The 60,948-nt window shown below is 43.5% G+C and overlaps 1 protein-coding gene across 2 annotated transcripts; it reads right to left on the reverse strand.

The window, feature by feature from the left end:
- Positions 1-23,766: 23,766 nt before the first annotated feature.
- RPS6KA6 (ribosomal protein S6 kinase A6) lies at positions 23,767-60,584 on the reverse strand. Of its 2 annotated transcripts, none has more exons than XM_036402024.2 (22): positions 60,468-60,584; positions 52,107-52,166; positions 48,422-48,538; positions 45,537-45,618; positions 44,676-44,756; positions 43,710-43,789; positions 40,735-40,841; positions 40,434-40,471; positions 39,250-39,392; positions 38,413-38,483; positions 37,053-37,141; positions 36,574-36,638; positions 35,733-35,835; positions 34,571-34,695; positions 34,131-34,253; positions 33,596-33,685; positions 32,818-32,976; positions 32,028-32,189; positions 31,550-31,626; positions 30,723-30,840; positions 29,544-29,684; positions 23,767-28,660 (listed from the first exon to the last, which is right to left on the reverse strand). In XM_036402024.2, the coding sequence occupies exons 1-22, from the start codon at positions 60,540-60,542 to the stop codon at positions 28,535-28,537; spliced, it is 2,232 nt and encodes a 743-aa protein (XP_036257917.1). In that variant the 5' UTR covers positions 60,543-60,584; the 3' UTR covers positions 23,767-28,534. The 2 variants fall into 2 exon arrangements, with proteins under 2 accessions (XP_036257917.1, XP_036257915.1); XM_036402022.2 differs by having other exon boundaries at positions 34,131-34,256.
- Between the last annotated feature and the right edge of the window lie 364 nt (positions 60,585-60,948).

Below are 60,948 nucleotides of genomic sequence, written 5' to 3' on the forward strand. Positions count from 1 at the left end.
TCAAAGCCCTGGAATGGCCAAGCCACAACCACGGCAGGGCCAGGCTGTGCTGGAGGCTCCTCCACAGCCAGTGCATCCCACAGCAGTGCATAAAGAGGGAACAGGAACAGGAAAGGCTTTTTTACAGAGAATTAAAACCAAAAGGTAGTTTTTCTGCACCACGGCAGGGCTGGATGCTGCTTCACATCCCCTGCACTCACTGCTGATCCATCCTGTCCCTGGGTTATGGGAAACTGCAGAGGCTGTTCCCAGCAAACTGCCTGAGCTGGGGTGCAGGAATTGAGAGCAGGAAATATAGAGGGTATTGAGTGATCACATCTACAATGGAACCTGGGATAACAACCACTCCTGCCTTCCTCTCAGGCTGATAGGATTTGGTTTTATTCCCAGTAACACAATATTTTGTCCTTACATGACCCTCCCCGGTGTCCCTTCCTCCCTCTTTGGAAAGGAATAAATAATTATCCTTATTTTCTGCCAGGAAGCACAGATAGTGAGCAGGGTGAGATGGACAGCAGCCAGGGCAGAGCCAGGGGCCCAGGCCCCATTAACATTAATGCTTAATTAGTGTTTACATCTTCCAAGCAAAATGTAAACATGTATCTGCACCAGCCAGTGCCAGCTGTGATGGAGGCAGTGATGTTATCCAACAGCAATTTCCTCTCCTTTCAAAGGGGTATCTCCAGTAGGTAGGACCACAAAGCAGCATCTGAGTGGTGTCACCTCGCATTGTGCCCTACAAAGGACACAGCAGGGTCACATCACCAGTTCTGAGGTAAGACCAGCAAATATTTGGGCTGATGAGAAAGGGGAAGCAGTAGGAAAACAAAAAAACATTCAAAAAAACCCAGCCCCTCTGAGGATGCTGCAGCAGTGTCATCTATGATTTCAATTATGGAATTACAAACTGCCTTGATAGCCATATGGATATAGGCTTTGAAGCCAGGAATTATTGTTCCCCAAATTAATTGTTCTTTGCAACAGCAGAAAACTCTGAACAGCTGTAAAAAATGTTCACAATGAAATCTGAGCGTAGTGGAGGTTAATCCAGGTTGAAATTTCTTTACAGCTATTAAAATTAAGCTCAGCTGAGCCAGAAGTTTATAAAATCAGCTTCTTTTGCTCCCAAAGATGACAGAGATGCTCTGGCTGTTGGCTCTCCCCCCCTCCAAGGTGATGCCCAGCTTACCCAGACATGGAGCACGTCCCTCTTGCACCTTCCTGAGGCTGCTTCCAAACCTCTCCTTCCTCGTGGTCCAAGGTCTCCCACTCCAGAGATCCCACAGACAAACAGCTGGAGGAGAAGATCACACAGCTGAGGATTTTCTGCTGCAATGACTGAAAAACAAATCCACAAATACTCTCTGGCACTGATATCCCTAAAACCCCTAAAACCAGGGGTGTTGGGACAGCAGATGTTTGTGGTTCCACGGGGGATGGATATGACAGGGACAGGATATTTCATGTCTAGCTGTCATCAAGGGCTTTTTCCAATATTGGAAGTTAGGGCAGTGCAACATCACCTCCCCTACACCCTGAGAGTCACATTTTGTCTCCCTGCTCCTTTGCAGTACTCCTGGAAGGAAGCCTTAGGGCTGGGGAGGGTGAGAAGGTTCTTGGGCAGTGGAGATGAATGAAATGAGATGGTTTTCCTAGAGGGAGGTGCACAGGCACCCATTTCCCTCTCAGTCACTCTCAGCAGCCACTTGCTGTGCTGAAAAATCAAATGTAAATGTTGATTTTGTGCCAAAAACTGAGTCCCTCTGGAAAGGTGAAACTATCAAGGAGAACAACCACAATCAATGCAAAAACCAATATTATTGTAAACTGGGCATAAATTGCCATCAATGTACATCAGGTCTATAAGGATAGGGGGGATATACAGGGTGTTAAGGCAGTTATTTAAAGAAGGAAGACTTTAAAAATGTGTGAAATGATCCCTGTGGTTGAAGACAACTCTCCCACAGTGTTTCCTAAAAGGTGCATAACCTAAAACTGTAAGAACTGCTCTGGTTACCCAGCAATAACAAGAGCTCAGGTGAGCAGCACAGAGCTGGCAGGACATCACAATTTGTTCTAAGAACAGTAAATAACACAGCTTTATAACAGCTTTATTCTCTCTTATTCCATGGCAGAGTTCAAGTTTTGGTGCTGTGACAAGGAAAAGAGCACCTGAACGTGAACAGCATCACCCTGGCTTAGTCACTTTTAGTGACTTTTCTTCAAATGCAGTCACAGATACAATGATGTAGGGGAATTCCTCTTGCCATTATGGACATATTGAAGACCCCATGGCCCCCAGACCAGCCCCTAATCCCTGAGTCAGGACATGAGAGAGGCTGAAGGGGCAGGACTGTCCCTGCAATGAGATCAGCAGCACCAGACTCACCTGCAGGCCGGTGCCGCAGCTCCCAGTGAAGCACAAATCACAGGAATTGCTGTACAAATACACCATCATGATCTTTTAGGATCTACTTGCTTGTTTTTTTTTTTTTTCCAAAGCTTAAGTAGGAATTAAGCTCTGTGATTTCCCTCCATGCAGGGATGACTTTAGCACAGGTGTCATCTGTCCCTGAGGCACCAGAACGACCAGACTGACCTCAAAGTGCGCATGGAAAATTACAAAACACACAAAAAAAAGGAAATTTAACCTGGAAGAACAAAACTATGGGCAAACATTGCTGCCCAAATATAACTCATTTTGCATTCCCTCACAGAAGGTGATCAGTGCATCCCCAAAGGAGGGCTCACCTGGGGAAGTTCAGGTGGCACCCATGGGCGCAGCTCCATGACCTGGGAGCTCCCAGTAATTCCCAGTCCTTGGGAAGGAGCAGCCTGGAGTGACAGCAGGGAGGCACCACAAGGAGCTGCTCTTTGTGTGCCACACCAAGCTCGGCAGGAGCATGTGAGGCACAAAGGGTGGAAGTTATTTCTTATGAAATAAACTTTGCAAAGGCTTAGCAAGACACCTTTGATGTTTCCAAAGAGCCCATCTGAGCTCAGTTTTGGAATAAAGTAGCCAGCTCAATGATATCTTAATTTCTTGAAGACAGTTGTTCAGTCTCTTTTCTATACTGTATGTTCCACATTAAGTCATTATCTATGCTGTTCACTCCATTAATTCTGCTAGTTTTATTAGCAAAGTTCTGCTGCCTGGTCCTGTAGCAGTGACAAGCATTTCTAAAAGCTAATCTGACAGATAATGACTCCATTAAGTGTTGAATACTAATTGGTTTACATCAGGGGCCTGAAATTAATTGATGTAAATAAATTAGCACCTGAGCATGCATCACCCCAGCTTTGGATTTTCCTAAATACCAATGATTTTTAAAGCTTGTATCTTCAGCAAAACGCAGTGGAATATAAACAGACAGGATGAGTAATTAAAATGTGGCAACAAAATAAGACTATCAAGATGAGCTTAACAAAGATTGTTTACCTATTGATGGAAAGGGTAGTGCCTGCCTGTACAGTCTGTTTACACTGCTCTGACTCCTGGAAAAGATACTTTTCTGACAGCTTCCCAAAGATATAATTATCATTTCTATGATAACAGTGACACTGACCCCCACACCATTACTAAGATTTAGTAAAGTTCTGTGATACACAGGGAATGTGTCCTATTAATCACAACAAACACCTGCCCCCCCCCCCCCCTTGAAAGTCAAGGCTTCAATTATTAAATCAAGGAATTAATACAAGTTATTTTGTTTTAAAAGGATAAAACCTCATTATAGTGGTGATTTGTCATTGGAGTGACACAAGTAATGACTGATTCCTAAAGCCTGGGAGAGTGAGAGGGAGCCTGGGCTCCTTGGCCATGTCCAGAGCAATCCATAGGTTAGAAGACACCAGCAAATATGGTTTATTTTTATATACAGATTTACTGTGTTCACTTGCACCTTTATAAGCAAAATAAAATCTAATATAAAGCAATAAAAATCTGAGAAGAATTCACTTGCCTTGGGACAGTGGATGTCATTTGCAGCAGTGAAGGAAGCTCAGCCCAGGACAATACAGAATCACAGAATTGTTTAGGTTGGAAAAGCCCTCTGAGATCATCCAGTCAAGTCATTAATCCAGCACTGCCAGGGCCACCACTGAGCCATGTCCCCAAGTGCCACATCCACAGGGCTTGTGAGTCCCTCAGGGATGGGGACTGAACCCCTGCCCTGGGCAATTCTGCCAGGGCTGGCCAGCACCTCCCATGAGGAATATCTGGGCAATTTGAGGAGCCTGTGGGCACGAGCTCCATCTCCATCAGGGAACTCACCTGGATCTCTGCAGGGCTGCTGGGAAGCTTTGGGGCAACCCCTGAGGTTGCTCAGAACACCCCCATTAACTCCAGTCTGCTTTGGATCAATTCCTCATCAATCCATTGACTCCAGGTCAGAGGCACTGATGATTTCTCATGCACTGAAGAACCCTTGGTTTGACAGAACTGTGAAAACACTGAATGACTTAAAACTATCCTTCAAAGGACAAGACCAAAATTCCTTCCCAAATACCCCACCCATCCCTGCCCTTTGGCAGTGGGAAGCCATTCCTGTGTCCTGTCCCTCCATCCCTTGTCCCAGGTCCCTGCCCAGCTCTCCTGGAGCCGCTTTGGGCACTGGGAGGGCTCTGAGCTCTAATTTCAGGTAGAATTCCATGACTGAACACACAAGGAGCTGTGGCAGTCTGAAGGGAGATGGGATGCTCTGGAGCAGTCTGGGGGAGCCGGGGGGCTCTGGAGCTGTCTGGGGGAGCTGGGATGCTCCATCCTCGGAGGGCCCCGGTGCCGGAGCTGGGTCCATCCCCTGCGGTAGCCGGGGTTGTCATTCCCTCTGTGCTCCAGGATTGTCATTCCCGTTGTGCTCCAGGATTGTCATTCCCGTTGTGCTCCAGGATTGTCATTCCCTCTGTGCTCCAGGATTGTCATTCCTGTTGTGCTCTGGGATTGTCATTCCCTCTGTGCTCCAAGACTGTCATTCCTGTTGTGCTCTGGGATTGTCATTCCCTCTGTGCTCCTTTCAGGATCTGCTTTGATCCAATGCCAAGCACCAGCCCATGGCAAATGGGCAGCCCGGGCTCTGTGACAACAGCTCAAGTGTTCCTCTCCTCTGGCTGCTCCAGGGGCAGGGAGCACCAGGAATGGCTCATCCCACCTTCCAGGGGACAGGGAGCTCCTGGATGAGCCATTTGTCACCACTTTGGCTCTGAGTTCAAGTTTATCAGCTGCCTTTCAATCCCTGAACCGCTGCAGAATTCCCACCTGGACAAAACTGCCCAGCCCTGGGTCCAGGTCCTGTCCCACACCAGAGAACCATTGCTGGCATTTGCATCACGAGCTGGGGGTTTTGGGGGGCTGGCACCCCCCAGAGCACCTGACAGACAAGACATTGCCCCTGAACATTCCTCCCACACCCCCAAAGCTGAGCTGCAGGGGAAGGAGGTCCCCTGGAAAGCAGCTGTGATAAAAGCAGTCATTTCTTGGCTCCAGCACCCCAGAGATTCCTTCCAGAGCTATCAGCCAGCTTTAGTAATAAAGGTAAAAGACAAAAAGTGTTAACAACTGGGAAGAGATGCAGGAATGAACAAACCCTTTGCCACCTATGGAGTAAAATACAGCTCCAAGCAATTAAACATTTTAAAGTTTTAAAACATTGCCTTAAGCTACATAAGAAGTCAGAAGGATTTAGTAATTCCACATTCCCTGACACAGCCTTCCTTTGAAAGCTTTCACCCAAGAGTGTGGAAAACTGTGCAGAGCATCAGCCATGGGAAAACTTCAGCCAAAACTCACCATCATTCAGGTACTGGGCCCAAAACAGCAAACACCACTTAAAATCCCAGGTTGGTTTGGCTGAGAAGGACCTTAAAGCTCATCCAGCTCCACCCCCTGCCATGGCAGGGACACCTCCCACTGTCCCTGGGTGCTCCAAGCCCTGTCCAGCCTGGCCTTGGACACCTCCAGGGATTCAGATGGATAAAAAGCTTCCCCCCCTATAAAAAAGTAGCAGAGCCCCTCAAACCTGAAGCAGCATCCTTGAGTTGGGGAGAATGGGGCCCTGTGTGGGTGTGGAGAGGTTTGGGTGGGGTCCATCCTCTTCTCCATCTTCAAATCACTTTTAGAGCAGCTTCTCTCTGACCTCACCTGTGCCAGGATTTTGATTCAGCCACCACCAGCAGCTCTGGAAAATCATCAGGAGTTAACCAGGGAAAATTAATTACAGGAATAAAACTTCCTCGAGTCTCCTCAACAGTATTTAAGTATAATGACTATTTATTAGTCAGGGTAATGGACAACAGAGCTGAAAGGGTGCAGGTTTCCAGTAGTCACCATGCATATGCTTAATGAGAATTCAAAAGACATAATGAATTAGGATTCCCCTGTTGGGCACTGAGTATTTCTTCATTAAATTCTAATGAACTGGGAAGAGTATCAGGTTTGCTCATGCAGTGTAATTTCCCCCCTTTTTATGGTTATGTTTACATGCATTTAGTTAATCCTCATCATCCTTATGACAAAGAAGTGCTGAAAAAACAAGTTTGTTGGGAATGGAAGGAAGATAAATATGCAGAGGCAGAAGAGTCAGCAGCACAAATTGTGTGAAATAATAGAATTTGTGCTGTACCCCACAGAGCCCATAGCCCCCAACCAGACATTGCTTTTTTTCTTCAGGAATTGCAGGATGAGATGAAATCTCATTTAGTAATAAGATAATGGCAAATGATGATGTGGTTTCATTGATTACCACCTTTAGGAAAAGGAAGGACTCATTCCTAAAAACACACCCAGCACATGAGAGGGGTCAGTGCAGATAAATCCAAATTTCAGATAAATCCAAATTGCTCATCACAGAACTGATGGCAAAAACAGCCCAGGAAAGAAAAAATCCATCTCACTGAATGAGTGCCTCAAAGTGACCATGCTGTCCCCAGCACAGGGCCCTGGACAGGGGGTGGCTGGGCTGTGCACACCTGTACCAGGCAGCCAGAGGAGCACACCCAGGAGCCTGAGGTGCTGTGGATTCTTCTGCAGGGCATCAAGAGGAGCTCCTGTGGCTTTGGGAGCTGATATCTGCACATCCCCAGTTCCTCTGAGTGAGTTCCTACCAGTAATTTCCTATAAGTATGTGGTTGTTACAGAGCAAGAAGCATAAAACCAATAATCTGTGCTGGCATTAAGTCAAAAAATATTTTCAAAAGGGTAAGAGGGTTTGAAAGAGAGGATGAAAGCAGCTGCAGTAATCCCATGGTGTCTTCATGCTCTTCCAGAATCGTGGCAAGCTGGAAATCCATTTGCAAGCCGCTTGTGGTCCCTGTATCCCTGCCGGGGTCGGAGCCACCGCCCCTGCCCTGCTCCTCCTGGTGGCAGCTGCTCAGGTGACAGTGGCACCTGGAGGGGACCGGGCCCGGTGGTGGCACCGCCCCTGCAGAGCCCAGCGTGTCCCCTTCATCAGCACCTCCCACGTGGAAATGCAGGGGATTAGAACTCTTCATCTCTTCCCTGCCTGGTGGCAAGAGTAGCAAAGCAATTAGGCTGCTATGGCAATTTTATGGCGCTTAAAAATTAATTAGCCACTTATTAATTAAAATTTGTCATTAATATTATTATTATTATCTTTTCTTTTAATTCTTTCTCTTCTCGAGCTTAGGTTTTTTTCTGTTTTGTTTTTTTTTTTTTTTCCTCCTCTTCCTTTGTGTTTCTTGTTTTCTTCCCAGGATGGACACGTCCCACCCCAGCTCTCCAGCCACAGGGAGGCCCTGGATGGGGCGCTTGGATATTCAGGATGAACATCCTGGAGTTGACAGAGCCCCACGATGTCCAGAGAGTGGACACAGCCTGGCAGGGCACGTGCAGGACTTACCAGGGAAAGCCTTGGCATAAATCAGTGTTCAGGTCAAAGGACAAATTCTCTTTTTTTCAGAGACCTGGGATGTCTCCATTTGTTTAAGCAGAGGATGCAGATAAAGCCTGGTGATGTGGAATCTTCCCAAAGAGGCAGTTCCTGGAGGATAATGTCATTCAGAGGTTGGAAACCACAGCACTTGTTCTTTGTGGACACCAGCCAGGGAGTTTTTTTGTTGTTGTTGCTTTTTGTTTGCTTGTTTGTTTTTTAACTCCACATTGGGAATAATCTCCGAGAGACAGTTTCATAAAATTTTACATTAATTTAAGACCAAAGTGTATTTTATTTGTACCCTTGCCAGGATTTTGAAGTCTCCCTCCCAGGCTCCTGTCCTCTGTTAAAGCATCTCCAGAGACTCCTTTGATGCTCCTAGCATGAGAGATCCCACCACCCCACAACGCCAGAGATTGTCGGAGTTGGAAACTTTCCCAGAACAAGTTTGTTGGTTAAAGGGCTCTGTTTGTGATGAAATATGGCTCAGTCCACAGGGTCTTACCTTCAGTGCTCTCACACTGTTGTCTCAGACACGTTAAGCAGCATCACACTTGACATGCTCCTCTCTCCTGTAAGAGACACCAAAGAACTTTATTATTGCCCATAAAACCCCTACTGGGGCTCAGCGTGGCTCTGCCTGTTCTGTCCTCAGCTCTCCTGGAGTTTTACAGCCCAAGTTTGAGGCCAGGCAGTGCCCTGGGGATGCGGATGTGACCTGGTGATGCCCCGTGGTAGCACCAGGGTGGCACTGGCAGTGACAATCCTGGGCATGGAGTGCCAGCCATGGCCTGGGCTCATCCCTAGCAGGTCAGGGAGGGGATTCTGCCCTGCTCAGGTGGGATCCTGACCAGGGATCCCAAAGGAGAGAAAAGATGTGGAGCTGCTGGAGTGAGTCCAACAGAGCCCACGGAGCTGCTCCAAGGGTGGAGCCCCTCTGGAGCCAGGCTGGGAGAGCTGGAGAGGAGAAGATCCAGGGTGACCTGAGAGCCCTCCCAGAGCCTAAAGGGGCTCCAGGAGTGCTGGAGAGGGGCTGGGGACAAGGGATGGAGGGACAGGACCCAGGGAATGGCTCCCACTGGGTTAGATTGGATGGGCCACAGCCACTCCTGTGGGCCTGGGGGAGCAGGAGGGGCAGAGCTGTGAGGGGCAGGGGTGAGGGGCTGTTTTGGGGCTGGGTGAGTTGGGGTGCAGAGGGTACAGAGGGGAGAAGCTGTTCAGGACCAGTGCTAAGTGTGGGATCAGAGCTGAGCTGCTCAGCAGTGCTGGGTGCAGGGGCAGTGCTGGGTTCAGGGCAGTTTTGGGGTGCAGGGTCAGAACCGTAGCTGCAGGATGGGTGCTGTGGGTACAGGATTGGTCTTGGGTACAGGGCAGTTTTGGGGCTCACTCTGATGCCGTGTCAGGGCAGTTTTGGGGTGCAGTTTTGGGGTTCAGGGCAGTTTTGGGGCTCAGGGCAGTTTTGGGGTGCATTTTTAGGGCTCCGGGCAGTTTTGGGGTGCAGTTTCGGGGCTCGGGGCCGTTTCGGGCCCACTCCGGTGCCGGGCCCGCAGCGCCGCCCGCTCTCGGTGCAGCAGCGCCATCTGCAGCCGCTCCCGGGCACTGCAGCCGCTCCCGCCCTCCCTCGGCGCCGCCGCCCTGGAATGAAAACAGCAGCGCTCCCTTCCCTGGGCTGCATCCTTCCCTTCCTCGAAATAAAAACAGCAGCGCTCCCTTCCCTGGGCTGCATCCTTCCCTTCCTCGAAATAAAAACAGCAGCGCTCCCTTCCCTGGGCTGCATCCTTCCCTTCCTCGAAATAAAAACAGCAGCGCTCCCTTCCCTGGGCTGCATCCTTCCCTTCCTCGAAATAAAAACAGCAGCGGTCCCTTCCCTGGGCTGCATCCTTCCCTTCCCTGGAATGAAAACAGCAGCGCTCCCTTCCCTGGGCTGCATCCTTCCCTTCCTTGAAATAAAAACAGCAGCGCTCCCTTCCCTGGGCTGCATCCTTCCCTTCCTCGAAATAAAAACAGCAGCGCTCCCTTCCCTGGGCTGCATCCTTCCCTTCCCTGGAATGAAAACAGCAGCGCTCCCTTCCCTGGGCTGCATCCTTCCCTTCTCTGAAATAAAAACAGCAGCGCTCCCTTCCCTGGGCTGCATTCTTCATTTCCCCGGGCTGCATCCTTCCCTTCCCTGTGCTGTTGATGCCTCAGGTTTTGGCTTTTATATTTTTCAGATTCTGTGCTGTTTTAGCCTGTAGGTCTGGGCTTCATATCAGGGGTTGCTGAGCTCTGTGCACAGAGCAGGGAGACAAAACAATTCCTGCTCCAGCTGGGGACCAAGGACAAATGATCCAAATCTCAGGCCCAAGAGCACAAACGACGTGAGCTGAAGAGAGAAAAACAAGAAGGATGGGACTTTATTGGATAAAGCTGTAATTTGACAATTAACTCCAATATGCAAATGGAGCAGAACTGATCAAAGTGAGAGACCCCATGACCAGCTGAGCATTTTGTGACCATTTTGGGTTGTGCTGCCAAAGGGGGATCCATTGGGGCCTCTTAATAAATCCCTACTTTATTCTTTAGCCCATCTAGCCTCTCTTTTAGGTCAGCCTGCCCAAGGCATCACTGTATCCTTCTTTTTCCTGTGCTGCATCTTTCTTTCTCCTGTGCTGTATTCTTCTTTCCTGTGCTGCTCAGGAGCCCTCTGGGATGCTCCCCAGGATGGGGGAACCTCCAGACTGACTTTCCTGCCAGCTCTGACACCAATAACCTGATGACAAACCTGCTCTGGAAGTGTTTTCCCGGGATGTGAAGCTCTCTGAGGCTGATGAACACAGAGCAGCCTCACACTGTGGCAGGGAAAAGGCCTAAATTCAAACATTTCAACATTCTGTTTGGCAAAGCCATGTCAAAGCCCTGATATCTGGCTGCTGTGATATCCCAATCCAATATTGCTGTGGGTGACATTTGATGAACTCCTGTGAGATGTCATTCTAAGGGCTGTTAGAGCATTGAAGAATTCAACTTGCTGCTTACCAAAGTCACCCTTCTGGCTGAAGTCACTCTAAAATAGCTCTGTTACCTCAAAAATAATTTGTATCTGCAAGCAATGACCTTTCTTTTCTATTAAAATCTCTTTTAAAGTTTCTAACACACTTTTCTGCAAGTCCAAAGCCTTGTTGTTCTTAAATAACAGCCAAAACCTGCCCGAAAGTTCCTGCCTTCACCCTTGGCTCTGGGTAAAACTGACCAGTTTTACCATTGCCCACTTGTGTCAGGACTTTTAATAAATGAAATTTTTGGGTCCAAGCTGAGCTCTGGGGGTTACAGCAGCTGTCCCTGGCCTGGTGACCCCTGGAAATGTCCTGGGGACAGCTCCAGTGCCAGCTCACCCTGAAGGAATGTCCCAGCTGTGCCACCTTCCTCCTCCATTCTGCAAATCTGAATTGCACCAAAGGTAGTAATAAAATAAGCCTTCCCTCCTGCAGCAGAAAAATTAAATTTGCCATTATTACACCTTGACACAAGCCCTGGTGGAAGAGTGGGTTCCACTTGTGTGGAGCAATATTTCATTTTGCACTGGTTAATACCAATGTCTTTGGAGGTCATCAAACTCAACAGTTAAAAAAAAATTAATCTGAGAATTTACAGCAGTTAAATACAGCTAAATAATTAATGATGAGGAAATTGAACTTCCCATTGAGATTGGATTAGGAGCCAATGTGGGACACCAGTGCTGTAAAGCAACTTTCCCTGGGGAACCTCCCAGCAAAAATCAGCTCCTTTATTGCTTTCCATATCACTAATAAAATATGAAAGGAGAGAATACAATAATATTTTCATATCATATTAATGACCTTCAGAATGCAATCAGACTTGCAGCTCTGGCAGAGCAATTTGCTAACATAATATAAAACTGTTAATATGATATGAAGGTCACTGAGATGGTACAAAAATTAGTGTAAAGACAGCAACTAACCTGGGCCCTTCAGCAGCAGGAACAATTAACTTCCAACTTCATTTCTGCAGCCTACACCTCACATGGCAGGGGCTGCTGGATCCCAGGCTGCTTCTTCACAGGCTTGGACCTCACTTTTCTCCTTCTGCAGGGCTGGAAAAATATTTTTAAGAGGCCCTGCCATGCTGACCTAGTGCCTTGAGCTCCTTGGAAGAACATCACTGCAGCCCTGTAAAGCAGATTTCTGAAGGAGGTGGAAATCTCTAAAACACCCAGTGGGAAAAGCTCAGGTTCCAGGGGATTTATGAGAAATAAAAGAATAATGATATTTTTAATGGAACAGAGCATTTAAAATTAAAATATTTCAATATTTTATTATTTTGCTCCTGCCAAAAGCTCATCTGTGTAGTTTTGGTAGTTTAAACATGAAAACGTCCAATAAAAAAGTACTAAACAACTTGAAAATCAAGGATTTTAAAATTATTTTAAAGAAAGCCCTACTTTGAAGCAGGAAAACTTTGCTTTTCACCATTTAATGTTCCTGAAGGACTACAGAGCATGGAGGACAGGGACCATGTTCAAATCATTCTTTTAGGGTCTTCTAAAGAACTAAGCCTAGATAGAAGAGACTAAACTCTGCTCTTGATCCAGTGTAAACTTTTAGGCCTCTTATTCCAAGTCGGTCCATGGCTTAAAAGCCACCAGTGCAGAGCACAAACTCCAGATTTCTCTCTGAAAATTCCCAAAATGTTCCCTCATGGGAACACAGAACAGGGGAAAAGAATATTAAAATTACATGAGGCTTCTCCAGTGTTGGACTCCTCTTCCAGACCCTCCAAAACTTCTCTCCTCCCTGGAGCTCCCCTCAATTTCAGCATGCACAGTACCCTACAACAAGGCACTTACAGCTTAACACGTTCCATGGAAAGTCATCTTGTTTTATTAACGTTGGATACTCTGGATCCCTTTGATGCCCCTATAAAGGACCTTCTCAATAATTTTTGGGGAGAACAAAAATATTTTTTAATTAATGAGAGATTTTTTTCTAATTACACCAACATCACCATAACAAAGTGGTGATGGAAAAGTCCCTGTGAAATCTCTTCTGAACAGCAGGAGTGGGTCAGACCATGGCTTTCTTTCCATAAAAACAGCTTTTCTGCAGGGCTTCAGTATCCTGGATGGCAAATACAGCAAGGAAAAGAGTGTGGGAAGCCACTCTGCAGCTGCACAGTGAGCAAGAGGGGAATCTCCTCCTGGAGGTTCTTTTACTGCCTGAGCCAAAGCCCCTTTATATGTATTTTATACAGGGATTGATTGGTATTTAATTAACCTCCACTTTATGCCATAGTCAATCTTTAATTAAATGCATCCTTAAGCGTGGAATTTAGAGCATCACCAGAATGAGTTTAAGTGCAGAAAGGGATTTTATGTTTTCCTCATAAAGAAGAGACAAGGAAGGAAGGAAGGAAATTACTGCTTGGAAGAAGGAGCCTCCTCAGCCAAAGACAAAACTCTTTGCAGGAGCCATTCCCCTGGAAGGAGACATCCCAATTTCCCACTGGCTGGGGATTTATGGAGTGGGAACACAGAGCAGCAGCAAGGCTTGGAAGGAAGGAGACCCCCCCCAGCTCCCCTGAGCTCTTTGGAGCCTCCATTCTTTGTGCAGCCTTTGAAAAACAAACTCCAGGAAAGAAACAAGTGGGGAAAAAACCAAAGGTATTGTGGATGATTTTCCAATGTACATGATTTTCTAATATCTTAAGTAGGTAAATACTTTCTAATGATTTTCTAATATCTTAAGTAGGTAAATATTGTTTAAATAAGACCCAGCAGTGAAAAGAACATCATTATTTTGTAATTTGCAACAAAAGCCTATGTCTGCTTTCTCTGCAAAATTCTGAGCCTTCCTTACACAAAAATGCTGAACATGCCGAAGTTTATGGATACATAAACCAATAAATGAGTTTAACCACTTATTTTCCATTGTAACACTCATCCTGCTCTGATTGCCCTGAGTGGAGCCCCCACTCTGGTCACACCACAGCCCGATTTCAAACAAATGTGATGGCTCCAAATTTTGCCTTACACAGAGGTCAAGATTCAGCACTCAGGTTTTGAGTCATTATTAGCCAATTTATTGATATCAATGTGATGATTTAGGAGAATTCCCATCATGGATCATTCACATGAGTAAAAGATGTTTTTACCAAACAAGGCAATTTCGAACCATTTCCAAAGAGAAAAAAATCCCTGTATCCCCCACAGAAAAGAACCTCCTCTACAGGGCAGTGTATGCCCTCCATTTTCATTCAGATTTTCTTAAAAAAGACATTTCTCAGGCATCCCATGGGCAACTGTTGAGGGTTTTCCCTGGATGGAGCCTGACATGGAAATCCAATGAGCCCCAGAGCCCTGCTGGATTTCCCTGACAGCAGTGGGGGCTCAGAATGAGCCCAAGCAATGCCCCTCTGCTTCAATCCCACAATAAACACCAAATTAATGGGCAGAAACATAAAGACTGGCATGAAATTATCTGTTCTCTCACCTTGTTTGTTATCTGTATTCCTGTGATATGGAGAAATGAACTCTGCAGGTTAATCCTGTCCTTTTAACACCATTGGGAAGGGTTGGAAGGGACCTAAAACATCTTCAGGTTCCAACTCCCTGCTCTGGGCTGGAGATGCTGTCCTGCTTTAGAAAAAGTTTTTAAAACCCAAAACAAAACAACTTTATTGGTGTTATTGACAAACCAGGAATTATTGAGTGTCACAAGTGACAAGCAGGATATTTTTTTACTGGAAGGAGGAGCTCCACACAATGTCAGTCCACAGCTCAGTCTAGGGCAACACTCTTTATTTTTATGTGTCAAGAACAGGGAAGGAAGGGGAGAGAAGTAGAAAAGGATAATTCCCAGCTCAAGGAAGGAGGATTTGGTTTTGACCAGTGTGGGATCACAGACTATGAGAAGTAAACTTAAGAAATACTTACATTTGCCTTAACCCCAGAGTTTCATCTCGCCCAGAGCAAGTGATGGTGCAGATCAGCCCAGATTTCATCTCCATTAGTGCAGAAGTGCCTTTGGGGCTGGTGGCCACGTGTTTGGGTTGGGCATTTCTCTCTGCACACAAGTATTGCTCCCCAGAGGAGAGGCCCCCATGCCAAGTTCTCATATGGAGCATTTGTCAACCCTGTTTTTCTCCCAGGATTAAAAGCATATTTGTTTTGCTTCCAGAAAACCAATTACACACAAAGCTCACCTCGCCTGAATTAAAAATAAGAAGATTGAATGTTTTCCTTGTCATATCCCAAAAGCTCAGACACCCCAGCTGAGTTCCATATTTTATTTGAAAGGAAAAAGGAACCCATGTGTCCTGGCAGATCTGTGCTAAAATCACGCCTCATTGTGGCTCCAGATTGAGGGAATTTTCCAAGGAAAGGATCTCAAGTGCAACCATTTCTTTTCAAAGCTGACAAACATTTCTATGGCTCCAGACTTGCAGTGGTGGAAGGTCACAGGCTCCCTTCAGTCCCTTTGGGTCTCTTTGCCATCGATGAAAGTCTCGCTGAGCAACTCAGCTTGGAGACAATGATCCATGAAGAGACTCAAGGCTTTCCAAGAAAATAAAGTCTGTCTAAATCATTTAGGCAGGATAACGCCTTCTTCCTTCGTGGAAAAAAGTGTCTTTCACTGCCTGTCTTATCTTTGTTATGAAAAAAACCTCCTTTCATTCAGCTTGCAGCACAATGATCTCGTCCTACCAGCGCTAGACATTCCCTCTGCCCGGGCCCATGTCTCCTAGCATTGGGTCTCCAGCATGAATAATTGCTGTGCACAGGCTGGAAGTGGGCAGGGAGTGGGGACAGGTTTTCCTGACACCCCCACCCAGGCAGCCTCTCTCCATCCCCAGGCCCAGCTCCCTCCATGCCCAGGCCCCGCTCCCTCCATCCCCAGGCCCCGCTCCCTCCATCCCCAGGCCCTGCTCCCTCCATGCCCTGGCCCTGCTCCCTCCATCCCCAGGCCCTGCTCCCTCCATCCCCCGGCCCCGCTCCCTCCATCCCCAGGCCCCGCTCCCTCCATCCCCAGGCCCTGCTCCCTCCATGCCCTGGCCCTGCTCCCTCCATCCCCTGGCCCTGCTCCCTCTGCCAGGCTGCCCAGGAAGGTGGGGAACAAGAGATCCATGTGGTGCCAGAGGACCCTGAAACAAGCACTTCTGCCAGCATCCCTCACTGACCTACAGTGGAGAGGCTCCCAAATTCCCCCAGCTCCCCAAATCCAGGCACTGCCCTGCCCTTCCAACCTGTGGCTGCTTCCATAGCTGGTGAAACAGCATGAACTCCCTCCCCTCTCTGGGGCTGTATCCTGCTCCTCCTCCTCCACCCTAAAAGGAGCTCATGGATTCAGCTTCACGTCCCTCCTCCAAGATTAGCCAGAAAGAGAAGCCATTTTTGGCAGAGTTAATTAAATGGGGGGATGAAAACGCTGGTTGAAGGCAATAAATAATGAAAGCAACTCTTGGGTCAGCTGTGATGTGCTCACACAATTCCTGATGTCCCTACAAATCAGCCCAGATGGAAACATGAACCTTTCTAAAGGATAAGGGATTGTGCTAACAAAGAGTGAGCAGGATCCTTGATATTCTGACATTTGAAATATTCAAAGTGAGGAGAATTTCTCTATTTAAGTGTCAGCCTTAATTCAGCCAGAAACTCAGCACCTGCCACAGCAAACAAAACTCAACCTCACCTTTAGGATCAATCACCCCTTACAGCACATGATATGCCAGTCCCACACCATCCAAACACTAAAAAAAGAGCTTTTTCCCAATAAATCAGCAACCTGAGTGCCATCCTGGGCACCTTCAGCCCAAAATTGCTGCCAAACAAAAACTTTCTGCCTGCCTAAAACAGATATCCCAGGTGAGCACCTGCCTCTGCTCCACTCTCCATTTTTATGTTATATTCAGTAATTTGCTTTGTTTTCCTGATATTTAGGATTAAGTTATTACATTTCCAGATATTTCCCCATAGACATTTTCTTAAATAGCTTATGTTGCAATTGTAATAATCCTTTGGATGGTCCAGCTGATTGTTCACCTGATTTCTTTTCACTGGGGTAGGGCTGGAAATTAGATCTCTCTTCTCCAAAGTTTTCTTGGATGAATGGTTTCATTAATAAGAAAAGAAACAGAAATCGATTCCAGCATTCAAAAGGCTCTGAAGAAAAATAATTTCAAAGTGAAGAGAATTTAGGAAATTTCAAAGCCCAGAGGACAAAAAAAAAAATAGGACTTAATCATTTTTCTATAAATCCTAGCTTAAAAATAAGGGAGAAATCCAGCAGGGTAAAGAAACTTGCCAAGAAATGCAAAAAATTTCACAGGTAGAGATTTTCTGTGTTGCTTTTTAGAATAACTTTATCCTCCAAGCCTTTAAGAATTTTTTGTTGTTGTTTTGATTTAAATCTCCCTTTCTAGTCTCCTCCAATTACTGAATCCCATCTGGCCTTTTATCCCTGCATCCCAAACAATGTTTATTTCCCACCTTTGTCAAGCAGCAGGGACACCCAGGTCACATCTCATCTTGTTGGTTCTTCAAGGTTTTGTGTCTTCTGCTGAGAAGGAGCAGGGGCTGTGAGGTGTAAACCCAGCCCTGCTCAGAGGTTACTCCTTGTTGAAGAGGTGCTGGGATGTTCATGCATTTGTGCACTCCCAAAAAAAAGGGAAATTTGGAAGGAATTCCTGTTTTGTTGACCCCACTGCTGAGCAGGAGTTTCCTACAACAGGAGCTGCTGGAAAACACTTCTGCTGCACGGTCTCCAAAGTGCCACTGGCAGCAAATCATCCCCTTCTTAGCCCTGGATAATTTGTGGGGACGTTTGGAGGCCTGTGCAGGGGCATCAATCACTGGCAGCACACCACTGATTCATGGGGAGTCTCAGTGAGTTCACTCTCAACTCCAAACAATTACCACTGGGCTGATTCCAGAAAACGTCTCTTCCCTTGGGATGAAAGCATCTAAATCAAGCTCAGTTTCAAGCCACAAACAATTAATGGCAGGTGTTGCCATCCCACTGTGCAGGGAGCTGTGCACATAAATCCCACCTCGTGGAATTTTACACATCACACAAGCCCCAAGTTCAAAATTTATATTAAAAGCTCACCTAAAGTATGAAAACCTCATTCTCACTATTTCATTTTCACTTAAAGAAACCCCACCACATTAAAATAATCAGAAAGTCATGGGTTTATCAAAACATGTACCTTTGATGTTGTATTATCCCAGGAAAAACTTGGATATATCAATTTTTAACAGGACAGAGTGCTGCTCATCCAGGGAGCTGGGCTTCAGAGCAAGGTGTCTCCAGAGCATGTTTTTGTCACCACCTTGTCTAAAGGACACAAAAAATGGACTGGAGACTCCTGGAAGGACTGGAGACTCATGGAAGAACCTGTGGCCACAGCAAAACTATTTGGGATTTAGTAAATTATTCCAGAATTCAATTGATCCACTTTGTATTTTCTTTCTCTTTACTTTCCAACAATTTAGGGCACTTTTAAAAAATTAAATACAAAGGCCTTTGCACGTTTCAAAAAATTAATCACTTTTGGCATTTATTAGCTATTCATTTCTGTTTAAAACATGTTTTATAATTCATTAAAGTACCTCAAAAATTAAATTCTTAACAGCCGTAGGCCCAAATTATATTTAAGTAAGAAAATTAAGCACAGTAATAAATAGTGAAGAATTCTGAAATATTAATTTGGCCTGTAGCATTTCAAATGTTTATTTGCAATAATTAATTTGAAACCAAGTTTACATTGCCTTTGCCAGGAGTTTGCTGGGAACTTTGAGTTACGTTATTAATTTCCTCAAATCTGCCCTTATTCCCTCCCTGACAAGCACTGCCAGCTCATTTAAATTAATTCTTTCAGCTATTTTGGAGTTTGATCATTTTCCATGGGGTACAGGCAATGAACAAGCTCACTCTTCCTGGGTTGGTGCGGGGGGAATTAGCAGCTGGAGCTGTTAATTAACTTGAGGTTCGTTTTCTGCTCCCCCTCCTGCAGCAGGAGCCTGAGCAGCACAAGGAAATCCCTTCTTTTGGGTTGGAAGGGACCTTTAAAAACCATTTAGTCCAACCCTCCTGTCACAAACAGGAACACCTTCAGCTTGATCAGAATGTGATTTTCTAAGCTGGCAAAGCAAGATCTTAACTAATTTTTATTCCTAAATTGTTGTCTTACTATCAGACTTTAATGAGAGTTTTTCTACCATACATTTTACTCCAGATGCTGAACCCTGGAGTACCAGAGCCTTTTAAATTGCAATAAATTTCCTAATGAAAACAGTAAACATGCACAAAGTTCTGTTTAAAAGTATACAGGTGTTGAAATCAAAAAATCACTAAAAACATACACCTTATCTCTACTTGGACCCAAAATATTTCTATTTACCTCAAAAAACTGCATGTTGAGGTTTTTGCTCTCGATGAGAAACTTCCAGATTTGCCTGGTGCTGCTGTTTCCAAATCAGAAGTTTTTGTGCTTGGTTGTACTAATTCTGGCTGCTCAGGAGGAGCAGAGGGAAGTTCCACATCCCAGGATCCCTGCCCTCCCTCCTGCATGGAGCAGCTGCCCCGGGAATGCTCCCCAAACCCCCAGAGCTCCAGGAGAGGCTGGGAAATGCTCCCAGGCACAGGCTGGGATTGGTGGGGTGTGTGCAGGGACAGGAGCTGCACTCGGAGATCCACAGGGATCCCTCCTGTTGGGAAGGATGAAAGTTTGACAAGAAAGTCTCACAGATATGTGTGTGCTTAGCAGAAAGATTTTTAAATGTAGAGTCTGATGAAGGAATAGAGATGGAAGCAAGTTTTGATATAGAAGAAAAGAATTGCTGAGCCAGTCTTACTGGATAACCAAGGAGGCAAAGGGTGTGTTAGTTAGAAGGGGTTTTTATGGCTTAGAGCAAAGGATAAACCCACCCCAAACAAGAAGATGTTTTTACCAAGCAGAAAAATAGCACAGGCAAACAAGTCAGCAAAGCTGCAAGTAGAAAAAAGGTCTCAAAATTTTCCACTGCAAGAAAACTGAATAACAACTTCTAGCTTAAGCTGTAATGCACTGACCTTTAGTGATTGCAGAACAGTAACATGAATATGGTAATTATGGTAGTTATGATAGGCTATAGATAATAGTTAAGGGATAGATTGGTTCTGCTGTATTAAGATGCTCAGCAAAGAAAAGTCTATAATGCAATGGAACCAAAACCAAAGGATCTCCAGGCCTGCCTGCAGCTGGAGCTGACAGCTGTGGGCACAGCTCTGTCACCCACCACCCTGCACTGCTGCAACCTCTTGGATGGAATAAACTGCATTTTGGAGAGTGCCTGGAGTCCTGCATCTCTCATTTAGGCTCTTACATCTCCCAGTTCAGGACCAGCTCTGATTTCATTATTCCTGCTCCTCCTCCTTTCCCAGTATTGGGAAATCCTTGCCAAGATGGGACCTCTGGGTTCAGGGAGATGCTCCAAGGTTGGTCCTTCTGGTGCTGCTTCTCTGCCCCTCAGCCAGGAGCAGCAGATGTGGAGCTGTTCTATTCAATTCTTCGGGATACGGGCATGAAGGGATCACACAACCACATCCCACAGGCAGGAAAACAGGAGAACCAGGAGAACAAGATATTCTCGAGAAAGAATTTTTAAAAAATAACAAAATGCGAACTAATTCCAGTAGTGCAACTGAACTCCAGTTCCCGGCCGTGCCTCCTTCAGCCGCGGTGACCCCCGGAGGGTTCCGGGCGGGTTCAGTTCCGGTGGGAAGGCTCGGGAATGCCCGGGAAGGCTCCGGGGCCGCTTGCGGGGCGCTGCCTCCATCTCCTGGGGGCTGCGGGGAGCGCAGCGGCTGCGCCGGGGCCACCGCGGAACGGGCACGGCAAACACCGGGAATCACCGGCACGGCAAACACCGGGAATCACCGGCACGGCCAATACCGGGAATCACCGGCACGGCCAATACCGGGAATTACCGGCACGGCAAACACCGGGAATTACCGGCACGGCAAACACCGGGAATTACCGGCACGGCAAACACCGGGAATATTGGCACGGCAAACACCGGGAATACCGGCACGGCAAACACCGGGAATACCGGCACGGCAAACACCGGGAATTACCGGCACGGCAAACACCGGGAATTACCGGCACGGCACACACCGGGAATACCGGCACGGCAAACACCGGGAATTACCGGCACGGCACACACCGGGAATCACCGGCACGGCAAACACCGGGAATTACCGGCACGGCACACACCGGGAATATTGGAACGGCAAACACCGGGAATCACCGGCACGGCACACACCGGGAATTACCGGCACGGCAAACACCGGGAACTACCGGCACGGCAAACACCGGGAATTACCGGCACGGCAAACACCGGGAATACCGGCACGGGACCCACACATCCCCCGGGACAGCAAATCCCAGGAGCAGCTCAGCAGCACCGAGCGGGCTCGGGGTCGCTGTGACCCCGCGAGCAGCCGGTGCCCGCTCCCCCGGAGGAGGCAATAAAGAAAGAACTGAACTGCAAGAAAGAACTGCAATAAAGAACTGCAACAAAGAACTGAACTGCAAGAAAGAACTGAACTGCAAGAAAGAAAGAACTGCAAGAAAGAACTGAACTGCAGTCAAGAACTGCAATCAGGAACTGCATCCCCCTTCCCCACGCGGCTCCTCATCCCTGCAGTCGCTGCTTTCCCACCTCAGAATGGCTGAATTCAGCCCCGGACAAGCAGATTTTGACACAATAGATGACACAATACCTGTTTGCAACGCCTTGCTACCAGACCAACTTTCATTTTAGCTGCCAAGACCTCCAGGCTGGGCTTTCAGCACAGCCTGGTGCCAGGTTAGGGACACACAGGGCCTGTGTCAGCACTCCACAACTGCAGTTACCACAGAAAAAGATTTGTGATTCAATACAACGGGAAGGGAACTTAAAGCCCCTTTCCTTCCACCCCCTGCCATGGGCAGGGACACTTCCCCTCTCCCAGGCTGCTCCCAGCCCTGACCAACCTGGCCTTGGTTGCTACCATGGATAGGACAGGCACAAACCCATCAGAATTACATTGTGATTCCCCCACAAAAGCCTTAACAAGCAACAAACCCCCTTAAATTAAGAGATATCCCTCCCTCTGTAATTCCAGCCATCCCTGCAGAGACCAGGACACAAACCTGGATGCTGAGGGCCACAAGAGCCCGAAATGCACCTGGTCAGGAATAGGGAATTTGCACCATCAGCCAGCACTAGGGCATCACACTTCTTGTTTAAACCCAGTTTGGTACAGGATTGCTCTGGGGTAGAACTCTCTGCATGCCAAAAATCAAAGAGCAGGTCCCAAACCAGTCTCTGGAGAGTTCAGGATTTGCTCCAAGGCTGGAAATGCAAACAACCCCAAGGGGAGGGAGCCCTGCCCAAACAGTGCCTTAAGGGGCTGCAGAACTGACCTCACCTCTGCCAAGAGCTTTCTGTGGCTTTCAAGAGGCCCACAAGAAGCCCCAACGTCTGAGAGAAGTTCCCCAGAGGTTCTGGAGGGAAATTGTTAAACAAAAGCTGAAATAAATACTGTTAAATCCGTATTTTGGCAAAATTGCCAGCAGACACTTGCTCCCTCATCCTGCTACAGCTGGGGCAAGCAATGGTGGGAACATCTTTATCTTAAAACATTTTGCACCCCACAAAAAAACCCACAAGAGATGTGGGAAGGTGCCTCTTACAGTCATAAAGCTTCAGGGATGAATCATGGGGAAAACAGCTCCCAAGAACCAAAATTTGCAGGAAAACAAAGAACAGGATGTAATTAAGGCACATTCTGGAGTCTTTTTTAACACTTGGCTCATCCCTGCCCTTAGTTTCTCCAAATTCAGTCAGGTTGGCTTTTAATCCATGCTTTGTCTCCTCCCACCCAGCAACACCTTCACCAAGCCTGCAGATCTCAATACCTGAGACTCAGGGCTTTTAAAAATGGTTTTTAAAATGGATTTTAATGGTTTTGTCCAATTTGATTTGTTTTTCCTGTCTGACTTGAATGAAATCAAACAAATCATGACAATCTAGGAAACTTGTACCTGCTGCCTCCTCTGTGGCTCCAGTCCCCCCTTTCTTCTGCCACCGCTGTCTTGTGTGAGCAAACAGCACCTGGGAGATGGACCTGAGGCAAAGGTGGGAAAACCTTCCTGTGCATTCAAAAAAATAAAGTATCTGTAAACCACTGTGAACACCAACAGCACCAGCACTTATCAAATACCTCAGGAGGACTTTAAACCCAGTTTTTGATGCCATTCCTGACACTTGTAATGCAAGTGCCTCTTTTCAAAGGATCAGATCTTTGCAGGAAAATTATTTCCTCTTAATATATGGAGTCAAATTTAATAGACTTTATTAGACAAGTTTTATAGATTTTATATTTAAAAAGCACAGAGGTAGATGATCCCACCCTGAGGTAATACATCAATCCTACCACTGAATGTCTTGTTTTGCTGCAAGTATGGCATGAAACACTTGACTGAATATCAATTTATAAATAGCTCTTGATGTATGTGAGATTTTTGGCAAGGTTTATGAAATAATTCATATACATTTAATTTAGGATTGTTTGCTCTTTGATTTTTATATCCATTTGAAAAACACAAGGAAGCAAACTTCCAAGGCAGAAGTGATGGATTTCTGTCAATTACCAAATGTTATGAATTTGCAACTCTTTTATTCTAGTACTCAAGGAACTGCCAGCTAATTAAAACTGTACCTTTATGATTATTCAGGGAGTTTGACAAAAATAAATACAATTTTGAGGTTGTCTTTGGTGTGCTGTAATTGAAGGCAGCAGTGCCAAGAGAAACACCACTGCACTGCCAGACCCAGCCTTGCAAGAAGAGGAGAACGTAGTACAATGCAAACTTTAATGTCAATATATACAGAGCTTTAAAGAAAACATTTCTTTTAAAATTAAATGAAATAAATACAGTATGATACAAAATCCACAATATGCTTAAGAGAAGGAAATGACAGTTACAATATCTGATAACGGGGACCTTGTGTAGGGTTTCATCTTTGAAGTACCTCAGAGCATGGAATTCATTGCACACTGTTCTCAATTAATGCCCTTTATGGAGATTCAGCCACGTGCCAGGAGAGTTTCAGCTCTAACCAGAGCATCAGTGCAAGATGCCAAAGTGCTTGGGACATTAAGACAATGCAATTAATTAATTAATTAGCAAACACTGCTCAAAAGCCTAATAAAAACACCCAAACCTGAACACTTGGTCCTGCAAAGCAGATCCACCTCCAGCATCCTCGTGTGAAAAACCCCACAAGAGAATTCAGGGTTATTCAAACTCAAGCTATTGCCCAAAAATTATTAATTAAGAGATATAATCAATTAAGTATCTTTTAAAGCTTTCAGAGAAAGTTTGTTTCATTACACAGGAAAAATCTCAAGAAAACCAGCTGCTGATTATTTTGTGGGAGACTTTCTAATTATGCATATTCTTATAATATTCAATCAGCTTCAGCCATATATTAAGGGTGAGGGTTTTCAAATTTGTATCCATTCTTCTATTCCCAAGGAACAGTAGAATTTGGAGGAGCAAATATTTAAAAATACTTGGAGCAGGGACAGATGTTGTAACTCCCCTGCACTTCATTCATACCAAACCAGAACCTCAAAGAGTTCCTAAACTTTTAAGGAGAATTTTATGTTTTTAACCCTACACAGCTCCTAGAGGATTACATAGGACTCTATTATGATGACAGCTTCAGAAGCTTTCTTCAAACTTTGAGAAAGAAAAACTGCTCCTCCCTCCCCTCCCACAAATATTTGCTAACTTTTAGTTCTGGATAGGATTGAAAAGCTTAAGTGCTACAGAAATACATAAAACCCTGTGTTTGCATTGATGTTTCAGCCTAATTTCACTGATACAAACCAGAGAATTATTATAACCTTGTGTAATTAACTCAACACATCTCTACAGACCAGTCTCTAAGTACACTGCAAGGAACTCCCACCTGCTGAAGTTTGCCAGAGGTTATTTTAACTATTGGACAGCTGAAAATCAGCTTTGGAAAAGGAATTAAAACATGGAAGACAAAATTCAAGCTCAACATGACTGACTTGGGTGAGGTTTTGGATGCCTTCTCTGGCTGCAAGAACATTCAAACAGAGGCCTCAGAGGAAGAGCAGGCTCAGCCCCCTGCACCTCCTGCCATGGGCAAGGGGAATTCACTGATTCTGCACAAAATGGGGAAAAGAAGAAAACCACAGAAGCCACAGATCAGGGCTGGACTGCACCCAACCAGGAAAGCTCCAAGGAAGGGCCCTGTGACCCCAGCATGGGCTCACTGCAGGTGCCACTGCAGTTTCTGGATGTGGAACAGGAATACAACAGAGCTCCTCACTTTATGTCCAAGGGATAAGTGAAGGTACAAACTGAGATATCCTGGGGTGAAAGAACAGCAGAAGAGTCCTGAGCCCACTCCAGCTCCAGTGGCAATCTGCTTTCTGAGCAGGAACTGACAATGCTCCTCACCAAACACCAGAGCAGGAGCTTTTCTGGCAGGAACCCATGGCCAAAATATTCTATCAATTAAGATTTCCTTCTGTGGAAATCCCTTTAGTCTGAATGCCAACTTCTGTGCAATTATGAACCTTTGTGAAAATTTAACATTTTTTCTGACTCAGTAAGGCAGTAAGAACATCACCAGTTTGTAAACTTGAACTGTGCCCAGATGATAGAAATAATTTCCACCAACCTTTTACTGCAGCCAGGGCACTCTCCCAGTACCTGCTCTTCCATCTCAAACCTTTGCCTGACAGCTCATGAGCAGACCATGCTACTTTTAGATATCAAAACCTAAGCTGGGAAAGAAAGGGATGAGAAACAGGCAAGGAATTCCCAAAGGAGCCTCACAAAGATGATCCTTAAGTACAGTAAAAGTAAACTGCAAGTGAACTCTGTGTTCCTGCATATCCCAAATATTTCCAGGACTGATATGCTGAAATAGAGCAAGGGAACTTTTCCCCCTAAATAAGATTCTAAGTGGCATACCAGGGTACACTGGCCTGTCAGATATAACACATCCATATGTTTTCCCCACAATAAGACAACTCTGTAATGTTATTTTTACCCCTGAAGTACCACTTGCACTAAAGGCCAGCAGTGATATAAAACAGGGATAACTTTCCAGGAAATGTTTTAAATACTCAGCAACGAATCAGAACATCCATCTTGTTTGTGTTCTTTTCCTCTCACCACCTTTGTGCTGCACATCAAGAACAACTTGAGTCCCTTCAGCTGCTTCCAACTGCTCTTGTGCAAAATGCTTTTAAGGTGCTTATTCTGTGGTGCTTCTAAGCAAGCTAAAAGAAAATACCAACAGAAACACTGTTAAATGATTCATGGTAAAGCCATTAAAGACCAGCTGCTGCCTTACAGGAAAGCTGAAGACAATTCAAGTTTGACATTTCCATTGTATTCCAGGCCTTGCATTACCTCTTATCCCCAACACAGCTTTAAGGACTACATTTCAACCCACAGTACACCTTGACCTGGGCTCAGGGGGTTTAACTTCCATCACTTTGGTGGTTTTTTGAGTGAATTCAAATTCTTCTGGCAGTCATCTTTAAATTTATATTAAAATGACCCTGACAGAGTGTTAGACAAGAGGTTTCCAGGCATTCTTGCTGGAAAAAGTCTTCATTAAGGAAAAGGAGGATGAAGCAGCTGCAAAAGGGGCAGATTTTGTACTAAACAAAAAGCTTTCCAGGAAGCAGTTGTGTTCTTTGATAAGTTTTCAAGCATTTCAAACAGGCACCTCAAAACTAGGCACAAATGGCCCCTAAAGCTTCCAGCATCTATCAAACACTCAAGAAATTCCATCTGGGGGATGTTCTGTGTGATACAAAGAGCACACCTATGTTTGCTATATCATTAAGTCTCAAATCTACATATATTCATAACTAACTATTTGGCCAGATAATGTCCATCTTCCCTCACCACAGCAGAAGAAAGCAGCTTATCTAAGAGTATTTCCAACACCACCAAGTCCTTCACAGGTATAAGCAAAAACCAGCCAACACCTCTTGTGAGATGTGAATTATCACCACCATTCCTGGTGCTTGGGCCAGAATTCTCCTGGAAGTTTTTTTTTTTTTGCTGTCTCAAAACGCTGATTTCTGCCAGCCCTGGGGTCTTGCATTTGAAAATTCAATGATGACAAATGAGTCTGAACTATGTCTGAGTTTTGGTCACTTCACAGCCTAACGTCACTAATATATTTAATATTTATAATCATCCTGCTATGTCACTACAACTGCTCAGTGTCTACAACTTTTGAAAACACTTCTAAGTGTATCTCTGAATGAACTACCAGCAGTCAGCATTGGTTTGGAGTCAGGAAAGCCCAAGGTAATTCTGGCCCTGAAATGAATTTCCTCTCCATCCCAGCATTTGGGAACAGCTGCAGTCCTAACACCAGACAGAGAAGGTGAGTGAGTGCTGGCCACAGGATGCTGAAAGGAATTTGTCCATAACTGTGAAATTTCTTGGTCAGAATTCCCTTATCTGGGCACACAGCAAGGCTTATTTATTTTCCCAAGCTACCCCTACAGTTAGGCAAAGAGAATTTTGCATTTCTGTTCTGTAATATTTGTACATGCGGCGAGAGAGTCAGAGAGAAGCAACCTTCTAATTAAAAAAACCAAATAAATAAAAAATAAACCCCAAGTGCCAAGTTGGTTATAATAAAGTGTCAGTTTGTCTCAAATGCCAAACAAACCTAATATTGGGTGTATTTAGTGGAAAGACTGCTGAGGAAAATAACACAGGAGCTGTATTAATGGATGGGAAATATAAATAACAAAGGATTGAGCTGCATGATGTTGTTTTGAAGTGGCACCAATGTTTCTGAGAGCCTGAATGTTGACAGTTTATGCACATATTGACTTTCTCCAGCTCAGTGCAGGACACAATTTGTGCTAACAACCAGAAATGTTTGTTTTCCTGTCAGAGGCCATAACCAGCATTTCTTTTGGGTCACAAGAGATCAAATTTAAGTGCAGGATCTTGCACATCCCTTTGGTTTGTATTTCCATAGAAACTCCTCAGTTACTGGCACCATGCAAACACAGACCTAGCAAATCAACAGTGATGAATTAACTCTGGCACATCACATTGCTCAACTCTGCATAATAGTCATGGACAAGGGAAAGGAATTGAGTTGAATCAACGAAGTGCCCAATTACAAAATGAAGAATTTGCCCTTCACAGCAGGGTCTGAAGGTGTGAAGCAAGAAAACTCACACTGACACTTTATGTACAACTTGGTCATTGGCAACGGTCCCCTAAACCATTTTTTTTTAACTGAACCCAGCAAAACTATACAGAATGTGAAAGAATATTTGCAACAGATCTCAAAGGACAGTGTAGAGAAATTCATTATGGTGTACCTGATGTTTAAATTAACTTAACAGATACGGCCTGTAAAACAAACACAGTATGAACCTGTGGATTTTTTTTTTCTTTTTAAAAAAAGGACTTTTACAGAATTCAAGTAGTGTAGCAGGAAACCATAGATGCCTTTTGATCACAGGTCAGGCAAAATAAGAGCCACTTGTTGGGTTTCCCCCTAGCTTGTCTGCTCAGGTGTCCCAGTGGATCTATAAGTCTGTGGATGTGAGCTTTTTCATGCTCCGTCGCTGAGCTAAACTGGAGGCTGCCACAGGCTCCAGCACTGGCTGAAATGTCTTGTGATTCAGTGCAGAATATGTAGCAGCCATGGCTCCCTAGAGAAAAAGGAAATATGTCATAATAATTCGTGTATGTAGAAGTTTTCACCAAAAAATAAAGCAATTAAACATTAAATACTTGACTAGCTCAAATAAAACCAAACAAGACTTGTGCCAGGTCATGTGAATTCTCTGAAGTTTGTTAGGGAAAAACAAATCTGTTGTTGAACACTTCCAATGTCTAAGCATGGGTGTCTAACACTTCTTTCTCTTTCTTTTGTATTTCTTCTGTATCCCTCAGACATAGGAGTCACCTGGTAATGCAGGTCAGAATTTGTATCTTTCAAGCCAGATTAGCACCAATTTCTCAAACACAGCCACTTCAGTGGCCACTCAGGTCCTGACTTCAGACAGAGGTCAAGAACTACCTTACAGAAACCACACACAAAAATCTCTTCCCCTACACAGAGGGGGAGTAATTATTAAAAATAATTATTTTCTAATTTCATTTGTAGAAGGACTTTATACAAGGGTATGTAGGGCCAGGACAAGGGGAATGGCTTCCCACTGCCAGAGGGCAGGGTTAGGTGGGATACTGGGAAGGAATTGCTCCCTGTGAGGGTGGGCAGGCCCTGGCACAGGGTGCCCAGAGCAGCTGTGGCTGCCCATGGACCCCTGGTAGTGCCCAAGGCCAAGTTAGACAGGGCTTGGAGCAACCTGGGATAGTGGAAGGTGTCCCTGCCCATGGCAGGGGTGGATGGTCCAGCTTTTAATGGTTTGGGTTGGTCCCCCCAACCCAAACCATTCCCCCATTCCATGAATTTGTCTCACTATGTAACTTTAATGTGTTGGTACTATGGAAAACAAACAGAAAAAAAGAGACTTCTGTCTGTAGCTCTAAACCAACTGCACTCCTTGCACATCCCCCAGGTGGCTTTACCTTTACTAGATGTGGGGCATCTTGCCTGTTGAGCTGGTAATGAGGCAGCTGGTCCCTACAGGCAATCCAGGAGTGCTTCAGCACCTGCTCGGCCGTGTACCGCTGGTGGGGATCCACGTGCAGCATGTGTGACAACAAATCCTGCAGGGAAGGGAACACAGAGATTGCTCAGCCCAAAGCATCTCAGGTGGCCTTTAAAGCAGCAGGGATGGCAGCAGTGAGAGAAGCACCCGATGTGGAGGGGTTTACACAATGCCAGCACACAGAGAGCAGCAGACAAACGGGATCATTCTGTGCCCTGACACTGCAGAAGGCTCAGAACAATGTGTGGTACTATTGGAGCAGCTCAACAGAGCCAGCCTTGATTGCAAAGCAACTCACTGTTGTGCCTTTCATGTTTATGATGAATATAATCTTTAAAAGACTAGAAATCCTATTCAAATGTAGCAGGCAGATTTTATGGAGGAAAGCTGTTATTTGCAAATCTCTCCCTTCTTTTTCATTCTGCACTTTGGGCTCTGCTGCCTCCTTACTACAAATTAATTCAGGGACAGTGAGACACCAGCAAGGAATTTTTCCTCCAAGAAACCACATAAAGCATAAAGCCAACAGCAATGGACACTTGTTTTTGCCTGTTAGAAGCATTAGCAACAAGCTACTGATTAATTACAACGTTGGTCCAAAGGAGAGGTGGGTGGGAAGGGCACAGAACAGAGACAGCAACAGTTTGAAATAAAACCAAAATATGAGCAAGCTGACAGAATGTTCCCTTTGTTTTAGGTACAAAATGTGAAGCATTCTTAAATACACAGAAGTGAATTTCTCATGCTAAGACAGCAAGAGCCAACAAGCATTCTGAATCACTCCTACTGAAATGAACAATAGTGCAGTTCCAAAGGACTGGGGAAAAATATTTAAACATTAATATTTAATATTAAGGCTGATCTTTTCAAAAGGCAACACTGGTGATTAAGATACCCACAGAGTGGGTCAACACCTTACCAGGGAATCTATATTCATTACAGATAGAGTCTTTAAATAAAATGTTGGAGCAGATATCCTTCCCTGCAATGAAGTCTGCAGATAATAACAACTACACTTACAGAGCAGTCTAGCTGATAAAGCTCAGTAGATTTCATTGGAATTCTACAAAAATATAAAACCAAAACACATTTACACCTTTGCTGCATCTGAAACAGTGTCCCAGTTGCCTCCACTTAGAGAGAATTTTCCACTGCCTATCCGTACTAGGATCTCCTCAGGAGTATCATTGGGACCATTGGCAAATGGAGTATAGCTGGGGAGAGGAAGAAAACAACAGAAACACCTTGTTATAGATAAAAACTGCAAGAAATTGGTAAAATCTCGTGAATCAGTCAATATCCCACTGCCAACAGAAACATATCCACATATATGAATATATACATAGAATAGAGAATATATACACATGCTATTAAATAGTAATATTTCTCATTTTTAACAGGAAGTACAGATTTATCAATAGAGTAATTTCCCATAGACAGGATTTAGTCATAGGACTAAAAACCTGCTCTTCTTCTGCTAGAGAAGGATTCAGCAAACATCTCTCATTTGGCCACTAGATGCTTCCTAGAGCTTCATCAGGTTTGGATGCTGAGGAAACTCCAGAGATCACAGCCCAGAGTGTTCCACACAGGAATGCAGCAGGGGCAGGAGACACAGGGTGAGCAAAGGGGGTGGGGTGGGAGGACAAGAGGCTAAAGAGAAACCCACCACTCATTTTCACAGACTCAATTCCCTCCTGAAAACTGGGGGAAGTCTCTGGCACCTCCAAGTCCTGCACTGGGAAGAGAAACCTTGATCCTACTTTGAGCTAAATGTGGATTATTTGGCTTTACTCAGAGCTGCCTGTCCCACCTGTGTCTGTGTCATTCCATCAGCCAATGCCTCACCATTTCTATGGAAGCAAGGATTCAGGCAACATTCTGGGATTTAAGGTAAACAAAACAGCTCAGAAATATTCTCACCCTGCCAACATTGTGTAAAGGAGAACTCCCAAGCTCCATATGTCACAGGCAGCATCGTATCCCTGTCTCATGAGAACCTATGAAACAAAGAGTGTTAAATACCTGTCATATATTAAAAAAAACCACCCCAAAACAAGACCTCAGCCTAGGGAAGGGTAAGACCATCCCTGGATCATGTGAGAGATTTAATTATTGACTTTCTAATATACAAGTTGCAGTAAACATCAACAACATTTCTTGTTCCCAGATTATCTCTTAAGATTTTCAACAGGCTCACATCTTATTTTTGAGGGTGGACTCTGCTGTTTTTAAAGCAGGTTTATTATAAACACATGTACTCATGTTTAAAAAGCATGTGTGATTATATTTAAAGAAAAGTAGCAGAATTGTTGAGGTTTTTTTCCAAGCATTGCTGAAAAGTTTTAGCATCTGATGCACCAAAAACAGCACAAAGAAAACACAGAGCAGCTTGAAATACCTCTGGTGCCACGAAGTTGGCAGTGTAGCAGGGAGTTAGAAGCAGTCCATTTTCTCCTCGAAGTTGTTTTGCAAATCCAAAATCACAAATCCTGATAGAATCAGCATTGTTTGAATCATCAGTGTATAAAATGTTACTGGGTTTAAGGTCTCGGTGCACCACCTTTAAGCAAAGACATTTGAAAAGCCATCATTTAGGAGCAACAGGTACATTTGTTTGTAATTTACAACTTATAAAAGCTGTTCTCTAGATTAATATACTTATGAGAGTTTTAAATAATTATATAACCTTAAAGTACCCCAGAATTAAACAATTATATAACATTAAAGTACCCAAAAATTCTAGTTCAAGTAATGTAATAAAAACCTCCTGGCTCATAATGCAACTGGAACCAGCATCACCCTTTGGCAACAAGAAGCTGAATGCAGAGTCCAAAGGCTTTGCCAGCATAACAGGACAAGTTGTTTCTATTATTCACCTTTGTGATAAAATACAAAACCTCTTAGCAGGAAAACAAGCCAAGCAAAGCACAGAGGGTGGGGGAGCAGTGATTCCAAGCTGTGCCAGGGCTGTGGCTGGCAGTGCAGGCAGTCCCTCACTCAGCCCCTGGCAGTGCAGGCAGTCCCTCACTCCCTCACTCACCCCCTGGCAGTGCAGGCAGTCCCTCACTCACCCCCTGGCAGTGCAGGCAGTCCCTCACTCCCTCACTCACCCCCTGGCAGTGCAGGCAGTCCCTCACTCCCTCACTCACCCCCTGGCAGTGCAGGCAGTCCCTCACTCCCTCACTCACCCCCTGGCAGTGCAGGTAGTCCACGGTCTTGGCGATGGTGAAGAGCACCGCGCTCGCCTCCCGCTCGGAGAAGAATTTCTGCCGCAGGATCCGGTCCAGCAGCTCCCCCCCCTTCATCAGCTCTGTCACCAGGTAGATGAATCTGCCATCATCATACACCTGGGGAGAGTTTAACAGGGCACTCACACTCAGAGCGTTCTGACAGGGGAAACATCTGCAGTTACACGTGCCCATAAATGCCCTCCTCCCACAGGAGGGGCAGCACAAACAGCAGGGGCTGCCAGAGCAGGGAGGGCAAGGCAGCTCCTGTGTCACCCTGGGAACTCATGACTCAAGCTGCTAATTCATCACTCTCCATTCAAGTTGTTAATTCATCACTCTGAGTTACATTTTTTTAGTGTAAGAGCTGCTGCTGGAAGAAGAGAGCAGCCCCACACTCCTGCCTGCTCTTCCCTTCCATTCTGGCACAGACAGGACAACGTGCAGGCCACTGCTTTCTCAGGTTACCAACACATTGGCTGCTCCTTTGAAACAAGAAGAAATATGGCATTTCTAACCTTTACATCATTCCTCACTTCAAGCTGCTTAAACAGACTTTAGAAAAAATTAGTATCAGGACAATGCTGTGTTTTGATACACTCCCTCTACTGTTACATACTGCTCTCCCAGTAATTTTTTCTATGTAAAAGAAATTTAATGAATCCAAATAAACTGCCTATATCTGCATTTATTTTTTCAGCACTGTCTAATAAGAGGCAGCAGAAAAGGAGGTACATACATCCTTTAGAGTAATAATGTTTGGATGTTGCCCATAACGCATGAGAATCTCGATTTCTTCTGAGGGATCCCTTTTGCTTTTATCAATTATCTGCAAAATAACAGGAAAAACAACTTGCATAAACGAAGTCTATTAAATAAACACATTTTTTGTATTTATATTCTCATTTCAACAACAGAATAAAAAAATTCTAGAGTTCATTACTTCTTACTAATCATGAGTTATTCATCTTCCAGCTTCTCATCTCATTTATTCATTTCTTGCTCTATCCTTGTTAAAATTCCATCATTAATGCAGCCTGTCCTGCTCCACTGAACAAGGAAATGCACTGGTCTGAAGCATCACTAACTCCCTGCAGCCCAGTTCCACCCTTGTGAATCTCATTTTATTTCAGGTATTCCCATCATTGTACACTATTTTCAGCTTCCAAGAGTGTAACTTATAAACTCATAAAAACACAGCAACTGGAAAACTCACAAATCTAAGTTTTCAAACCTACTAGCTAATATTTTCAGAGTGGAATTGATGCCAGTACCTTCACAGCAAACTCCATGTTTGTAGCTATGTGGATACATCTCTTGCAAACAGAGTAGGAGCCCACACCAATATCTTCCTTCAGTTCATAGACATCAGTGAACTGTGCACTGTTTCCATGAAGCTGCTTTAAAAAAAAACAGGCAAGTGGTTATCTAAAGCAACAGGATTCTCTTTGCCATTCTCTTTACATTACTGGTACCAACAGCAGAAGCTTCTCCTGCTTGCTTGTGATTTTTCTTTGAAATTCTGCCTCCAGAAAAACAGCAACTCACTTTTTAGAATTAAAAATACCCCATGCAAGTATTTAATCATTATCAACATATAAAATATGTTGAGGATTTTATAACAGTCTCCTCAACAAAGCAAGAAGAACTGTAAATACTGAATATTGGTCAGTCTTTGGCACGCCAAGAAGTTTCCCAAAAAGCAAAACATTACCTGGACTATGGGCAGGATGTTGGTGAGGGGTGATATTTTATGGTCTTCTACAGTAGTAGTTGCAACAAAACTGAATCCCTTGAAGAGCTGGTGGGCATTTGCACTGGGTGGGACCCCTGGAGAATCTGGAGGCACACAGACACACAGGATTAGTGTGGCTACAGCCCAGCAAGGCCATTTCAGAGCACCCAGGACAGGGATGTCAGAAAAACCATCTTGAGGGAAGGGAAGCAAACAAGAGGAACACCAATATTAAATAATAAATAAAACTTCTGGTTTGTTATCTGTGCTCTCTTACTTCAGTAACAAAAACACAAGTAAGAATTCCAGAGTTTTATCTAAAACTGCAAAGCACTGCAGGAATTTATGTATGAACACATGTTTTAAGGAAGAATTTAACTGAAACAGAACTACTTATGGAAAAGAAATAAAGGTCATTGTCTTGTGCTCAACAGCTTTGTAACACAGAAGAGCAACAACAGAATGTGATGCTGGCAAGGCACAAGTGAGGCAACACAAGAATATCCCATTAGTAAATCTTCACTGAAAAGATACCCCTGAATTATCAGAATTAAGTTTTCCTCAGGTTAAATTCTGTGCACCTCTGAATTCACTGGCTGAAATCTCACAGTGAGCACAGCTCAATAACTTTGTGCAGCCTATTAAGAACACAGACCTTCTCCAAACAATCATGAGAAGAGGGTTTAAAAGCTCGATGCAGCAGGAAGGAAAAAATTCACAAAAGAAAACCTGAAGTGAAACTTGAAACAGACCAAGAAATAATAATTATAATAGTTAATGCTTCTCAAAGCAAGGCATTCTCAATGCAATACTGACCCTAAAAAGAATCACTGCTGCAATCAAATTGAGTTTATTTTCATATTAAATACTTCCCCTCAAACACTGCAGCCTGACTTGAATCATAACTAGAAACCATAATCCAGCTTTTAATTTTCCATTTAATTTTTTCTTCCCGAGTCAAAAATTAGCAAAATATTCAAAGAACAGAAACCTGATATGGGGAACATCCTTCTTCAAAGGACTGGAACCCTGGTGCATCCTTTCCTTTTAAATTTGTCCCTGGCTTTTCTGCTTGTTGTTTTAGCATTAATGTGACCCTCCTGTCCCACAAACCTCACCAATTTATAGCCTGCACAGTTACCTTTTGGTGTTTTTGCTGTGAATTCTGGATCAAAACAGAAAGTATCTTCTGGCTTTCCAGAGGCAGGTTTGAATGGAGGCTGAATTTCTCTTCTGAACAGTTTCTGAAAGAGAAGGACAATGATTTAAGGGTCACCAAAGCTTCCATGGGTGCTGTTATTTTGCCAAGATAAAGGGTACAGGACAAAGATCTCAACCCATCAGGCACATTCCTCTTGGCAAGGAACTGCCCATTCTCAAAGCTCTATTCCAGGTTTTTTGTAATCCACCAAACTACATCAGGGAAAGATCTCAAATCTGCAATAAATCCCATTTACAGCTAAGGAACAGAAAACCTCATGTGAGAAGATGTTGAATCCCCATGCAAAATCCAGGAAGTTCTAAGAGCATTTCCTTGCTATTTCTCTCCTCCTTTCAGATCTAGTTTTTGCAGTTTTTTTAACTTAACCTTCCTGCACAGAAGTATACAGTATATTTTAGTTTAAAAATACAAACCAACTAACCAATCAAAATCAAGGAAAGGGACAGACCCTTCCTGCAGGATTCCTGGGAACACCAGCAGCCTATCCCAACTAGAAATGCTCTAATGGATCATTTCAGCTTGAGAATGCTGCAACTTCTAATTATTCAAAAAGTAAATGCATAATTCGTAATGAATACTCTCTATCTGCAGTAAATACTGCAGCTCCAGATGCCAAGGAATTCGAGGAGAAGCCAGGATGTGCCAGGCAGCAGTAATGCAGTGTTTGCTGTGCCCTATTCAGATGGAAATACTTCTACAAATGCTCCAACACACAGAAAAATTAGCAACAGCTTTATCATTCAGATCCTTTTGTACTCACATTCCAGTCAACAGTAGAAAAAAAAGGATGTCTCTTGATTTCTTCAACTCCATCTGAACCAGCTCCTGAACAAAAGAAATTTAACACACTTGTGGGCAAAGTCTTTGAAGATTGCACTAAAAACCAGTTCATTTCTAAAAAGTTTGCACAGACATGGTTATTTGAGGGGACTGTGAATACAGAAATATTCTAAGGATGTAAAATACCCAGGGAGGCAAAGAGAGCAGAAAAAGCCCATAAATACAGTGTCAGTATTCTTTGCTATGATACTGTCAGAGCTTTGGCTCACTCCTAAGTCACTGATCCCACATTTTGACCATTCCTTGGCCAAACCCTGGAAGCCATGACCCAAACTAACAGGAAATGGTACCCAAATGTTACTGATCACCCAGAGCTTGAGAGTCTCTAGCAACTGCTTTTCTTTGAAATAAAAAGTTAGGCTGAGTTGATTATTCAAAGATCCAAAGAAATGAACCAACCTAATCTATTTGATGGGTTCCTTTTAAACAACATCCTCAGGAGACTTTGTGCTTCAGGGCTGAGGAACTGAGGCATTCCCAGCTTTGCTCTAAAGGAAAACAGAGAACAAGTCAGAGGAAGAAACTTATTTTAGTAAAAACTGTCTACATAGATTTCACTGCACAGTTTGATGTATCAAGGATCTATTCCAAAGCCTTGTAGAGAGCACACACTCAACTCATCAACTTTTTAAGTTTCCTGTTATAGGAGTGGTTTAAAATAAAACCCAACAAAGAACAAACACATCACACCAAAACCACCAAACCCCACCCAAGCAAACTTTCTGCTGAAACAGAGTAAAATAATTCTCTCAGGAATATATAAGTATTTTCAAATGTATCTTCATGTCACCAGGAGGTTTTTACCAAAATAATACCAGTAACAGAAGAGACTCACCAAATCCCCAATTACCTGCCCTTGAAGTGATTGCTACTATTCCTCCAGGGCTCATTGAGCCACCATATAAAAGCTCACTGACTTTAGCATTTATTGTATTTAATGAAAACTCTAAAGCCAAGGCAGGAAATGCTTGTGCAGGACTGCAGCATCACTGGGAGCTGCAGGGAGGCAGTTCAAGGTCTGAGCCATCCTTTCACAGGCAGCAGCACCAGGAACTCCCACTCAGGGCAAGCTCCAAGTGCCCTGTGCTGGGAAGAACAGAGCTCAGAGCTCCTCCCCTTCCCCATCACCCCTCAGAGGGCCCAGGGCTCTGCCTGTGCCAGGAGCAAACTCTCTGCTAGCTGAGCACAGACAGATGAGAACATATTTGCCCAACAGTTCCACTCAGTGAGCACCAGCTCACCCAGTTTGTCCAGTCCAACAGCTTCTGTTGTAACTGGGGCAATTTAAGATGAGAATTCGAGCACGTAAGGGCTCTCCACACATCTGTACACAAAGCAACACCTGATCCCCTGCTGCTTACAAAACAAGGTGTGCTGTAACAGTAGCAAGGGAGTGTAACAACAACAGGGGTGTAAATCAAGCTGCTCTCAGTCACTGCACTTATCTTCATTATACACCCACAATCAAAGTACAGATTCACCCCTGAGATTTTAATTGCTGGGGGTACTTAATGGTACTTCACAGTCTGGGATCTAAAGCTTATCAAGGGGCTTTGCTGTTTGCTCCTGCTGCAGCTCAGTGCTCTTAGAATCATAAAATGGTTTGAGCTGGAAGGGACCTTAAAGCTCATCTTGTTCCACCCCCTGCCATGGGGACACCTTCCACAAGACCAGGCTGCACAAGGACTTACAACAAGCTGTTAAAACATGTTTAAAATGACATTTTTGCACTTCTGAAAAAGGAAGGAGATGTACTTACTTCAGTATCATATTCATAGTCTCATTTCGATCTTTACCTTGAAATGGCAGGGTACCAGTAAGCATTTCAAACTGGAAAGAACAAATGTTAATCTAAATCAACACTTCTTCCCCCAACTGCTGAAACAAAGTGTTAAACACTGCACTCTTTCCTTCCTCTACACCACGCTGGTTGAACTTTGACAAGATTATGGAAGCGTTCTCAAATCTAAAATCCTGCTCTCACTTGCAGTTTACAGGATGAGAACAGTGGCAAGTCTAGCATGATGATGATGGAGGAATATTATACATCAAGAAGGTACTTTAAAGTAATAAAATCTCCTCCACAACCAGTTTTAGATGTTGCCATATTCCAAAAACTGCAAGAATGGTAAACTCTAGAACAGTAGTTTACTTTTCAAGTCCATCTCCATGTCAGGCTGATGCTCTAACACAGCCCAGGAAGGGCAGAAGCAGCAGCAGTTACTGACTTATCTCACTACTCCACTCCAGCATTCCTTCCACAGGCTCACTCTCACAGAAATCCCATTAATATTCCTTCAAACCAAGCCTTCAAGTCTGTTTTTAAATTTAACTATCAAGTAACATGCAAAGTAAAAATACAAAGTGAAGTCTCACACTGACTACAACCGATTTTAACTACTAATGGACAACACAGGATTTTTCAGGTGCCTGATAAATATTCCTTAGAGGTGAAAAGTCAATTTTATTCCACCCTGCAGCAATTCAGCCATTGAATTGTCCCCCTTACCCAAGCATTCCTAACCTGAACTGGACAAGCTTATTCTAAGTGCATTTGTGTGAGCTTAGCAAGGGAAGCAAGAGGCAAATACAGTACCATGAGGACCCCAAAGGACCACCAGTCAGCACTCTGGTTGTGCCCTCGCCTGTTTACCACTTCAGGAGCCATGTACTCTACAGTACCACAGAAAGAATAGGCCTTCTTCTCTTGGTCTACTGATTCCTTGCTGAGTCCAAAGTCTACAACAACAGCACCACAAGAATACAGCCAGTAAAGAATGGCAGGGGAACAGGAATAAATCAATAGATGGTAACTCAAAATGCAAGCGTCGAGAGGTTTGGGTTGGTTATTTTCAGAAATGTGATTAGCACAGCTCTCCATGGAACAAGAGACTGCAGCTATCTGGAGAGAGCACACTTATTTTACTACACACCTCCAAAACCATTCTAAAAGTCATTAAATTCATGATTAGCCATCAAAGTTATTACTGAATTAATGTGGCATTTGAAATCCTACACCTTTAGAGCTCTAAAACACTCAGTTCTCATTTTCTCTGTTTACTGCCTGCTTTATTTACACAAAAAATTGGATAGAAGTAAAAATCAGTTTCAAAGGGAATGCAGCCTGCATGGTCTGGTCTTACTGAATGATGAATAAATAAAATCACACTAAAAATATTGGTGTTACATAAGGCAACATGCCTTCTGTAACCTCCCAGTACAGAACAGCCCTGCATTCCCAGAGTATTTCATTCCCAGAACACTTTTTTCCCTGTTGTGAATACACAAGTCCTTGACACTGGCTCAGCTCCCAAACATCCTTTTTTTTACAGGAGAAAATGATTGCTAATCAATGATCCCATCCATTGTTTCCACTTTCAGAAGGAAGTGACAAATTTAGAATTGAATTGTGTTTAAATATAGCAGAATTTTAAAAGGTATGCATTTCATAAACCTGATCTCCATCACCATTATTCTATCAAGTCTTTGAGGGCTTAAAAACCATTTTTCTCTTGGAATCTAAGAGCAATACCTTAGATGAAACTATATGATGAAATCTCTAGTACAAAATCATCACCTTCAATGTAATTTAAAGCTTCCAGAAATTTACAGTAATTAGTTTTCTAAACTGTCTTTTATATACATCATTTTCTAGAATATATGTATTTGGATTGCTCCTTACAGAATTATTTTCTGCAATTTTATATGCGTTTAAAATTGATAATACAGAAACTCAAAAAAACTTATTTACAAAGGGCTGTATTAATGAGTGGTGCCTACCTGTTAACTTGATATGTCCTGCTTCATCAAGCAAAATGCTGAAAATTAAAATTCACATTCACCAAAACACATAAAGATCAATGCTTACATAAAACATTTAAAATACAAGTTAAAAATTATGACATTAAATTCTGTTATTTTTTAAATGAGCTAATATTATTTCTTTTAAACACAGATACGTGTTTTATATTTTGTATTTGTTTACAAAGTCTTAACAAAAATAGTTTTAATTTTTTACAGTGGAAAAGGTAAAGCAACAAGCAAAATACACATAATAGTGGTAAAATACATTTTACTTTACTTTTCTGGCTTCAGGTCCCTGTACACAATTCCCAAGCTGTGAAGGTGATCCAAAGCAAGGGCCAGTTCTGCGAGGTAGAATTTCACATCTTCCTCTGTAAACATAACCTAATAAGAACTGTATAGATTTACCTTCTGATCTTGTCTTCAGTTTTTAAAACTGCAATCTAAAAAATATATATTCCTGTCTGCCTAGATTTCAATGTTAGTTTTGAAAGTCCCTTGTGAACTCATAATTCATGAGTTCAGCCAAGAGAAATTATTTACTAATATCTGTTAATTATAAAGTACACAAAGAACTACCTGCAATACTTAAATAAAACCATCAGCATTACTGCAGAGCATTAATTAACTTTTAGATAATAAATTGTTATATTTGGTGTAATTGACACCCAGCACTCCTGCCACAAACCCAGACAGTTTTCCACTGCATCATAAAATTTAATATATGGCTGCTGTATTGGGTGAGTAAAAATTCACATTAACAAGATTTAGAAAAAAAAAAAGGCAAAAATCATTTAGGGAAAAAACATGGAGAATAAATCACTGGTGGCAATAACAATGACAGCCTGGGAGTTGAAGAACCTGCTCTGCTCTTAGGAAAAAACTATTAAAGAACCCTGGTGAGACACTGAAATATTGATGCTACTTCTAGAGCAGAGATGCACTTCTGTCCTGAACACTCCACAGGTTGCTTTAATTTAATATAAAAACTCTGCCTGCTTTGGCTCTTGTCATGTTCTATAGATTACTGGAGGAGCTTGGAATCTGTAAATGGCTGGACTGAATCTGGACTTTAGGGGGAACTATTCCCTTATTTGATGAATCCAGAACTTTAGGGGGAACCATTCCCTTATTTACAGGATTCCAAGCTCTTCCAGTAAGTTGTAGAACACGCCAAGAGCCAAAGCAGGCACAGTTTTTGTATATTAAATTAAAGCAACCTGTGGAGTGTTCAGAAGTGCAGGGCAGCCACTCAGCTCCCTGGTTCCTGTGCTCTGCATTGCTCAGGTGTGATCTGTTCTCCAGGCTCAGAATATTCCTGATTTCCACAGTCACAGGTGCTGACCTCGGGTGAACAATGGAGCTGTGACTCCACACGGTGTCACCTTCACACCTCTAAAGATCAATGCTCATGCTGGGTTTCACCTCTTGCAAAAGAGCAAAGGGAAACCTTGGATTTCATTCATTACTCCTTGGATTTCATTACTCCTTGGAGCAACCAAAATGCAAATCTCAGAATACAATGATGCTAAATGCTAGTCTGCCATCTCCCCATAATGACATGTCAAGCTTCTCTGGGTCAGGTCAAACATGATGCAAGTCAGCTCCATTAAATATTACCAATAAGAACTTCATTACACACTCATCTCACTGCCACAGCTGAAACTCTCATGCCCACATTAGAATTTAAAGACCAACAAAATAACTTCAATAACTTTAATAACTTCATACTAAACCAAATGAATTTAAAATAATCCTGGTGTGCAAAGTATGGAATGCCACAGGGAATTTATCCTCATGTGCATTGTCCATAGGCTGTGTTTTACCATGGACTTTTGAAATTACTTCCCACTCCCACCAGAAAATAAAAACCTGATTTTTTTCATATCTATATACATAAAAGCCAGTATAAAAGGTAACTTAAGTGTTCCAAAAAACAAGGGGAGCCCTAGCAGTAAGAAAACTTGAGAATTACAACTTCTTGATTCCCCCAGGGAACACATCTCTCTTTCAATCTCCAGCAAGAGTCCTCCTCAAGGACAGCCTGGCATCCCTTATTTAAGATGTTCCACAGGGGATAACCCCAGCTGGGTTAGTGCAAGAGAACAGCTCTTCCTGCTATTCCAGAACTCCCTCTGGAATTGGACATTCCATATCAAAGCCTGACCTCTTTCCTACCTCCTGCTCCAATAACCCAGGACAAGTTGGTCACTTCAAGTTTCTAACAGCCATTTTAGCTTCCAGATTAATTAATTCTGAGCTCAATTCTTAGATATAATCACTGTGTTACCAATCTCAGCTTTTAACAAAAATGCCTTTAAATTCTCTCTCTTTTGCCTGTTCCTAAAGTAAAACTTTATTTTTATGAGAAGGATAAGGGGAAAAAAACTCTCCTGGCCTTATATACTGGGAATAAACAACCTCCCCCATGCCATGAAAAAAATCAGCTAACACAGTTTTCTCATTTAAGAAAGTGGCTTTTCCTGTGCTTTGGCAATATAAATGGATCTACAGTGGTGAAAACACTGAAAACCTCACTTGCTGTGAAGCTGTTGAGAAACTGCCATTAAAAATTTAGATCTTTATAAAAGGTTTGCCAAAAGAAAATAAAAGTCCTCTAAACGTGTTCATAACACTTAAAGTAACATGTAATAAATATTTGATGGCAAATGTTTTAAAAAAATAACAACAGCCTGTAGCTGTATCCCATTCCCTCCTCTGGAGCTCTCTGTCCAGGAAACAAAAATAGAAATGAAAAATGCAAGGTCCAGTTGTGTGGCAGGGTTGGATGGAGGGGAGTGGGCTCAAAAGCACTTTGTGTTCCCACTTTGTGGGATTCAGGATGAGCACGTGCATTGCAGCACCAGGCAATTTTACAGTGCAGCAGAAAGCTCTCAGGGCTGCAGGATTCCAGGAGCACCTAAGCTGACTAAGAGCATGAGAACTACACATCCCCTTCCTTCAGTGCTAAATATTCATTTACTTCAGTTGTGTTTCCAAGCAACAAAACATTTTTAGACAAAAGAACTGTACTTTGCAGATGCCAAATTAAAACTTGGGCTACTCATCAATACACACTCGGGTTTCTTAAGGATAGAGCAGAACCTAGGATATGTAAGGAAAGCCCAAAAGTTATTAAAAACTTCACTATGACAAGAAATATGAGGGAAAACAGGTTTAGAAGCCAAGCCTGTACCAACAAAACCCAACCCCTATCTAAGAGTGAGTGGAGATAAAATTTGAGGTACTTACCTCTTTGGATAATCGTGTGAATACATCTCCTCCCCTGAGAAAATCCAATATTAAATAGAGCTTCCCTTCAGTCTGAAAGGCTTAAAAAAATTTTTAAAAAGTAAATAAAAATCAATAGTTGTATGACAAAGGTACAAAACAAATCTGAATGCTTTTACAACTAGGAAATTTCAACCACAGGCAATGCTGTTGTTTGTGGAAGGGAAATAATTCAGCACATGAGATAATTTATTGAATGATTCCTTGCTTCTTCACAGAAGAAATCTTAGTCATGAGAAATGATTAAAATAATGTTCTTTTATTTCTCCTTTGTCAAATAGGGAAGCAGCAAGGACATCAATTACTGTGGTTTGGTTTAAATCAATGAAAAGTACAAAACCTCTGCAGAACTTGAACATAAAGATTCAGGAAGTTCTTACAAGACCACGTGTAGCCACATTTCTCTTCACAGAGAAAAGCAAAAATATTCCTGAGATTCACATTCTTTGAACCTCAGAGAAAGGAACAACAATTCTTATCTCATTTGCTGTGCCTGTGTTTGTGCAAAAGTAGAATGCAGTATGGAGATTGTTTACCCACAGTGATGATGTTTCCTTGGCCTGTCAGGGCCAGGTGTGTGTGTGTGTGTGTTGGGACTGTTGGCTGACAGTCACGAGATTCTGGGCAGTTGAGTGCTTGGCAGATTCAGTTTAGATGTAATGAAATACAGTATAGAATAATATAGTATAAAAAAGAAATGAATTAGCCTTCTGATAAGATGAGTCCTCCTCATCGTTCCTCCCAGACATAGGGGGGCGAAAATATCCACTATAAAACTCTTCCACAGCCATGTATTTACACTCCTTTCTTTATTTTCCCAAGTTGCTAGAACCTCATGTGGGCACTCCAAAAGTGAGGGAGACCAAGAGCAGCTGTGCCCCGAGGCAGGGGAAGGAAGGGGGGCAGAGCCCAGGGATGTGTACCCACCGTAGTGCAGCTTGACGATGAACGGGTGGTTCACCTCCACCAGGATGTCGCGCTCCATCTTGGTCCGGACTCTGTCCCGAACTGAGGGAGAGGAAACAACAACAGTGAGGCACAAATGCATTTAGTACCACACAAAAAGGCTTTGCTGGCTAAAGGAATCTCTTCCCTCAACACCTGATTTGTTTTTTTAATGTTAAAGTCTCCCACAAAACTCCTCCTTTCAGGCAGCAAGACTCAGGTTTGTTTCCTGCCTGCCCCAACTTTCTTCTTTGCTTCACTGGATTTCCAGCACATCCCCAAATTTTGTGATAATCTATATTGCTTTCAAGAAAAAAGCTCATATCTACATTCCCAACTTCAATTTTTGAATTAACTCTCTGTCCTGAATATAAAATATTTCTAAGATTACTTTTTCCCCTTTAACAGTAAAGCCCTGTTTACACACAGTGGACTCGCACCCATTCAAGTGTCTCCTGAAAGCCAAAACACTGAATTAAATTGTTCTGGCTCCTGGAACAAGGGAATGACTTAATTTTAACCACAGCAGAGTTCTGACTTAACAAAAGACAAAAGGAAAACTGTTTATGAAATTAACTTGTTTTCATATAATGAAAAGCCTAAACAGAATTAAATAATCCAATTTTAAACTTTGAAAGAACATTTCTGACCACATAATTAAAGCTACCTGGCCAGATTTAAAATAATACTTAAACATGAACTTACAAGTTACTCTAAAAATAAAACCTACTGTCAGAGATGAGTTATGAACTCACTGACAAATATTTAAGATTTAAAAAAAGCTTTTAAATACAGGTGCACTAAGCCCCATGGTCCAAAGTCTCAGCTGAAAGACAAACCTACCTTTTAAAGAAGCTTTTTTCAACACTTTCATTGCATAAAGCTGCCCAGCATCAGGCCCAATTATCTTCCTCACGAGGAAGACCTGGCAATACAAAGCCCATTTTTAAATCACTGCAAGCTTGGCAATCAAACCCAAACTCTCACAAAGCATTTGCAAACCTCCCATTAATGTCAGGCAGCTTCCAGTGCTCTGCACCAAGCACACACCTTTAAAGGAAGAGCAAAATTCCTTGATCAGATCAGAGCTGCAAAGCACCAAGCTCTCTGAAGCATGACACTGCCCAGAAACTTTGGATTCTTTCTTGATTTATCAAAGAAGTTCTTACAGAAAGATGTTTCTTTCTATCCCTTTCTTGGAGAATGACAATTCTGCCTGGTCTGCCACCTCCCAAGAGGTTTTTGAGGCTTAAGACCCAAGTCTCAAATATCAAACATTCATTTTTATTAATGAATTCTGTACAAGTGGTGAGATGAAAGCAAGGAAACCTCACCATTTAAGATCAAAGCACCCTTTCCCTCTGGAATAGCAACTCCAACAGGTTTTTCTACTTTTTCTCTCCAGAAGAGTTTTAAAGATAGATGGGATACAACTTGACACTGAGAAAAGCATATTAGATAAAACACTGCAGTACAAAGACATGGAGCTACACTAATTTTTAACCACCAGATCTTCCAATTTACAAAATGGTTTGATATGTGCTCCTACTTCTAAATTGCTGTTCTTGTAATAGCAATTTTTAGTTATGAATTAGTAAGTTATGTTTACAAAACCAAAAAACCACAACATACAAGTTGCAAGAGAAAGACAAGAGCTCCCTACAATTACCTCTCTGATCTCACCTTACCCAGACTTTCATTTACAATTCATTTATTTATATCTAGAAATTATATTTTTTTTCAATGATCTTGTCAAATTTTCCAGTCTAGAATCAGAAATTCAAGCACTGTTATGACTAAGTTGTACAAGGTTGGGAGAGGGGTTGTTTTTATTTTAAGCTCTGGTTAGAAGAAAAATATCATGTTTCAAGGTTGTCTGGCTTTTTGTTTTAATAAGTTTTGCCCAATAACTGACCTACAACAGTGCTCTCCCATAGGCCAAGGTGATAGAAAATAGTAAAGGGAGTAATTTGAACACCAGCAACTAAGAATACAGCTGTGGATGAATACAATCACAATTATAAAGTACTAAATAATAATCACATGGGAATATTTTAGTCTTAACAATCAACAACTTGTGAGGACATAAGGAATTCATGTGCAAGTTACAAATTTTAGCTAATAAGACTCAAAACAGCTGCAAACTACTAAAGCACCACCTATTTATTTAATTTGCAGACAAATCCTCCAGAATTCCATGTCTGCTTTAGAAGGCACTTCCTCCTTCAAAGAATGAGGAGAGAATTCAGTAATTCAGGAGGTTTTACTCTTTATTTCTGTGGAATGATTAAATCCTGCACTGATGTCAAAAGCAGGCTCCAGGTTTAACCCTTTATTTCTGTGGAATGATTAAATCCTGCACTGATGTCAAAGGCAGGCTCCAGGTTTAACCCTTTATTTCTGTGGTGTGATTAAATCCTGCACTGATGTCAAAAGCAGGCTCCAGGTTTAACCCTTTATTTCTGTGGAGTGATTAAATCCTGCACTGATGTCAAAGGCAGGCTCCAGGTTTAACCCTTTATTTCTGTGGAATGATTAAATCCTGCACTGATGTCAAAAGCTGGCTCCAGGAAACCCCCCCTGGTGTTTGCCAAACCCAAAGGAAGGACCCTGGGAGTAGAAACTGGGGAGAGAAAACACCGTGAGGGCAACAGCCACTGACCCTCCTGGTTTGTTTTCTCTTTTCACTGGAAAGAACAAAGAGCTCTGAGCTCAGGTGTGCACATTCCAAAGCTCCAGAGCACCTCTGGAGTTTGCTGGGGTTCCAAACAGGAGCCCTCCTGAGGCTGGCACAACCCTGAGCTCTGGGAAGCCAAATCTAAGGTAGGGCTGGCTGTGCCTGATGTGCTGAACCCTCAGGTGGCTCCAGGCATCTCAAATCAGGAGTAATAAATATATGGAGCCTTTTCAGGCTCCTACAGTGAGAAGTGTGTGAGGGAATTGGCAATCAACATTATCAGGTAAAGAAATGTTTCTGCAACCTCAAAATACTAAGAAATATTTCAAGTCTGTTCTCTACACGATCACTTCGTGCACAGAATGCCTCCCTAATGTCAGTTTCTTCCTCTCTCACTGTATTTTATGCAGAGGTTTGTTCCTGCCTAGAGACACACACAGAATCAGCAAAAGAACAGGAACAAATGTACAGCTGATTGACTACTTCAGATGTTGCAAAAGATGTAGTTTGAAACTGGTTTTAAAAAATTAATTACCTTCCTATACACTAGGATTAATATTTCAACTACTGTGTTGAAACACAGTAACAGAGATCAGATTTTCAACTTCATTTCTGCAAAGTGACACCCAGTGGCACTTTACAAAAGGAAAATATTGTAACAAAAACCCTGCCATATTTCTTCTCTGTGCCATTTGAATAATTAGTGTCTTTTAGCTGGAGATCACTTGGTAAATACAGCAAACTAGAAAAAGTAAATCAGCTGGGAAATGTATTTCAGGTTAAGTTCCCAACTGCCACAATCGACTCTTCTGTAGCTACATAAATACAGGTTTTGTGTCTTGAAAAAAGCCAAACATCCTCAGCATGTCAAGTCCCATCACCAGAAGACAAACCAGCATTTCCTTCAGAAGGTTCTGTCCATGGCTCTGGAGCAAGGCTGGGAGAGGATTCCATTACTCAACACATTTTCAAACATTCCCAGCAACTCTGCTGGCCTGTCTGTTTCCCTGGAATGTCTGGACAGGTCTATGGAACAAGTTTATCATCTTACCTTTCCAAATGATCCCTGTCCAAGAACCTTAAGTAGTTCAAACTGTGCTGGGTCTGCTTTCTCACATCCTTCTTTCACATGATGTGTAATAGGAATTTCTTTCACACTTCCTTCATCCTGTGATTTCAAAGCAAACAAAATACAACAGTGAGCAGGCCTGCAGTAACTAAGTCTTGTTAAAAGTGCATGTAAATACCTGGATTTTTCTTTGTTTAGTTTTATTTTAGTAAAATATTTAAAATTCTAATAAGGTTTAAAGAAAAAACTGTTCAAATGAAGAATTTTCCCATCTATCTTTTCTTAAACAGATGCATCTAAAATTTCTAAACTGAAGAAAAATTCTCAAAGAATGCTCATTTCCTTTTGCCATAAATATTTCAACTACAGAAAAGCTGGATTACTTTACATGAAAGGAATAAAAGCCCAGATTTTTAAACCAAGACTTCTGAGCTTCACCTCTGCTTAGCAGCTTTAGTTTTCCCAGTGATTACTCTTCTCATCTTTCCCCCTTCCTGAAATAAGTCTTAATGAAAGCCAAATTGAATTTCATCATTTGGGGTAATTATTGCTTTTCACAGCAGCAAATAATAACTCTGGTCATCCATTTGTAGCTGGAGGAACAGGCAGCATTTGAAGACCATAAATAAGAGATGAGTCATCTTAAGGAGTCTGAGAATTCTTGCATCCAAGAGAAGAAACAGCTCTGGGGTGCAGAGCTCCTGGGAAGATTATCCTGTGTGGGGACCTCCTTCAGACAGCTGAGGGTAATTCTGAGCTAGGTGAGTGATTTAATGTTCTCCTGACTGTCTCATGTGCCTCTCATCTTTAGCAAAGCAGGGCACAGCAGCCCCAGGTGTGAAAAGACAAACATTCCTGATGATCCAAATCCCATGATGGATTGCAGCTTTTATGGTGTAAGAGAAGTTTCTGAGAGCCAAAACAAGCAAGGTGTCAAAATAAGCACCCTTGGAATTAAAAACTGAGGCCCACAACAGCAACCTCAGTTTGCAGGTGGAAAAGGAGCAGCACCCTCCTCAGCCCTAGCAAGAAGATCAATAAAGTTCTTGTACACAACAAAATCACAAGTTAAAATCCCATCTGATTTGCATGACTTCACTTTTGGGGCATCAAATGATTATCAGCTGTTTCCTATCCTCTCTTCTGGCCTCATTTTGAAAGCTTCTCTCAGCAGAGACCAGAAAAGCACCCTACCAACCTCCTGTGAGTTACAGCCCCTCCATGAGAAGTGCAAACAGCACCAGGAAAGGACCTGGGCACTGATGAAACAGTTTTGGAAATAACATCATTCTGTAGTCAGGTGAACTTACTGCCCAGAACTCTGCATTAAAACTTCCAATCAATCAGCTTTGTCACAGTTCATACCACAGTTCATACACCTGGATCAAATTCTGGTTTTACCCAGAAATTCAGAGTAGGAATCTGCTCATCTGAATTTGTACATGCTGCAGTAATTAAAGAAAAAAAAAAGAAGCAATCATCACACTGCATTAATTGCTTCTGCCTTAATTGCTTTGCTCGTCCAGAGGGGGAAAGAGAGTTCAAACAAACATCTTGGTATATTCCCAAACTGCAGTCCAGCTGTTAGAGCACACCAGTCCTTTCCCCTCCCCTCTCTGATTTCATCCTCCTTCTGGGAAAGGCCTGTTTGTCCTGCCTGCTTCCCACACAAGGTGGGTATGAACACCAGACACTGCTGGAAAACAAAGTGAATTCTATAATTCACAACCAAGGCACTTTATTTCCCTCTTTGGTCACAAACCCCCATCACACACTGATCACACACTGTAAAATCCCAACTTCCCCTCATCCATCCCCCTTGGTGACTGTCATTGATGCACTCAGAGGACAGATACACCTATCTTTCCATTTTCCTTTACTTTTTAAACACATGCCTAATTTAAGGCAAGTAAGAACAGCAGCATTTCGAAGTCATCTGATGACAGATGAAAGCAGCAAGTTGTCTAATTACACACCAAGTTGTACAACAGACTTAATGGCTGCTTCTTCCTATGAAATATGTAAATATTCTAGTTAGAAGCCTTTTTTCTTCACCATCCTAATTTGTATTCCCTAACACCGTGAAACTTTGCATGAGAAAAGCTCTTTAAGAGTTCAGCCTCTCCTGTGTTTATCACCCACCTCGAGCCATTAGCCTGTGACATCACACGTGGTTGCTGAGGAGACTGAGAGGATTTCTAAATGTGAACTCAGGAGAGAAATGTTTTCCATGCAAATAAAGACTAACTTGAGATGGATTAAATGAGGGGTTTTTTTAATATAAAGTGTTTTATCTTCACAAAAGATGTCTATATAATTTCACTTACTTAACTATTATTAAGGTACTAAAAATTGGCATGACTGAGGTGTGAGAGACCTTTTCATCACCACCAAGGAGTGAGCACACAGAGCTGAGCAGCTCCAAGCCACTTTCATTTTCATTTCTACTTTGTCCTCCACGAACTACAAATTTGGTTATCTCATTTTAAGCAGCAAATTTCTTTCCAAGCTGAGGCACCAGCTCCCACCCAGCGGCCTTGCACAAGAGGGAACTCAACTCTTCCCTGCTCCCAGCAGGTTCACCAGGAGCCAGGGAGCCAAAGCAAACACCAGGATCAGTCCTGGCTTTGCCACAGATCCCTGGAATGTGGCTCCAGAGCTCAGCAACCTCCTCATCCTCGTTCTAGAGCAGTAGAAAACTCAGATAATCCACTGCTCCTTTCTTTGCTACACGTGAGACCACTCTGACACTTGATTTACCCACTCCACACCAGGAACTGTCCAGGCACCACGTGGGTCTGTGCCCAAGACTTCATTCTCCAAATCTCTTCCTTATAAATGTTGTTACTGTACCACAAAGCAGTGGTTACAGCTGGTGACAAAATCGATTTATGCCACAATCCCAGGCTGGTTTGGGTTGGAGGGGCCCTAAAGCCCATCCAGTGCCACCCCTGCCATGGCAGGGACACCTCCCACTGTCCCAGGCTGGCCTTGGGCACTGCCAGGGGCTCTCTGGAATACCTTTGTGACCCTGCTCAAAAATCCAAGGAGGAGTGTGCTGAGAAATGCTGGCCAATGTGTCCATGGGCAGTCAGGCATTTCACCACACACAGGATGAGCCTGAATTTTAGTTTAGCCACACACAGAACACTCAACTTCAGCATCTCCTAAACAAGCACCAGGCAAAATGCACCTCAAGAGGGGCTTACCTGGGATATTTCTCCATAAAGCACAATGAACACACTGGTGTCCACGTTCATTCTGCTCTAAAAAAGCAGAATTAAGTCCCTTTGAGCTGAAGGTACAGCAGCTCCACTAAAAACTACAAAGGCAGAACAAGTGATTGCAGCAAGAGCAGCATTCACCGGTCTGTATGAAAGGCCCCAGGCTGGCCTGGGTATTTCTGAGCTTGAGAGATGCACAAATGCTCCCTCCAGCCCATGAAGCTCTGCCTCGTGCAGCAGAGTTTCCCAAACAAGGCATTTACAATAGTCCCTACCTAGGTCCTAATTTCCAAAGCCATCTTTGAGACTTAGAGTCTCCTCAGATATGGTTCAAATGAAATGATGGGTTCAGAAGATTCTGAAGAGCAGGGAATGCATCAATTCTGCTGCAACAGGAGGTCATGCTAATGAGTGGCTGAAGCGAGCAGGAATCAAACACTTACATGGTAGGAATAGGGTTCACCTTCTTCCATTGGCTCATCTGCCATTTTAAGGCCATTTAGCTGCAGGAAAAAAAAAAAAAAAAAGAAAGAAAGAAAAACATCATTAAGACCCAGCAATTTCAAATTATTAAGAGTTCAAAATTTGACCAATTTACATTTCAGAGCACACAAGTGAGAACTGGTGGTGGGGTTGCTCTAATTTAAAGCTGTAGTCTCAAACAAACACTACTACTCAGTAGTTATATTTAGCATCTCCCTTATGTATCATTTAGCATCTCCCTTTGTAAATGCCATCATTATTATGCCAGTGTTATTTAATTGGGATTAATTTAAAACTCCTTTAAAAGCTAGATACCACTCCTACAAGATGACACTAATGCAGAATTCCTCAGTTATCCATGAAACTTATGCTGCAGATGCTTTTCAGAAACCTAGAGTTTTCTAAGGAAAATTAATTTGCAGTTTAAAGGGAAAAGATTCAAAAGTGATTCCAAGCCTTTTTGAAAATACCAAGTCCACAGCTGCAGTAACAAAAAAAAAAAAAAAAATTAAACTCAGTTTAAGCTTTCTCTAAGTCACAAATAATTCAATGCTGAAACAAAACAAAAAATAACCAAAACCCAGAAATATGAAGGACATGTTCTGTTCAGACATGCAAAGCAACCATTAAAAACTGGAAATACCTGACAAAAATGGGTGAATGCCATTATGGATTCTGCTAGTAATAATTGCTAATTTATTTATATATTAATTGTTCAGCATCTCTACATTTATGTGGCACAGGTCTCACATTAAAAGTAACTAGAAACGACATAAGAAAACTCAAACTTTTTTTTTCTGAAAACCAAGTTGAACCAATTAAACTCTTAGGCTGGGTAACGACTTTTTTTCTTGTACTTCTGAATTCTTCTAAAATCCCTGCCTCAGCTACTGGAATATGGTGTTGCTGTCAGCATGGGAGTTGGTAAAACACAGAACTATGGAGAATGTCCCCAAATTCCTGTGCTCTGAACCAAAGCAGAGTCTGGAGGAACAGGTGGGGCTGCAGGGACAGGGTTGTACCACGACTCTGTCACCCAGGCAAACCCTCAACCACGTCCATGCTGCCACAGACTCCTGGTGTGGAGTAGAGCTTTTAATTCACAAATTAATGCTTTTGACAAAATTAAATCTCCAGTTTTTGTAGCAAGATACTGGCACTTATTTTTGGACTGTATCCTCACTGGTGAAAAAAAAAAAAAAAGACAAAACAGCAAAACAGATCAAGGAAATAGCACAAAGCTTCATTTATTTTCACTCCACAGGTTTCTATTTACCATAACTCAGTTTAACCAATGTTCCTCCAACCCAAGCCCATCATTCATCTCTTATGTGTTGCCACCTCAACTCTAACAGCCAAAAATCACCCCTGCATTACCCTGGATTCAGAAACCAAAGCTACTCATTTGCTACATAACTTATTTCTTTTTTTGCATTTTTTTCACAGATTAGACAGTGGGAGGGACAAGACACTCACTGTGGTTGTTATTGTACAAATTAACTGAATAAACCCAGAACTGACACCAAAGTTCAGCCCAGCTCTGACCTCCATCCTCATTTCCATGCAATTTGTTTTCACACCACCATAAATTACATTCAAGTGTGAACCAATGTGATGCCCAGCAGAATTGTCCAAAAAGCTTATTTGGAACGAGAAATAAACTGGGTTTCTACTCCAGGTGCTCAGAAACGTAACAACATTGTTCCTTCACGGACTTCAATTCAAAGTGATTTTATTGTGCATTTCACCTTTTCTTTCAAAAAGATGGGCAACATTTTCCAAGTTTTGTTACTTAAATTTAAGCTCTGGAACCAACACCACCAACCAGAAGAACTGCAGATACACTGAAAACAATACAGATACAAAAAATGGGGCTGGAAAGGGGTTTTGAAGCCACAATCAGTGTGTTATTTCATGTAGGATGCTCCTGAGAACACCATTTAATGTACTTTCAACTTGCTGGCAAATCAAGTACAATAAACTACTGGATTTTTATGGCAGGTAATCATCTTAATTAACAATTTCCTATCATACACTTTTCCCCTTCACTGTTGCTCCTTGGTTTGTGTTTGTTTTTTCCTGTCCAGTCTCTGTACTGATACAGACTGGGACACCTGCCAATTTCTAGTCCAAAGAATTTGATGTTCAAGGGCATGAATCTGCTTTTATTGCTTGATACACACAACTACACTTTTGCCATATTTGTTTGTGAATCCTGGTCACTGTCCGTTAAAAAAACCACAAGGAACAAAAATCTGCAAACTTGTTGGAATATAACCCAAAGTCTGGTGGCTTGTTAAGTAATTCAGCTAAAAAAAGTCAATGACAAAAATCAAATCATTACTGTCTTGTACAGTCACTTAATTGGCTGAGTTTCAATAACCAGAAGCTGGCAAAAAAGAAAAGTGACAGTTAATACTTATTTCCCACCTCTGTGGAAACCAGATACAAAATGCAGCTTCCACAGCCAAGTGAGGCTCCTTTTAGAGATTTATTCATGAATATTTATGCACAAACATATAGAACAGAATGATTTTAACCTCTAAGTCACTACTTACTAAATATCTACAAATGCACAAATTTGATTTATTATTGAGAATTAAAGAGCACAGCTCTCTATAAAAAGAACAGGTGAAAGAAGGCAATACTATGATGGTGAAGGAGATTCCTTCATCCTTCAATCATTTTGCTGTTCAGTGCTGCTCAAGTCCTACAACTGAGCATTTTAAATATTAACTCCCATGAAAACACAAACTGAACTCAGACTTTTAGGCAAACACTGACGACACTTTCCAAACACACAACGTGGAAATGACACAAAGTACCCCAAGTTGTTGATTAGTAAAAAATAACAAAAGGAACTATGTAAATAGATGAGCTCAAAGTTTAGGTCAGAGCACCTGGCAGGTCAGATACTTCTGCAGAGGTGCAGGCTGAGGGTCCCAACTGCCTGGCAAGGAGCAGGGAGCAATGTGCCTCTGGATTAAACACATCCCATGGCTGGGACCATCCCTGTTATCCTGCAGCAATGTGCCTCTGGATTAAACACATCCCATGGCTGGGACCATCCCTGCTCCCTTGGGAGCAATGTGCCCCTGGATTAAATGGATCCTATGGCTGGGATCATCCCTGTTATCCTGCAGCAATGTGCCTCTGGATTAAACACATCCCAAGGCTGGGACCATCCCTGTTATCCTGAAGCAATGTGCCTCTGGATTAAATGGATCTCAAGGCTGGGACCATCCCTGTTATCCTGCAGCAATGTGCCTCTGGATTAAATGGATCCCAAGGCTGGGACCATCCCTGCTACCTTGGAGAATATCCAAAGGGCTGGGAAAAGGCTTAATGAGAACTGCACATGTTCTTCCTCTGATTAGAACAGCAGAACAGAGTATTCCCAGTATTACCAAAGATTGGAACCATCTTCCCCCCTCCCATATTAAGGATGTTTTCAGTGTTTCCATGGTAAATTCCTTAGGACTTGGTGGGTCTACAGGTTTTGGTTGAAAGAGGCCAGGCAAAAGGTCAGCAAAAATGCCTAATCCCAGGTAAAGCAGTGAAGATGTAAAGCAGGTGCATCCTGCCCTGGTTTTTACATGTCTTTGCTGAGGGATTCAAACAGAATTTTAAAAATTCTAGAAAAAGCAGAACTGGGAATTTTATCATCATACTATAATTAGAAGTAAAAAGCAATATTCAGCACCACCCACCTAAAATCTTGTCTGGCTTCAAAGAGGTAAAATTCTACCCAAGGGTCACCAAGAGCTCCTGTATCCTCCACAGCTCCTCCTTCCCTGGCCTCCACTTGGGAAGTTATGGGGTGTTCCCAGAGCTGCACCCCAGTTCTCCCACATGAACACAGAAATAAGCACTTTCCTTCCCCACAAACAGAAGGAACCCTTCAAGTAGTTATTTCAAAATATTTGAGTGGAAGCTTACATCAGAAATCCCAATTATGTCAAAAAGACTTTGAAAAAAGAATCCTGACAGGACGACCACATTTGTTCCTCATTTATTCTTAATTACATCTATAGAGAGTTTGCACCATTAATTTAATTAGCAACACACTGGCCTCCTGAGGATTTCCTGAGATAGGTCTGAGGAGTTTGAGGGTTCTGGGCACATCCACTCCCCACCTCCACAAACTCTGGGCCAGCCCCACTCCCTCGTTTCCCCCCACATAAGGAAGAGGCCTCTAAACCCCCTCACACTCCTGAACACACCAAGTGAAAAAGGGAGATAAAGCAATCTAAGACACCTGAAACCCATAATCAGTTACTAGGGAGAGCTACAAAGTTCTTTTCCTGTGGCAAATAAATCATACATTCAGACAGGACACCAAACCTTCAGCAACATATAATTAGTGATTTTAAAAGAACATTTTGATCCTTCCCATTATCAGATCAAGGGAGAATTACGTGTGCCTCCAACAAGTTCCAGCTCTGACAAGACACAAAGCTGACCTCAAGCACAGGGATCACTGAATTAGCAAAGGACTTGAGATCTTTTCATTCCTGCCTGTGTACATAACCTTAACTCCAGAATCAAAGGGCACAAAAAGCAGCCAGTCTTCAAATTATACTTAATGGCAGGTAATTCTGGAAAAGGATGAGATTTAAACTTGAGGAAAGCAACTATCTCACATTTTATTCTTAATGTAGTGAAGTACTACATAAATGGCAGAATTCTACCTATGATGAGTGAACAAATCATATCATTCTTTGGATTTAGGGTTATTGTGAAGTGCCTCCAAAGGTATCCTGCAGGAAGTAAGGTGAGCTACCTGCACCACACTCCTGGATCTGGTCAGAGACTCAGAACACTAGAGCAGATTTCCAAAGCAAATTTCAGAGGTGGTACACAAACCCACCATCATTATTACTGTATTGCAGCACTTCTCAGTGCATAAAGACACTCATTGTTTTCTCTTTAAGAGCATTAACGTGCATAATTTTTTTTTTTTTAAGGCAACTTGTCCTCCAAGATCTTTACAAAATCTGTGCATTGTAGCAATGTCTGAGGCACTCAAAGGAGGGGCAAGGTTTTACTTTCTCTCCTGACAGAACACCAGGCGATTGTGGAGATTCTGGGAGATGCACTGAACTAGGTAGAGCTGAGTCATCCACGTCACTGCCAGTAATTACTCACAAAGGAGTTATGCAACTCCCAACACTGACAAAATTCAGTGGCCTTTGACAGACCGGGCTCAGAACCTGCTCCAGAGACGGGACTGAAAACACTGGCCAAAATCAAAGATGTATTTATCTCAAGTGGCAAAGGGAGCAGCTAATGCACAACAGCAGCAGAGCTCAGCTCATGAAAAATCCTTTTGGAGGGCAGCAACTTTCAATGCAGCCTGTTTTCCAGCAGAATACTTTAGTTTTCAGTCACTTTTTTGTTTCAGCCTTGTCTTGCCTGTCACAATCAGGCAATTAAGCAACTGGTTCTTGAAGTATTTATTGCAAAAATAAGTATTTGAGAAGGAGGTTGCATTTATGCAATTCACAATCTTCATGTCTTGCAAACAGCCATGTGCTTACAGCAATTACAGACTCATTGTAAGTGCAATCCTCCCAGTTCAAGGGGCAGAAAGTGCCCAAATTCCTGTATTCTGCCCAATTCCAACTATTTCTGTATTTCATTCAGCTTGGTCAGTAAAATGTTAACGTTTACTTTCCTGTTTCTTTGTAGACTGTAATTACATTTTCATAATCTATAACAGTTGATTATGATCAACACCCTCATACCTATTTTTATTACCATGGAAATACTTATTAATCCAATATGCAGGGGGAAAGAAGTTCACTGAATATTTGAAGCTTTAACAGCACAACATTGATCCTTCCTACCTAGGCTTAAGGAATTCCCAGAGTCACAAAACAGCTTCACAAGTGACACTGTCACAGGAATATAAACACCTGAACAGCACAGTGCACAGCCCCAAATCCTCAGCATTTCAAAGACCACCCCCCCAAAAAGGGCAAAATAATTCAATTCTGACCTTCAATAATTTCTTCCAAAAGTTCTGCTGTTCTTATCACCTGAAGCATGAAAATTTGTTTCCTACTTTCAAGATCACCTCCTTTCCTTGCCAGGTGTTTTTACTCCAAGTCGACACAAGTGCTACTGGAAATGCACTTACTGCTAATAACATAATCCTAAATTTAGTCAACAAGCAGAGTCTCAGAAAAAACCATTCCTCGGATTTCTCCTCCTGTGCCACAGCTGATGGACAAGAGCACCAGAAGGCACAAGTTAATCTTCAAAATATAAACCTATTTCACAGTGGCTCTGTTGACTGCAGCTCCAGCAAGGCCAAGGTCAGAGATCTCTCAGACTGCCAATACAAGGCTGTAATGAATACTATGAGCTAGACTTAATTCTGTAAAATTTAAGTGAAAGGCCACACCAAAATTCATTTTGATATAAAATGCACCTTTGTTGAATCCCCAAGCCACGTGGATGTAGAAATCCAAGAAGTGAGAAGTGCAGCACACCCCTGAGATCACTTATAGAAAGGGTTATGACAACACAAGTGTTTGTTCTGTCATTTGGGAACTTCACACTCAACTTGAAGAAACTGGTTTGGCACAAATGGGCTCTAAGTGCTGCTGGCCAAACCCAACACGGACACAACAAACACCTTTTAATCTCCTTTTAATCAGAGCACAACTGGAGGAGCTTTACACAGCCCTTGTGAAATACAATTTAAAGAGTGACTGCTGCAAACAGTTGCCCTCAGATGTTACACACAAAGAGCCCTTTCAGCTGGACACCCCTGCCCTGTGCTCTGCTGGCTCCCCTTGCTGGGGAGCCCAAAAAACACCCAGGGATGCACATCCCACTTCAGCTGCAACACTCTACTCTTGATTATTCTACCACTGATACATCATAATCTCCTAATATTTCCTAAAGATCAACAGGACCAAGAAAGTTCTCAGACCTTTGCTAAGTTTCATACCTCAATTACAACAAACTGCTTTTAAAACAATATGAACAAATAAACCTTAAGATTTCAGCCTACTTTCTGATATCTGATGCATATCCAGTAATCAGAGTACTTGGCAGTGGTACTAAAATCCCCAAATATTAAAAGCACAAAGAAATTTGGGGAGGTTTTTTCCCCTTTGAATTTTTATCAGGGAAAATAAATTCAACAACACCCTTTAATGGGCATCCTTTCACTCTTGCACATTTTGTACTTTGAGATGGTTTTGCTACAGACCCTTTTCACTTGCAATAAGAAGAGTCTGGTGCACTACAGAAAGCAAGTCTGACCAGTTTTAAGCAACTTTGTTTAGATAACATCTTTTGTGTGTCTAACAGACCTAGGTGTAATCTTTTATTTGTCATAGCTGACGATACCTGATACACAACCCTTCACTGCTGATTTCAAAGTGCAAGAGTTTTAATGCTCGAGCACCACGTTCTGCTGAGACACAGGAATCACTGCAACAGAACCAGTTTTACCTTTTATTTTCTTTTAAATTGCGTTTGCTCCTTGCTGATGAAGCACCTCGAGCACTAAGCAATACCTCGAAGTCGTTCCTCGTTCTTTAACACGTTTAAGCATCCAAACCTCAGCCAGGCACTCCTGGTTCTCTCTGCTCGTTGTATTTATGATAACCAACGCAGAGTTGGTTATTCAACGTTTAAGCATCCAAACCTCAGCCAGGCACTCCCGGTTCTCTCTGCTCGTTGCACATATGGTAATTAATGTATAGTTATTCCAAGAGAAGGCAAAGGCACCTCCGTAGTGACAACCCACCTGGATGCGCAGCCACATTAGCGCGAGCAAATTTCCCGCAGAACTTAAAAGTAACTTTTCACAGGAGCTACGGCCATAAAAGTGAGTTTACAACCCCTCGGATGCTACGTGGGGAGGGACACCTGTGACACGAAGCGGCCGGGAGGCGACACAAAGCCCCGGCCTCCCCGGGGCGCCGGTGCCGCTACCTCCACACGTGTCACGGCCCGCGCCCGGGGGGCACGGCCGGGCCCGGGGCGGCCGCGGGGCTGCGCGGCGGCGGCGGCCGGGCCCGCGGGACGGCGGGGGCGGGCGGGGGCCGCCGGCTGCGGGCCGGGGCCCCGCGGCGGGGCCGGGCCGGGCCGGGCCGGGCCGGGCCGGGCGGGCGCGGGTCGCGGCCGTGCGCAGGCCGGGAGGCCGGGGAGGCGGGGGCGCGGCGGGCGGGCTGAGGGGGCAGCGAGGCGAGGCCGGCGCAGCCCCGCGCGGAGGGGCCGCGGGAGGCCGGGCCGGGCGCAGGTGCCGGCGGGGCGCGGAGCCGGCCCGGCCCGTTCCCCCCCTTCCGCCCCGCACTGACCTCGGCGCCGCTCACGTACAGCTCCATTTTGTGGCAGGGCTGCGGCTCGTCGTCCAGCGGCGCGCACGGCACCATGTCCCGGCTGTGGGGCCGCGGCGGCTCGGCCGCTGCCGGGGGCCGTGCGGGGCGGCGCGGGGCCGGGCGCGGGGCGCGGAGCAGAGCGGGGTGCGGGCGCTGCCGGCCGGCGGGGGCGGCGCCGCGCTGCGCTGCCCCGCGCACGCCCCCAACATGGCGGCCCGCGGGGGCGGGGCCTGCGCCGCACCGCGGTGACGTCAGGGCGGGACGGAGAATCCCCTGCATGGGGAGGGGGGGAATGACGCGCGGTGACGTCACCGGGGCTGCGGGCGGGCGGCGCCGCGCTGAGGGGGATTGGGGATGGAGGGTTGGGAATGAGGGGATTGGAGATGGAGGGGTTGGGGATGGAGGGGATTAGGGGTGAGGGAATTGGGGATGGAGGCATTGGGGGTGAGGGGATTGGCGA

Source organism: Molothrus ater, chromosome 14 (genome assembly GCF_012460135.2).
Source record: "Molothrus ater isolate BHLD 08-10-18 breed brown headed cowbird chromosome 14, BPBGC_Mater_1.1, whole genome shotgun sequence".
In the NCBI taxonomy this organism is placed as follows: Eukaryota; Metazoa; Chordata; class Aves; order Passeriformes; family Icteridae; genus Molothrus; species Molothrus ater.

Bases quoted from the DNA above. Each gene is read 5' to 3' on its own strand.
- RPS6KA6 (XM_036402022.2), bottom strand. From the start codon at position 60,542: ATGGTGCCGTGCGCGCCGCTGGACGACGAGCCGCAGCCCTGCCACAAA. The intron at 52,167-60,467 runs GTCAGTGCGGGG...TTTTTCCTGCAG, and splicing joins TGTACGTGAGCGGCGCCGAG to CTAAATGGCCTTAAAATGGC. The intron at 30,841-31,549 runs GTGAGAATATTT...TCCTCTCCCCAG, and splicing joins CTTTACACAATGTTGGCAGG to CTATACTCCATTTGCCAATG.